Source organism: Montipora capricornis, chromosome 4, assembly GCF_036669925.1.
Source record: "Montipora capricornis isolate CH-2021 chromosome 4, ASM3666992v2, whole genome shotgun sequence".
NCBI lineage: Eukaryota > Metazoa > Cnidaria > Anthozoa > Scleractinia > Acroporidae > Montipora > Montipora capricornis.
In genome coordinates this window covers 52,545,463-52,605,462 of record NC_090886.1, presented here as the reverse complement: position 1 = coordinate 52,605,462, position 60,000 = coordinate 52,545,463, and the positions used below count along the sequence as shown (strand labels likewise).

The 60,000-nt window shown below is 39.2% G+C and overlaps 5 protein-coding genes across 8 annotated transcripts; 2 read left to right on the top strand and 3 right to left on the bottom strand.

Moving 5' to 3' along the window:
* Nucleotides 1-2,703: 2,703 nt before the first annotated feature.
* On the bottom strand, nucleotides 2,704-16,109 carry LOC138047360 (nucleolar and coiled-body phosphoprotein 1-like). 3 transcript variants are annotated; one of them, XM_068894178.1, is made up of 3 exons: nucleotides 15,891-16,109; nucleotides 15,725-15,772; nucleotides 2,704-6,312 (listed from the first exon to the last, which is right to left on the bottom strand). In XM_068894178.1, exons 1-3 carry the CDS (start codon nucleotides 15,920-15,922, stop codon nucleotides 2,898-2,900), a joined length of 3,495 nt encoding a protein of 1,164 aa, XP_068750279.1. In that variant the 5' UTR covers nucleotides 15,923-16,109; the 3' UTR covers nucleotides 2,704-2,897. The 3 variants fall into 3 exon arrangements, with proteins under 3 accessions (XP_068750279.1, XP_068750282.1, XP_068750281.1); XM_068894181.1 differs by lacking the exons at nucleotides 15,725-15,772; nucleotides 15,891-16,109 and adding an exon at nucleotides 12,830-12,953; XM_068894180.1 differs by lacking the exons at nucleotides 15,725-15,772; nucleotides 15,891-16,109 and adding an exon at nucleotides 8,634-8,998.
* Nucleotides 16,110-17,923: 1,814 nt separating this feature from the next.
* LOC138047359 (uncharacterized) lies at nucleotides 17,924-32,788 on the bottom strand. The gene is made up of 3 exons (XM_068894177.1): nucleotides 32,785-32,788; nucleotides 20,531-20,604; nucleotides 17,924-18,873 (listed from the first exon to the last, which is right to left on the bottom strand). Exons 2-3 carry the CDS (start codon nucleotides 20,594-20,596, stop codon nucleotides 18,679-18,681), a joined length of 261 nt encoding a protein of 86 aa, XP_068750278.1. The 5' UTR covers nucleotides 20,597-20,604; nucleotides 32,785-32,788; the 3' UTR covers nucleotides 17,924-18,678.
* Nucleotides 20,669-40,446, top strand: LOC138047355 (RING-type E3 ubiquitin-protein ligase PPIL2-like). The gene is made up of 25 exons (XM_068894173.1): nucleotides 20,669-20,787; nucleotides 20,863-20,912; nucleotides 21,576-21,624; nucleotides 23,680-23,742; nucleotides 24,331-24,382; nucleotides 25,913-25,964; nucleotides 26,939-27,030; nucleotides 27,646-27,735; nucleotides 27,843-27,918; nucleotides 29,087-29,187; nucleotides 29,653-29,700; nucleotides 30,754-30,829; nucleotides 31,235-31,282; nucleotides 32,696-32,754; nucleotides 33,278-33,338; nucleotides 35,029-35,057; nucleotides 35,153-35,186; nucleotides 35,720-35,782; nucleotides 36,187-36,241; nucleotides 36,829-36,885; nucleotides 37,091-37,160; nucleotides 37,284-37,346; nucleotides 37,463-37,507; nucleotides 38,211-38,314; nucleotides 39,784-40,446. Exons 1-25 carry the CDS (start codon nucleotides 20,756-20,758, stop codon nucleotides 39,869-39,871), a joined length of 1,557 nt encoding a protein of 518 aa, XP_068750274.1. The 5' UTR covers nucleotides 20,669-20,755; the 3' UTR covers nucleotides 39,872-40,446.
* A 7-nt stretch (nucleotides 40,447-40,453) lies between these two features.
* LOC138047356 (uncharacterized) lies at nucleotides 40,454-41,831 on the top strand. The gene has a single exon (XM_068894174.1). The coding sequence runs from the start codon at nucleotides 40,594-40,596 to the stop codon at nucleotides 41,695-41,697; it is 1,104 nt and encodes a 367-aa protein (XP_068750275.1). The 5' UTR covers nucleotides 40,454-40,593; the 3' UTR covers nucleotides 41,698-41,831.
* A 1,992-nt stretch (nucleotides 41,832-43,823) lies between these two features.
* LOC138047358 (lysophospholipase D GDPD1-like) lies at nucleotides 43,824-56,316 on the bottom strand. Of its 2 annotated transcripts, none has more exons than XM_068894175.1 (11): nucleotides 56,115-56,316; nucleotides 54,239-54,281; nucleotides 54,075-54,135; nucleotides 50,260-50,334; nucleotides 49,839-49,884; nucleotides 49,483-49,607; nucleotides 48,962-49,051; nucleotides 46,565-46,698; nucleotides 46,012-46,062; nucleotides 45,007-45,058; nucleotides 43,824-44,412 (listed from the first exon to the last, which is right to left on the bottom strand). In XM_068894175.1, the coding sequence occupies exons 1-11, from the start codon at nucleotides 56,248-56,250 to the stop codon at nucleotides 44,230-44,232; spliced, it is 996 nt and encodes a 331-aa protein (XP_068750276.1). In that variant the 5' UTR covers nucleotides 56,251-56,316; the 3' UTR covers nucleotides 43,824-44,229. The 2 variants fall into 2 exon arrangements, with proteins under 2 accessions (XP_068750276.1, XP_068750277.1); XM_068894176.1 differs by having other exon boundaries at nucleotides 56,098-56,162.
* Between the last annotated feature and the right edge of the window lie 3,684 nt (nucleotides 56,317-60,000).

Here is a 60,000-nt window from a genome sequence, read left to right as displayed (position 1 = left end):
TTGCGTTTCCATGCCAGAATCTGTCATAAATTACCTCCAATAATCTCCAAGCCTGTTGTTTCGATCGAACGTCACGCCGAACAGTAAGCTTATGTTTGAAGCAGACGTTTTTGATCACCTCTTGTTTTAAGGCATCTACGTTAAAAACCTCCAATACAGTATACCTCCTTGCTTTGAAATCCTTCAGGTGCAACGAGTGCCTGATGTCTCATTTATTCGAGAAAGGTGAGCAAAACGTTTTTCTCACGCGCAGAGCACGGTGTAAAGTACATCTTTTTCGAGGGGGTGGTAGTAAGGATATTTCTGCCTCGCTTTCAATTTTTCAGCCCTTCACGCCCTCGCCCGGCCCCTCAGTTCTCGTACCCAGATCTACTGAACGTTGGCACTTCGCTGTGCACAGCCGCCCCTACCCCAATTCCTTCCCCTATTTTTGGGGGGGAAGGAGGACGGCTTTACACAGGCTGCGTTTGTACGACCAGGAACTAGGTGAAAAATGATTGCATGAAAATTTCTGCTTAACGTGTGTTATGTTACTTTTTAAGGATTAAACCACTGCAAAAACCGTGTACGATCAAAACTTGCTCTACGTTGGATCAAAATAGATCGTGACCACACCAAAAAAAAATTTAAAATAGAAAATATCCTGCAAAGGTTGGTCAAGACAACGTGAACATAGGCGTTATTGCCTATGTTCACGTTGTCTTGACCAACCTTTGCAGGATATTTTCTGTGTTATGTTATTCAATAACAACAATAAAAGCAAGGTGACACACGCTAACACCAACCCGGTGTGGCCAACACATCACGCAGCCATGGACAGCTGTTTCGGCCTTTTGGGCCTCATCAGCATGGCGTAGCTAACATACATACCTAGCTGCCACTTAAACTTGGGTGCTAAACACACCCGCCTGGTATGTTAGCTACGCCATGCTGGATTTGGCCGGTTTGCTTAGTGGCTTAGCAATTTTTTTTTTTTCATTCTTACTTGCAACATTTTAGAGTAGTTTAGGTACCTTAAATGTTCGAAATAGTGCCCAGCTTCAAATTAGCGCCCCGCTTCGAATAAGCTCGCCTCCTAAGAGTTAAAATTTTAAATAAGGGCTCCCCGGTTTCCAATAAGCGCTCCAGCCCCCATAAGGCACCTCTTAAAACCTCTAAATTTACCGGCGTCTTCCAATGGCAATTTTTTTAAAATTTAAATTAATTTAGCCCGTGGTCATGTTGCGCGGTTATTTTAAGGAAGACACCTGGCTCCAGTTGTTGGAAGGGTGGATAGTGCTATCCACTGAATAACTCAATTGGTTTTGCTAGTGTTTAGAGCGAGTTTCAATCGACCGTCGTAAAACCAAAAACAAAGTAATTACTTTGGCCAATCAAAAAGGATGGAGACAATCCAGTAAACCAATCAAAACTCGAAGTAATTACACGTAGCCGACACAAAGCGCGGGAAAATGTGCACGCGCGAGCCACAATTGGTTTTGGTTTCACTTCCGATTGGTTGAAAAAATGGCGCGAGAACTTTGAACCAATCACTGAGTGAAGTAAATGCAAAACCAAAGCAATTCGCTAATTACTTTCGACACTCAATTGAAAACCGCTCTATTCGATGGATGGTGATTTATCCGGTGGATAGCTCTATCCACCTTTTTTACAACTGGGGCCTGATTGATAAGTTGTAATTACGTCATTAAAGTTCGAGACCAAAATAACTTTCACAGCAGGGCGCGAAGCTTATGGGGCAAGGGATTTGTTCTCTTCTCATCCTTTCTTGCATTGCACAGTTTTATGTGAACATTGTTTCTGAATCAATCTTTAGAGCCATTGTCTTAAGTTTATGGTGGCAATCTGACGTAGTGGTTAGGGCTCTTGCCTTGAAATCCGGAGATCCCTGGTTCAAGCCACGTTCTAACCACCAGTTGAATTTGTTCCTGCTTGTCCCTGGTTCAATTTCTCAACTGGACTTGTAATAAGCCAACTAACTTGCCCCGGCCAGTTGGGATTCTTAACAGTTGTTGTTGTTGAATGTTCTGCTCTGTTGCAATTGTGTTTCATTGCCCCTGAAAAGCTCCCTATGGGGAGTGGTCAATTAAGTAAATATGATGTATTTATTAAATTTTCTACCTCGGTTATTGCATTTCTCGTGCTCTGATTGGTTCACTCAACCTCGGTTATCAACTCATATACCTTAGTTTGAACTTAAATGATAAATGATTACGCTAAGCGTTGCTAAGCTAATTTTTTTTTCCGCCGGAAAGCGAAATGTCTCTCTGAATAAAGCCAAAAAAAACGTTTTTGTAGAAAGTTTGGATCAATTCCGACGCTCAGAAGTACGCGAAAAGGTAAGAAATGTTTTTTTGATGAGCCCGCGTCTGTAAGACCACAAAGTCTTACACAACATCGCATCAGTTCTCATCAAGTTTTTTCGATTTCGCTCGGATTTGCACGCTTTTTTCGCCCGTGTTTAGTACTTTCTAAACTTTTAGAGTTTAGGGAATTTAATAACACAATTATTCCATTCGCGCTTGTTGGATACGAGACTGGTTATAGCTAACTTAGCGTCACGCGCCTCGTTGGCTATTTACCATCTCATATCCAACGCGCGCTCATGGAATAATCGTTAAGTGCCCTTCAGTGGAGCTCTCCCTGTTAACTAGGTAACATATGCATCTGACGGGAAGATGAAATCAGAAAGGTCACAGAACGCCAGTTTACTTTAAATCTACGTTTTAATAACAATTTTTTTATTGCAACCTTGCAGTATCATTATGTCCTAGTTTAAATATGAAAACAATTGACGAAACTTTGTGAAAATGGCCTAAAATGTACACGAGAAAAGTTTCTCACATTGATATTTGTAAAAGAGGGCTTCGTTTGTATCTAACCGTTGTTGTTGGTGTTTACATTATAGAACATTTGCCACCTCTGCCACACATACATTTTACAGTCTTTTCATCAAGGTCGTCGACACTTTTCGAAAGCTCTCGCCTCTGTTTTGCTATTGCAGGCTCTGCGTTTAGATCAACGTCTACAAATTGCGCCTCCTCCAGGCTTGCGCCTTCTTCACCAGACGGTTCCTCATTCTGTTTCAGTTTAACCGGTTCCTTGACCACTTTATTTTCAAACACGAGAGCGGAAAGTTCAGGTTTGAATGACGATTTCTCAACGTCATCATGTACACTTTCTCTCGACTCCATGCTCTCATTTGATTTTCTCGAAGAGTAGAAATCTTTACCCAGCGACGATTCAATAACGAACTTCGGTTTGTCACTCTTTGACTTGGACTTTGCTGACTTAGCAGCCTCTTTGGGTTTTTTCTCAGCCTCAAACGGAACTGTTCCGAATTTGTCTTTGTCGATGTCCTTTTTCGGTTCCTCTTTCTCGGGTTTCTTTCCAAGTACTTTCTCCAGTTGGCTTTGTTCTTCTTTCCCTTGTCCTGCGGCAGGAAAAAACTCTTTTCCAGGTTCATCCGAGTCGGGACTCACTATTTTTCTCTGTCGGCTGCGCGACCGCCTGGCTTGCTGAGCGTATTCACCCAAAGAATCGATCCCAGGCGCTTCGTTTTTATTCGTGTCTTTGTCGACATTCTCCTCCGTCTCGCTTTCCAGAGCTCTCTCTGACGGCATGTTAATTTTTAATCCCGAAGAGACAGCCTTGCCACCTAGAACTTTGCCCTTTTCCTTGTCTTCTTTGACAAGGCTATCTTTGTCAATTGATTTGATGCCGACAGAGACGTCTTCTTTAAAAGAACTGGTCGTTTTTTCGCCTTCGAAATGCAACTTTGGAAGCAATTGCTCCGTCATTTGTGGTTCCTCAAGGGTACGACTTTCGCTTTTCACCGGTTGTAGGACAATATCGTCAATATTTATCTTCTCCTTGATATTTTTATTGTCGTCTTTATCAGTAAACAGTTTCACGGTTTCTTTCTCTGATTCGTTTTCTTCGTTGATATCAGGAGCGTAACTCTTCAGAACCTCACTTATCAAATCTTCAGCTTCTTTGGAATGTAACATTGCGAATTCATTATCTTTTCGTTTTTCTTCCAGTTCCTCAATTTCCTTCTCCTGTCTCGAAAACTCGTCGTCTCCTTCAAGATCTCCGCTGTCAGTAACCTCTACTTCAATGTGCTCATTTCGCAGCAGCTGCTCCATTTTTTTAGCCTCAGAGAAAATGTACTTGTCCAATGGTGATTCTGTGGCATCTCTGTTTATTGGAGTAGTAGGAGGTGTGGCCGGTCCCTCATCAGAGCTACTATGTTCCTTCTCAACAGAAAGCTGCCTTCCTCTAAGTGTTGGTATCCCTCGTTTTGGTTTAGGCTCACTTTCTTCTTTTGCACTGCTAACCGTGGGTATTGCCGTTGACGCGAACTTCGGAATTTTCTTCTTGCTTTCCACCGGAGAGGACACCACTGGTGTGCCCTTTTGTATGCCCACATGTCCGGGAGCCCTGTTTCCTTTCTCGAGTTCTCCTGGCTTCGGTATACCGCTTGTCTTGGCAGCGACTGGTAATGAACTTGGTGAAGCCTTAGCTGGAACCTTAGACCCTCCAGGGGTAGGTACCTTAGACTCAACTGCTTTGTTCTGTGACGTGGAAGGAATGCGTGACTGGGTCCCGGAAAGCCCATCCGTTGTCGTAGCCTTAGACCCTGAAGGAGTGGGTAACTTAGATTCATTTGTCTTTGTTGATCTTACAGGGTAGGTAGGAATGCGTGACTGATTTGAAACAGGTTCATCATGTTTTGGAGTGGACTTTGTGAACGATGGTATTCTACTTATTCCCATGGGAATGCCTGAACCCTGGGGAGTTGAAGCTGCCCCATGGTTTTTACTCTTCGGAGGTTCATTCACTGGGGGCTGTTCTTCCACCGTGCCGTTGTGTATCAGTGGCTTCTCTTGCTGGCTGTCTTTCCTTGCCACTGAGGGGATTTTGGACCTCGGAACAGAAGACTTGCCAAAGGATGGTATTTTACTGAGTTGCTTGGTTGGTTCATGTCCGTTTGTGGTTGCAGTTGGATCTTTATTCTCTTTGGCTGAATCAGGCCTGTTTTGCGACAGCCCAGAGGAGATTGATATCTTGCCTGTGGGCTTGTCCTTCTGAGAAGCGCTATCCTTACGACTCGATGTTGGAATTGAAGATTTCTTTACTGGATCGTGTCCCCTGTCACCTTTATTTGTCGACGGAATCTTGCTTCTAGGTGGCGTGCGATCTTCGTTCGCATGATGTTTTGCAACGGAAGAGACATTAGAAACCGGGGAGTCAGTTTTTTCGGAATGAGTCGGTGTACGAGAGCGGGATGGAATCTTGGACATTTCACTATGACTTCCTGCCCGGGAACGAATTTCTTCAATTGAACTTTTTGAAGGCGATTTATACAGCGAATGTGAAGTCAAACTTTTGTTACTGGAGAATCTACTATTGTTTTCTACTGTCTTCTCGTTAATTACAATTGGTGAATTACTTCTCGATTGTCCGCGAGGTCGAGCTAGGTCACTTTTTTCACGCCGTAAGCCTGTTTGAGTACTACGTTTGGTGATATCACTAGCTTCACGCTGAAGTCCAATTGGTGATCGTGAGCGCGGGCTCGAGTTATTATTGTCCTGTTTGAGACTAGTGGAAGAGTTTGACCTCGGTGGCCTTGGAACTGCAGAAACGTTCGTGGGCGTTTGTATGCGATTAGGCCTGACGAGATCGCTTTTTTCACGTCGGAGGTTACCGTTTTTCACAATGTCCTGCGCCGCCCTAGAATTACCGACTACTTGTTTAGATTCAACGGCTTTTTTCGGCGCGGTAAAGCTAGAGCTTCTTCTTGGTCGCACTTCCTGTTTTGCTGAGCCTTGATTGGGTAGTCTGTTAACAGGCTTTACAACGCGAGCTTTGTTATGAGCCTGCGTACTGTTATTGACTTGTATAAACAGCGGATATCGGTTAGACTGGTCGTCTTGTTCTTCGTAATGATGCTCGGGTAACGGACCCACCCTATCATCCGAATTACCTGCGCTGTTACTTGGCTCCGACCTTGGAGAGACCGGAGGCTTTGATTCGGTAGTTCCGTTACAAATTGAACCGTTCAGATGCCCTTTCTCGCTCTCACTTTGTTTTCTAAGTTGACTGAAGTCTCCTGACTTGCGTCTTAAGTTGGGTCTTTTCCGGAGTGCTACATCACTGTGGCTCCTTTTGATTTTTCGTGGTTCTGGGGCTTTTTTGACAGGTGCTGGCCTGAACTGGGGCTTTGTCTCTGCTGGTGTGAGGCCAAAACTTGGTCCGGCACCAAAGATAGCTGAGGTATTGCGTCCTATGCACGAAGGATCAGGAAGACTGGAAAGAAAGTAAAAACAGTCAGAAGGAGGTTAATACACTGCATGCGATATTTGACTCGGTTAAGGGCACCAAAAAGGCAAATAATGAAAGATTCACTTTTGTTTGCTCACGTTGTCGTCAAAACCTCAAATTTGTTTTTCACGATGTAAAGGGACTTTAAATCTACTTAGTACAGCGAGGGCGACGAAAACATCACTTCAAATGTAACTTTGCCGACATTAAGTCTTTCACGGTGATTTCATCTCGTTTATGAGAGGTTCGCTTTTGTACGCGTTCGTTGTCGTTAAAACCGCAACTTTGGATATTTCACGTTGTTATGCAGAGAAAAGGAATAAATGCATGCCGCACATATAGCACGATTCGTTTTCCTCTTTCAACCAATAATATTCTTATTTTCTGACGTTATGGTCGTTTCCATTGACTACATCGGCGCTCTTAAACTGGCTCTTGGCATATTTACCCCAATAAACCAACTGCTTCAATTGATATAACGTCCACGAAAGCAGTAACTTAAACTTTCAAGAGGCGCGTTAATTTTAGGTATTCAATTTTCCATTTCTCGTTTTAAAAATCGAGTGACTCGGACTTCATTTTTTATGACCATGCAAACAACCCACAATTATGATAGTCAAATTGCACGACGTTACGGCCGAACAAAATTGAAAAGCAACGCTCAAAACAAGTGCTTGGAATTAATATTTATAATTCATGTTATATTGCATGCTTTCGAACCACATCATGCAAGAAAACCAATGAAGCCTTTTAGAATCACTTGACTAAAACATTTCGGCGTTCGCGTTCAAGTTACAAAACACGACATACAGATTACTCTAATAACTAACAATTTCTCATCCTTGTGAAAAGTTGCTCCCTTAGTCAGCAATAGCTTGCAAAAGTTGCAAACAATTTTTGCTAATTGGAAGTTTCGATTGACATAGGATAATTGGTTTTGGGCTCGTGGACAATCGTGTAATTAAGTTCACAGCTGTACCCCGCTAACCTGATCTATAACACAAGAACAATAAAAGGAGTTTCCCATTGAACACTTGTACCTTAAAGAAGTTCTTCAAGTACAATCGTTAATTTTACACGGGTGATTTAGTTTCAATTTGAAACAAAAAAATTGTCGTAGAGTATTGAAAATGGCTCGTGCGATGGCAATAGAATCCCTTCAGCGTGAAACCACAAATTGATCAGAGCTTTTATAATTCCTTTTGACAAAATATCTTAAAGCGCCTTCTCATCCCTTTGGAAAAGTGCTAAGTCCTCTTATGGACACTAACCACGGTGAATACCACGAAATCTTGAAAGCGAATTGTTTTTCGAACCTTCTTTAACGACCGACACAACTGCATGAATATGGAATCTGCAAATGAATTGAATAGATTTTCAACATGTAAAATAGCTAGTTTTGCTACGAGTGTATTTTGATTATCGCAAAGAAAACAAACTTTTGACGAGTAATACTTAAAGTGGGCGTAACCTGTCACTAGAATATCTATCTTTTTGTCTTATTTTGATGATGTTGTAGCTAAAATCGAACAAGATTAAAGAACATGGTTGGCAAATAACTAGTCCAAACTAGAATATTCGTTGGCAGGAGGATTAAAATGTAAATATTCCTTTAACCACAAATTAAAGCAATTTTTCGGTATCTGGGAATTCGCGCTCGATAACGTAGTCCGAAATTCATGGTGTTAAAATTCAAGCCCAAAACTTCATTGACGCTTTAAAACTTGTTCAAGTGTCTCTTTTTAAGCCTTGTCATGACGGAAAGATCAACGAAAGTGCGGTCATTTATGTCTCACGAATTTGGTAGCATCAACCTGGTTCTTTCCCAGCGTGAAGAAACTCTTTTTCCATCCACTTGGACAGCATTGTTGTCGGAAATCCTTCAAGGTTAAGGGGTTACTTGAAATCGTGAATTCTCTTGAACAACCTTATCGTTCGGACGTAGCTTTATAGAAAGCACTCGGCGATTAGACAGATGTGGAGTAATACTTTTAAACTCAACGAGGAAGACAATATACCGAAGAAGCCTCACCGAAGAAGTCCGACTTGAATTTTTACGCTTGAAAATTCAATACGTTTAGTGTATTGCCGGAATCAGACGGACGTTTGACTTTCTTGGCAAGAGGGAATTGTCGTTCGTAAGAAACCCAAGTAATCATCAGATATGCCAAAGAAACCATTAGGTGAATACGATATCAGGCACAGTTTGACAGTTAATAGTAAACGTCAAAGTACGCTGTATGTCAAGCACAACGCAGTCGATTTTGATTGAACAACACTAAAAGTACCAAGAAAACATCACTTACGGTTGAGACAGTTTCTCCCAGAACGACGCCATGTTAAATTGCACAGTCGGGGTATTCCTCTAAGAATGTTCTTTCGAGTTCTTTAGATGATATAACGACTGCGGACAGCTTTTTCGTTTATTTCCCTCAAAATCCTCATCGAGCGCCGGGAAGACAATATAGTTGTTTCGAATATTCGTTGAACTCTTAGTAAAGCAGTAAGCTTTAGCGTCATTCTCGCCACAAATACAATAAAACCTCGGTTCCCACTGCCTTGTCATAACACAAATACAACGTTTAAATTTTCTCAAACGTACGCAAAAAAACGAGTAGAATTTAAGTTAACCTTGTGGTTTGTCAGTTAGATTTGGCTAATAATAAGAATGACTGCATCTCTGTTTGAAAAGAAACCTCATTTACATTTTGAGCAGACTCACTCAGCTGTATGCACGCCTGGACTCTCGTCAGAACCTATCAAATCCTTTGACAAACAATGGCAATATTCTGACCATTTGGGTGCGTCTAACCCAAGCGTTACATTATTTATAAGTACAAAACCTGCATGAAAGAAACTCGACCACTGGGTAGTTCCTAAGTTAAACTAATCGTGAGCCAACCGTGGTTTTGGATGATCTAAACTTTTCCGATTATGTTATCCGCTTAAATACATTGATAAAATTAACGGGCTCTATTACACTTACAATATTCAATGATATATTTGAAGTATCTTATTTTCATTTGTGATAAAAATCTACGACAGGTATCTGGAATTGATGGACGCATAATAACAGAACATTTATGTTAGATTAACGTTTTTAACCAAGGCAACGAAACTATCAATCGAATGTTACAAGACAGCGGTGACCTCTTCCATAGATGACTCTCACATGAGTACTGTATTTTTCAGATCTTTTAAACGTTGGTTACATAGTGATTAATTTGTGACGAAAGCGTCGCAATTTAGATGTAAAAAGGAACGTTGCGACGCTGGTAGCAACTCTCAGGAATTCTGTAACTCAGGGCGGAATATTAGGAATAATTAAATCCAATGAAAAACCTTTATATGATGGTGGTACAAAAGCGAACATTTTTAATTAAAGCTTTCTGTTTTCCTGTAAAGGTCTTCTCCTACGGACATTGGAACAAAACATGGAAATTGTTTATAGTCGAGCGCGGTAAACCCCGCATTTCGTTTCTTCAAATGATGAAACGAAATTAGTTTCACATTTTTACGACTATTCCTAGCGACTTGTCATGTTTCGATTTCTTCTCAAGAAAGATATAAGACCTGAAATCGTTAAATTCCAAACAAAAGACAAATGTGCAAAGCACGTCACAGTGTCTCATTGAAAGACCCTCGCGCCCAGCTACCCTATTCAAGGCAATTTAAAGCGCACGTAGTGCTATTAGAAATGTTGTGCGCATTTCCGCCATTCGAACACGGTAGTAACAATCGTAAATTCCGACTAAGTGCACAAATCTAAAACTAGACAAAACTTGCATACGAGAAAATTACATTTGTACATAATCGTGGGCTTTCAATCGCCTCAAGCTTCGTAAAATTACCGTCAACTCAAAGATGAGGTATTCTTAGTTTGATGCGAGTTGAAAAGTTCATGTTCGATCAAACACGCGATGGGTTTTAAGGCATTCACTTACCAAAGCAGGTAACGTCAGCGCACTGGAAGAATATTCGTATTTCAGAGCGAAGTATCTCACAGCGTCTATGTTGTGGGTCAGGCCGACAAAAACAAAGGGTCCAAAAGAAAGTTGAGCGCGGTGATGCATGCTCACAAAGACACGCTTATGTAAATGAGTGTGTTTTGCAACAAGTTATCGCCCAGTTATCACGGATCTATACCGAAGGACGTCATAGAGCTTCTCAACAAAGACCAATCAGCGTTCGAAGCTTACATGACCAGTCGAATTGCCCGAGCAGGAAGTTATCATCCCAAAGAAGTGTGCTAATATTATACTTTCTTTTCGTAATACAATGTTATGAATTGTACCGAGAGGATAATGATGAACAAAGCTTTATGGTCCTTTATGACTGAACCAGACGTCAACAGGTCGGACTTTCGCCTGTTGAAAGTGCGAACGTGAATATTTCATCCTTCCTAAATTTCTTTCGTTTTCGAAAATAAGTCACTGTTCTGACATTTCGTTTTCTCTCCTGTCTTCAAATATTTGGTAATCCAAACAAACTCTTCGACACATGTGTCAATCGTCAATATTTAGTTTGTACGAGAAACAATACACCACGCGGTTGATTGCACTCATGATCAGAACACCTTGCCACAGTGGTGGTTAGTGAGTGGATCATGCGCAATTGAGTTACCTAGGCGATAGTTATTACCACAATCATCCTTGAGTTGTTTTGCCTGTTCGATGTTTTTTACTGATTGCAAAACCAAAACCAGTTATATTATTAGTGGACAATCACCACTTCTCATGGCAGTTTCCAAACACGATCGCTGCCGGCACATCACTTTCAGACTTGTTAATTCTAACTAGCTCTAACTCTAACGTAATATTTCAAACTGAGTCCAGTTCGGGGGTTCTGAAATGATATCTCAGATTCATCACTTACTCTATCGATCTGTGCATGGATTAAAAGAAATGATTGCAGTGGCTAACAGCGACTTCCCCCGGTATAAATATACCAGTTTTCTTTAGTAGTTTAATTAAGCTGAGTAAAAGTTTTAGCTAAGTCATTACGAATGGACTTTTATATAAATGGACGGATATAGTTTTGCTTGACCAGAAATCACTAGAAAGTTCAAGCAGTTTCTTCAAATACGTCGACTGTCTGCATTCTCAAAACGCCGTCATCGAAGTAGTCTGGGTTTTCTCAACCTCGCTAGCAACCTTAGCCTTCAAGTGGTTGGTGAAAAAAGAAAGACTTGAATTCCAACTTACACAAAGGCGCAGGAACGTGGCGCTGGCAAGACGGTGAAGCGAAGCGGAAGACTATCGGAAACAAATAGAACTAGACTGCAGAATACGAGCTTTCCAAATCTTTCACGATGGTAATTCGACCTTTATCAACTCGTTTGATAAAACCAAATTTCCATGTTTCACTCTCCCACCGACGCAGCACTAGAAATTTGTAGACTGCAGAATACTCGACCACTTATTTCTAACTTGTCGCATCGGGTATCATTTCAACTTTTTGCCAAATGAGAATGTCTGTCATGTCTGCATCGAAACCCAAAAAAACCGTAGGAGAATCTTCTTTTAAACCACTAATATAAAGTCCCAATGGAGAGCCTCTTTAATAAGACTAAAGCTCTTAGTTTATCATGTCTTGAAGGCCGAAATCCCACAATGGACACAACTTATGAGCCTAAAGTTTTTTTCAGCTTGAGAAGCAGAAAGAGGTGAATCCAGACAGGAAACAGATATGCCAAATAGGGCTGACTAAAATAACACTGAGTCAAAATGAGCTGCTGTATTCTGATGTCTGCTATGTTAATCTCACCAACATGATTAGTTCTCCAAACATTATAAAGGTCGACCGAACTATAACGTTGAAAAAAATTTCCTTTGAAGGCAATAAAAGGACGTGTGGAGAGGAAAGAGAACATCGTTTAGCGCTAATGATGCAATCACTAATTTTGGCATTGCAAGCAAATTCTCAGAGTATTGTGCATTCTCAGTGATCTGGAAATCTGTGAAATGGTTGCAGACCAAAACAAAACAAAGAAGAAAGAATTTCTTATTATGACAATTTAAACCCGCCGATATTTGTTTACCAGCGGAAACGCTAGCGACATAGTCTTTTACAGATGTTGATAAAGAAAAGATCCAATTTTTTCCTAAGGCGATTGGCAAAACTTGACATCCTTGCTACACGAATGTCTTCTAGTCTGGAAGACTCTTAAATTGTCTTTGGTGAAAATGAGTCAACAAACACATATTTTAAAGAAACTAAAAGACTTCATAAAAGAAGCCAACTTGGCATACTTAAGTAAGGCTTTTAAATACGAGTCCTAGAACATATACTGACTAACAGTAACATATGCCAAGTAGCAATTCCTCGAATTCTTTACATCTGGCTAATAGTGGGACAAGTTGTGCTAAGCGATACACGGTTTCCCGACTTGACAACCTCTGTTAATAGTGTTTTCAAACACATCAAGTGCAATTGGATTCTTTTGTGTATCTTAGCGCTTAATATTAAATCAGACACACATGGAGATACAGTGTTAACTAACCTGGACTCCCTTTCTCCAAAATAGGAGAGCATTAGACAGAAATAAACTGGGTAAACTGCTTTCGAGGGATAAATTATCCAACGTTAAATCGTGATTGAACAAAAGTACTTCATGTGTGAAAGATTCAGACGCAGAGCCCAATTAAAGCCGGGTAAAACCACAACAAAGGAGTTAAAAAAAGGTGACATCTTTCAATGAAAACTGATAGAGGTCAAAAGGCATTGTTTGTCTGTCATCAGATACGCGTAATTATCACATGACAATCACAGATATTGTCATATTGGGATATTGTGATTGTGATATTGGTCAGATTTCCAAGATAGAGGACTCCGTCATTCCCGAGAAATTAAAAGACTTTTAGACGGCCGGAAAGTTTGACCCTGCATTTCGGGTTAATTACCTTGGTGACCCCCTCCCCCCCCTCCCCCCCCCCCCAAAAAAAAGCAGAAAATCCGAATTTTGCATGTTTTTGATATTTTAAAAGATTGCTTGAAATCAGTCTGAAAGTACCGTGACAAATTGTAAAGCCTTTTAACTTAATAATTTGTAACAGTTCAACCACGCACCGCAAAAGAGCCCTTATTGCTCTTGATACAGCCTTTCCGTCTCTGTTGGTGGCCAGTTGACACGCGCTGAGTGGAAGTAATTAATGTGCATCAAATCTCAGAAACGATGGTCTCCCCTTGATCGACAATAAATTGGCAAAAATCCGGAACATGTTCAACTGCTATAAGACTCGTAGACGACACAACGTAGTTTCATCTCCCATTCAGCAAGAAAATAAAAATTAGAATCCAAGAAACCGTATTAGCAACACTTGTTTTGTAAATGTCTGCTTGGGCAGCGAGTGCCCGAGTTAAACCGATCGGATTTCCTAGAATTTCTTTGTTTTTGACTCTGCCGTTTGTTATGAGATCGCAGCAAACTTACAAACTTTAATTAAACAGTGATAAAATCTTCCTATGTAAAATACTCGATATATGTTCACATGATAACAATCCATCTTGGGTTTTGCACACAGTGAAAATAATTTATCGTGGAAAAGTTTTGAAATTTTGTTAAGTAAGAGCCAAACATTCTACATTTCCCCTAAGAAATTGTGTTCACTCAACACGGCTTTGGAGAAACGTAATAATGAGAAATATACCATCTTTGATTCCATTTTTCCCCCATAATTTTGATGGAACGTGACTTTGAATTTCATTTAAACAGTTAATTATTTATATCCTTCTCTTTGTTTCTTGGCAACTAAAAGGCTTAAACAATGACATAATCATAACATGATCTGAGTCAGAGCATTACTAATGCTCTGACTATTACGTATTGTAAAAGAAGTGACTGGAAATTTCAGTACCTCCCTGCCCGAACAGAAAACAAGTTTCTTGAGTTTTCCGTTGATAAAATCCTCTTCGTTTAAGAGTAAAACAAGAAATTCCCAGTTTTCCGGAACATACCGTCGTAATTGCCTACTCAGTTTTTTCCGCAAAACAACGACCACCCGATATTTCAGTGCTTAGGGTACAAACTGCTGTTTTTTCGTCTTTTATTGGAGCCTAAACACTTGGTTCTACACTTTAGTCAGATGAATACCGTGATAAAATAGACAAAACATTTCCCTTGTACATTATTCTCAGTAAATAAACTTTTAAAAAGATGTTGCCTCTACCATATATCGTACGTGAATCACAATGATGAACTAACTATCTGGTAGCAGACTATTCGCCTAGCTTGGTCATGATGACTTTTAGGTGCAGCGCTGAATTTTTTAGTGATGTTTAAAACTAACCTGGTAAAATGGCTTCACTGGTCCAGTATTGACAGTCGTAAAAATCAAAGCACTTTTGGTTTCGGGTAACTGAAATGAACTTGGAACGAAACACAAGTTGAAGCACTGGTATTCAACGTAGGAATAGCGCAGGAAATTCATTGCCGACACTTTTCCTCTTTGTTTTCTGATCGGTGTTAAAAGTGGTCCGGGAACAAGCTGAATGAAAGTGACCAATCGCTTCTCGTAGTAATACAGTGGCAACAAATATTAAAGGCACTTGCTAAACGGCTTTGCAACTTAAAAACACTCATATCGTGGAAAGGAAGACGCTTACTTTTTTTTAGGTTTAGCAAAGTGTTCGAACCGCGGAAATGATAATTCATTGTACGAATAAAAAGCACGAATTAGTGAGCATGCTAGAATGATATAACGCACTACTTATGCACGTTTCTTTTTTATTGAAAATAAACAGTTTAATTAAACAAACAAACACGAGCAAACTTCAAGCGATACCTACCCTGGTAGCTATTTTTCTTCAACGAAAACTGTTACTCTTAAAGCTTTTTTGGGGATAATTATTAATGCCGGGTAGCCGGTATAAAGCAACTTTGTGTTCGACCGCGGTACAAAAGAACTCACGGCAAAGTTGCCGAGATCAAGATAAATTTGATCAGTTACCAACAGGAATTTACCCTGAAATAGCTCTACCGTCGGGTCAGGGAAACAAATAACAAACCACTAAACGCTGTAAACGGTGAGCTGAAAAATAAAAATTATTAAAAAAATAGCCATAAAATATAAGTGACTCTGCGCCATCATTGCTCGTAGCCCGTCAAATGAACCGTTGCTATTAATATTAAAAGCTTCTCTGGCGACAGCACATTTGTTGCATGTGAGATTAACGTTGTTTCGAGCAAAAATTATATATGTTCAAACAAAAATAGAGAGTTTCGCATGATGAATTTTCTCGCCTCAATTTGGATGTTTCAAACACCTGTCGCATTATATTGTTGCCACAAGACAACAGCTACGAAACCTACGCCCAACATCAAACATGGAACAAGTTGGCAAAACGTTTTACCCATGCTAAATTGCAAAGAAAACAGTTCAAAACGCGTGGTACTTACAAAATACCATCCTTGAAGTTGGTGGGATCTCTTGGCAAATCCAAAATTCTACGAATATGAAAGATTGAGGGTTTTGAATAACAAGAACGTCTCAGAACAATGACACAGTCGTATCTGCCAATGAAGATTTTGCAAACTTCAAACAGACCAATAAGGCAATGTTTACCTCTGGCGTTCCCTTAGCCGTAAGCTTTCCATATTGTTCTAAAAGCCAAGAGTTTCCCAAATGCCGTTCTCAAACCTTCTTTTTACAAGTTATCGTTATTTACGAGACCTGGAAACAGCTATTTTTCTCCGGCCGTGCGAACGGCGCTTCGTGAAATCAAAAGTTAAATTATAAACTTAGATTACTCGAGCAGAGCCAACTAGCGAGACAGGTGAAAAGAGAATGCTAGTGTCTTCTCGATTTACTGCAAACTCTTTGATCTGATTGGACCACTGGCTTAAAAGGTAAATTAAGTACTGTATTTAAATTGCAATTTTAATGACGAAATTGGCGCCGATTCCAATATGTTTACCGGAAGGTATAAAGTTCTTCATATGTCTGAAGAAAATGTGCATTCTGGCCACTCTCGTTTATAAACTGTACAGACGTAAAGAATATTTTAAATTTCCTTTCAGTTGATGTTATCCAGCCTCTCCGACAAAATCTTTGTTTCCCAAACAAATGCTCTTATATTTAAAGTGAAATTATGCCGATTCCAAACACAATATTTCTTTTAGCGTTCATATCTGATTGCATTGTTTGACTTCGTAAATAGAACTCAGCTGGAGATCAATTCAAGACCATGTTCAGCTTTGTTTTAGAAGCAATGTTTTGGCAATAAAATGCATTTGGCGTCATCCGTTGGCTATACAGGTTAAAGGTCTTCATGATAAAATTAAGTCGTTTTCACTTGTGGTTATCGTAATATTTTTTATAAGGATCGCCGGTAAAGCTGAAACTATCCTCATATTCAAAAGCGTCTTGACGTTCCGAGCATTGGCCCAAACCATAACAGGCGTTTTTCCTGGATATTTTGAAGTTAGTTCGGAAATTGTACAAGGCATTTGAAAACAGTGTTTCGGTCTTTTCCCATCTCGAAATTCTTACATGCATGGGATGTACTTGTGCTGTGGTATATCTAATGAACGGTTTATCTAGTTGGAATACCGTAAAATTCCGAAAATAAGCCCCGGGGCTCATATTTTTCAAAGGCCCTTTTCGAGGGGCTTATTTTTGGAGGAGCTTTTATTCGGAGGGGCTTATCTACGGAGGGAAATTTGGGTTTCCAAATCGATTGGGCTAGCCTTATAGTTAGAAGTAAATTTACCCTTTTTGCTTTGTTTTTCTTCGTATTTGAGGGCAATTTTCCAAGTACAAGCTCCAGGGGGGCTTATATTTGGAGGGCGATTTAACGGAGAGTTTTTTGCGTTACCGCTTTGGGAGGCTTATATTTGGAGGGGCTTATACACGGAGGGGCTTATTTTCGGAATTTAAGCGAAGGTGGTAGGGGGGAGGGGGGTGACTACAGATGAAAAAGGTGTTTTCATTCAAATACAAAATATTATTGTTAGTTCGGAAGCGTTAGTTTTGGTAAATTATCTCAGCATTTTTTTCCACGATGGTAGGTTTGTAGCGAATGGGTAGTTCGCCGATATTGTACAACTTTAACTGGACGGAACAATCCCCGAATACTTATTGCAGCGCTAATGGCGTTTTTCTTGAGTATGTCCTTGCTTAAAATCCTTTCTTTTAGGTTGCCACAAATTTGGTTCTCTTCACAAAGCCCCCAAAATTATACGGTTCTCCTCGATGAGAGAAACGAAGACGGAAAACTTTCATAATTCGTAAGCCACCGCTGACTCAGTTGGTTGAGCACTGGGCTGTTATGCGGGAGGTCGCGGGTTTGAGCCCCGGCCGGATCAAAACTCAGGAGTCTTAAAATAACTGAGGAAAAAGTGCTGCCTTTGTAATGACATCTGCAAATGGTGGTGAGAGCACTCGCCTCCCACCAATTATGTTGCTCGTGTTCGAATCCCCGCTTTGGCGTCATATGTGGGTTGAGTTCGTTGGTCCTCTACTCTGCACCGAGAGGTTTTTCTCCGGGTTCTCCGGTTTTCCCCTCAGCTCAAAAACCAACATATGAGTTGATTTCTGTACAGCGCCCGCAATTAGCGCCCCAGTGCTAAATAAACTTGACACTTGAATAACGTTCATTATTATTAGCAGCGTCCTGTCATTTAATTATCAATTCAAAATTAGGATGGTTTAAAAAAGAGGTCGAAACAAACAAGCAAGCAAATAAACAAACAAAAATGGTTATAAATATGTCACAGTCACTGCAACGTACATTGTAAACTTTTACAAGTTGCTTTTAGTCATAGCTTCCCCTAACGTCCCTTTCTTGATGGACCGTGTGATCTACAATCTAAATGCACCATAACCGCTTTTCCCTATACTGGTTTCAAGTTAAATTTTCTTCATTGCATGCGATGAAATTTTCTTAATTCAAGACATCTCCTATACATATATCTATCCCAGAGAGAGACAAAGAGGGATATATATGCTATACCTTTGACTCGAAAAGTCACATCAAAAATTCAGAAATGGTTCTGAATGTAAAGTACTTGTCAGAAGAAGGTGTATTGGTTTGGTTTGGAGTGACAGGTTTCGTGAGTTTCTCGAAAAGATAACCACCCTGCTAGCAGAGCCTTTTTTGGAAGAAAAAGACAGAAGGCTCTGCTCGCAGGGTGAAAGATAACGGACATCAATGAGGAAAATTAAGGAAAACCTAATCGCATACATTATTGGTTTAAATAAAATAGTGAAAGTCTGGCATGATTTACAGAGCAAGCACCAATCATTGTTCCATTCAACCAATTCTCATAACCATGTTGGCAGTGAGTTTCGTTGTAAGATCCAGCAACATTGAGCCATGTGGAAACCAATTCCATTTATCTTCCATTCTACATTATGTTGCATTCTGTTTTTCCCACTGTGCAGGCTTCATTGTCTTAATAGTTAAAGCGTGGATTGTTTTCATTTCCTCTACTAAGCAATCATTCACCATTCTGTGCTGTGCCAGAAGTGGCTTCCCTTCGAATTTGTCAGAGACAATGACTACAGAGAACTTAGCACCACAGCCATCTGAGAAATCAACAACTTCCTAGTATAGAGGAGAAAAAATGTTGTTGCTACTGTTACAATAATATTCTTATGATTGCCAGAGAGGACATTTAGGCGAGTCAGTAGAGTCTGTCGATTTAGGGACCTTAACAAGAGACAAAAAGTAGTTGATTCATTTCCCTTATTCACTTTGAGGTGCAGTGGCCTGTTTCTCAAAAGTCTTGAAAGTTTTCGGGCCTATTTCGGGTGCCACATTTCCCTTTATATCTTCGCAACACCGATACATGTTCCAAGCCACCAAACTTTGCAATCCTCTTAGTTTTTCTTACATTAAAAACATGTTAAAGGATCAGCTTTTCAAAATAAGCATATTGCAGTTTGACGACTGAGCCAGGCTTTTCGGGCCCAAAAAGTTCTCGGGACTTTCGAGAAACAGGGCCCAGGAATGGCACAGTGGTGAGAGCACTTACCTCCCACCAATGTGGCCCGGGTTCGATTCCCAGACTTGGCATATGATAATGTGGGTTGAATTTGTCAGTTCTCTACAGAGCACCGAGAGGTTTTTCTCTGGGTACTCCAGTTCCTTTCCTTTCCTTTTATACATAAAGGGACAATGCCCATGGCGACTCAACAATAGGACACAGAGTCCTTGACTTCGTTTACTCTCCCAACCATGACATACCACAGAGGACAGACCACAACAACCAGAACTCCATGCCCTGCTCTTTGCGAATTGTCAGTGTGAAGGATTGGGAGATGGGGCCTACAGTTTATTGTCATTATCCAAGACGACAAGAGAGTCCATCCATTTGCAGACATCGTTACAAAGGCAGCACTTTCTCCGCACTTCTTTCAAGACCCTGAGGGTTGGTCTGGCCGGAGTTTTAATCTGATGATCCACCAATTGAGCAAACCGTTGACGGTTTTGAAATAATAGGAATGCATGTAGCTGGGCTTTCAAGTCTTCTTGGATAAGGGATATAAACCATAGGCCCTGTCAGACAACCCTTAACAATGTGAGATTTTAAAGAACCCACACACAGTTTGTGAAGAGTAGGGCATAGAATTCCCTGTGTTATGGTCTATCTCTGCCATTATTAGGTCTGGCTGGATTAGCTGAAGTCTTCTGAGTGAATGTCAGACCACAAAAATAAAACTGCTGTCAGGAATTTGGTTATTTGAAGGGTGCTGATCCTTCAAAAACACTTTGAAGAAGACAAAGGATATCTCTACCCAGCCCCCCTCCCGCCAAGTCCACCCGACCAAGGCAGTGAAGGTTACATCAATTGTTTAGAGCGATATTTTTTGTTTACAAACATTGGCGTCATATTTCTTTTGATATTCAAAATTGCCAACCACGGAACAAAAAAAGCCAGTGTTTCAAAAGCCAATTAGGTTCTGATTGGCTCATTAATAACAATGGGTGACGTCACGAGAAACATCGCTATAAGATTTGTGTAGCATATAACATCTGTTCCCTCCCAATCCGTACAAAAATCAACGGCTTTGAATATTACAAAGGAAAAAGGAAAATACTTGATAACCGAGGCACACAAAGAGAAAATGAATGCTATCTTTCCTTTGAAAAATCAGTTTTACTATTGTAGACTATTCATTTGTGTTACACCTATACCCGCGGTTATGAAAATCAAATGATAAGTAAACGATCTATTACTTTTCAAGACAGTCGATCTTACCAAATGAATTGGATCCAACTCCTTTTTCAGCTTTTCGTGGACATATTCAGCTGTGTACTGACTCATCTTCCTGTACGCAATGTGTAGGTAAGGAATGATTTTCATGTAGGCGTAAATGACAACATAACTAGTGTTTTTAGTTTCCGCTGGTTTTAGTTACTGGGGTCGTGTATTTTTCAGCTGTGACAAGATTGTGACGGATTGTGACATGTGAAGTTGGAGAAAATGGGAAAGAAACAACACCAGAAAGACAAATTGTACGTTACATTCACCATTTAGCTACTCATTTTCGGTTTGATGGAAATATAAAGTGTTTTTTGGTGTGCTTTAAGGTATTTGACTAACAAAGAATGGAAGGAAGAATGGGGTGGCAAGAAAACCGGTCAGTAATAATTTGCAGTGTATGGTCTTCAATATATTTTATATCCCGGTGCCCTGTCTTAAGTTCTCACTAACGATGGGTTAGCTGTCTTATCTCAGATAGCCTTAGAGCGGTCAATAAAAGTTCTTGCGTTGAATCAAGACAGCTCCTCATCGACATGGGGACATTCCATTTATAATCCGACCCCCCTTTCCCCCCCCCCCTTCCCCTATGGATGAAGTCCATCAGAATTCCATTGGTAGGAATCTTTTTCCAAGGCACTGACAAAAAAGTGAAGGGGTAGGAAAGGTTTTGTTCAAAGGGTTCCGACAAAAATCCGACCAGTAGGAATCTAATCATCCAGAGGAAGGGGGGTGAATTATAAATGGAATGTCCCATGCAATGCTACACAAGCTTTGTAACTAATTATAAAACAGTTATCTGAGCTACCTTTAGTATCCTCTACCCACGACATTCGTAGCCATATTATGTTAACCGTAACAAAAACACCCCTTTGTCTGGGTCGTGTTTTTTTACTACCAGTGAAGCATTAGAACCTGTGTACATGTATATTGTAGCTCTCAATTTTTTTATGCTTTTTGCATCACATGGTATGTGGAATAGGCATAGCAAGTTGAAGCTAATTATTGTGTGTAATAGATCTTCTACTTTTTAATTACTCAGATATCCCTGAGAAAGCAAGCTTTAGGAGATTACCATTCCACTGTTGCAGGTACAATGCCGCAATTAATTCCCCCTTGATTAAATGATCTTACATGTACCTTTCAACATACATATCTCACATGCTACATGTAACTGCAGAGGCACTGTGACATAATGATGGGTGCTCTGGACACCTATTTATACGCCTGTCGATTTGGGATCTGGTTCTGTCACTGTGTTGTTTCCTTGGACGAGAACCTTTGCTCCACACTACATCTCTTTACCTAGGTCTATAAAATTGGCTCTGGTACATGTAACATTCTGATGAGGGTAACCTTGCAATGGGCTCTGAAGTTAACTGTGTGGCTGTTTGAGCCCCAGTGCCTTATGTGTGACTTACTGTAATAGTTATTTTTCTCTGATACTAACTGCAGATGATTGGCTAATATAGTGGGGACATGTATTTTAGACATTCTCAAAGACCTAGAGGTGGTTGGTGGGAAGAGGAAAAAAGTTTTTCAAGAATGGGTAAATAATAACACCCATTACCTGCTGATACCGGTAGTTTTCGTAGGTATAGAATAAAGGTGATACCTAGTAACTGCATCGTGTCTTATAAGACAGGCAACAAATGGAAGGAATCGTTGATACTTGTAATATTTCAATATAATGCTATATCATCTTCAGACTGAGGTGAAATACAGTGAACAAAGAATTTCTCATGACCCAAACCGTGTGTGGTAACACAAACATAATAGGCCGCGATGATAATTGGAATCTATTATTATATGAAGAAGTTTACCATATCAAGCATTCAGCACCATCTTTGAACAATGGTTTAAAAGCCAGTAGAGAACTAGGCCTATTCTCTTGACAGTTTCGTTCTTTGTTTTGTATTTTCACGTGCTTATGCTGATGTACCATCTCACAGTATTTAAATTTCTGCAACCTGTATTTCACCTCAGTCTGAAGATGATCTATAGAATAAATTATATCGAAGTAATATTATTACAAGTACATGTATACATGTACATCAACGATTCCTTGCATTTGTTGCCTGTCTTATAGACACGATGCAATTACTCAGTATCACCTTTATTCAGTAAATAATAACTATTATAATCCCCTGGTTGATGAGTATCATTAGTTAGATCACAGGCAATCCAATCTTCTTAATTATTTATTTGAATAATGCCTGATACAGTAAAAGCATAAGAAAATGAGAATAATGATGTCAATACTACTACTACTACTACTACTACTACTACTACTACTACTACTTCTACTACTACTACTAATAATAATAATAATAATAATAATAATAATATAGAACTTTATTTTCACATGATAATCTTTAAAGCTGAATAGCTTGTGGGGTTGTGGGTCAAATTAATACATATCAAATCATTTTCGGTTTTTGAGGAGAGGAGAAAACCTGAGTACTTGGAGAAAAACCTCTTGGATCGGAGTAGAGAACCAACAAACTCAACCCACATAATTATGACGCCTGATCTGGTAATCGAACCCGGTGCCACATTGGTTGCGAGGCGAGTGCTCTCACCACTGCGCCATCCCTGCCCCCTCATTGCCTGGCAGTGAAATAGTGTTACCTGTCTGTTGTTTTGTTGTGCAATGCCATTCCCTCCTACATCACTTTTATGTGTTGTTCCACTGCTCTGTCTTGTTTCAACGTAATAATATTAATTATACATAATCGACTTTTACAAGTTTTAATGGAAGAGGATGATTATGTTGGTACACCTTCACTAATCATCACATTTCAAAATAATTGCCAAAAGTAGATTTATCTAACTGCAATTTCTATTCTATTTTATTTATTTACTTATTTTCTTTATTTATTTATTTATTATTAGTCTGTAATACCAACTATTCAATGTGCATACATATTTATGTTTAATTATCTCTTTACTTATGTAATACTCACACTTAGATTTACTTTGTAAACATTCCTACTCGCCATCTGCCTAGATTAGCTTTAGCTATTTGCGGGCTAGCGTTGTTTTGTATTGATTCGATATTGACCTAATAATAAACCTGAAACTTGAACTTGAAACTCGGCTGTTATAGAGTTTGCTTTTTTTCACTTCCCTGGTTTATTTCACAGCCTGTCCATGCAACCATTTGAACACCCACTCTGCACCAAAGAAGGCATCATATTTGATTTGTTGTAAGTGCATTAAAATTTCTCTCTTTTATTTTATTATATTGTCCACTGTTGCTAATGTGGGATGCGAGGTGGCCTCATAGTTAGTGTGCTTGACTCCGGATCGAGTGGTCCGGGTTCGGGTCCTGGCCGGGTACATTGTGTTGTGTTCTTGGGCAAGGCACTTTACTCCTACGGTGCCTCTCTCCACCCAGGTGTATAAATGGGTACCGGCGAATTTAATGCTGGGGGTAACCCTGCGATGGACTGGCATCCCATCCAGGGGGGAGTAGAAATACTCCTAGTCGCTTCATGCTACAGAAACCGGAGATAAGCGCCAGCCTGATGGGCCTTCTAGGCTCGTAAGAAGACTTTACTTTTACTGTTGCTAATATATATTTGTACACTTTTGTACAGTGACAACTAAAAATGTACCCTGATCTTGTTTCCTCAATGTGCTTCATAATTTTGAGCAATTATGTATGATAGATAAATAATAATTAATTTTTATGCCACATTAAAATTTTTCTAGTTTTAGAGCATAATTATCGTAATTGAAACTTTTTGCAAATTTATTTCATCTCATACAATTTTATGTTTTCCCATCATCAGGAATATTGTACCTTATCTTAAAAAGTATGGGAAAAATCCAGCAACAGGAGAGGTATTTATTATTGTGTTGGGCAACATATACTGAATTTTGTATTGGGTCTGAGGAATAATTTGTGATACATGCAACTGCATTAAAGTCACTTATTAGCCACAACTACCAGGGTGGCTTAGTGGTCCTCTATCTATAGGGTGGCTTGGTGGTTATCTATCCGGCCTCTCAGCACTGCGAGCGGGGGTTCAATTCAGGCCTCAGCCAGCATGTGGGCTGAGTTTCAGTCTATCTCAACCTGACTCGAGGGTTTTTCTCCAGGTACTCCGGTTTTCCTCCCTCATCAAAATCGACTCACAGCTAATTAACATCTAGCTGTGGTGCTGTGCTCCGACATCAAACATGGACTGTATAGCGGCAGCCAGAGGCGCCTTTGTATGCTTTCAGTCCGATGTCGTGAGCCGCGCCCTTCGCAATTCAGTCCTCGACTGCAAGTAAGAGTGATTCACACTAGCAATATTTATTTATATTTAATTAACTAATAGCCACAACTAACAAGAATTACAAAGCCAAAGTTCTGCCCACTCCAGAAGATTGAAGCTATTGACAGTACTGTAGAGTGGTTTTCAATTGAGTGTCGAAAGTAATTAGTGAATTACTTTGGTTTATGATTACTTCACTCAGTGATTGGTTCAAAGCTCTCGCGCCACTTTCTCAACCAATCAAAAGTGAAACAAAAACCAATCGTCGCTTGCGCGTGCACATTTTCCCGGGCTTTGTGTCGGCTACGTGTAATTACTTCGAGTTTTGATTGGTTAACTGGATTGCCTCCGACCTTTTTGATTGGCAAAAGTAATTACTTTGGTTTTGGTTTTACGACACTCAATTGAAAACTGCTCTATTGCTATAGTAAAACCAGTCCTAGCTTACAGCGCTGTAAGTCACAAACCTTGTGATGTTACTAGAACCCAGTGGGATGAGCACTATAAATTCTGATTACTCCTCTGATTTGAATTATTAATTCAGTGTATTAAGTCTGTTGTGTTGCTCTCTCTGTCTACAATGTACTTACCTCTTGAATCATAAAAAAAACTGATATTGTTGTTAGTTACAAGAGAGGTTGCTTTTTATGTGAGGACTATTTATCAAAATAATTAATGATTACAGCATTGTTTTTGTCTTTGCTTAACAGAGAAACAGCCCTTGACGTTGTACTATTTCGGAGCTTTAAACTTTTTTGTGAATTGATAACTATTGATCACTATTGATCAGATCGAGCAAATATACATTCTGCTTTTCATTCAATTAGATTAATTGTGTCGCCAGCTTTTTTCAGTCAACGGTTCAATAATTTGCAGCGGGCTGCACTTTTGACATCATTTTGACGTCATCGGTTCAATAATCTGCAGCGGGCTGCACTTTTGACGTCATTGATTCAATATGACGAAGTTTCTTTCCAAATTTGGTGAACAGCAGCGGGTTATGGTGAATTATGCGTGTGGTTTTAACCAATCAGAAACGGGGAAATATTTTGAATGAATAATAATTGTCATTATTGTTATTATTATCATTATTGTTTATTTCCATTTTTAGCCTCTTCAGGCCAAAGAGCTCACAAAACTAAATTTTCATAAAAATGCTGAAGGTAAGTTTCTTTTAGGGGGACAAATCAGTAACAAAGATCTTCTAGGCCCGAGTTTATGGGCATATGATTATGCAACAAATGTAATAATTTCAACAGTCATAGTTGAGAGACAATGAACTAGTGTTGGCAGCGCAAGTATTTCTTGTCCTAAGGGACTTTCAGATTGAAGGAACTTTGTCCATCTTTTACATTTGGCAGATCTTTTTGGTAGATCTTTTTTTTTGGGCGTAACTTTGGATTTTTGTTTGGTTTATTCCAGTCATTAATTTTATTTATTTATTTGTGAATTTGCTTGTTAGTTTCTAGTTCTGGTCAGTCAAATCAAAATAAATGCAGTTTATTCTTGTAAACATCCATGTCACTTGACACGACTCAGACTTGAGATAACTAGTATGAGAGTATTTGGTGAAAAATGTGGAGATATGTTAAACCAGAAGCAGGTGACCTTTAAGCATGTAACTTGCAACTCTTTTTCTTGGAACAAAGGGGATTTTCGAACACCAATTTAATGCCCAAATATGTACAAAAACAAGGTCGATCTTGCACACCCAGGAAAATGCGCAAGCTACGTTACATCCAAATAAGGAATTAATCTTTAAACTGAAAAATCCTCAGCTCTTAACCAAAGTTAAAGGCTTCAAGATCATTATGTTGATTTATGGCCCCCGCTCTTCGCGCTTGGACCATAAGTGAAAGGGAAAAAACTTGGTCCGTAACTTACAGTCATCATCATCATCATTAACAGAGCTAAGTTCGCTCCTGATGGAGGAACCCCTCTCTGGAATGATCCCATTGATATCTGTCCTTAGCCAATCTCGACCATGCAGATCCAAGCTCTCTGATGAGATCATCCCTCCAGCGTGTTTTTGGACGGCCCTGTTTTCTGGTCCAATCTCTTACAGTACGGACCTCAAACTTGGTTAGTAAGAGGTATATAGAGTGATCTTTGTGTCTGTTTTTTTTTTTTCATACAGACCAGTATCACTGTCCAGTAACCTTTAAAGTCTTCAATAACAACTCTCACATTGTTGCTGTTAAACCCACTGGAAATGTCTTCTCTTATGAAGTTAGTGTAAAGTGCTGTTTGATGACTGTATAATTGTTCAAGACACATTTTTATTGAGTCAATGAATGATTATTGTATCCTGATTACAGGAATGTCTTCAATGAAATACTTAAATTATTTTTGATTTACTGTTGATTGCTCATGTAGGTCCCTAATATTGATTCAGAAATGAATCTAAACAACAAAGACAGCAAACTTTCAGGTCTTAAATGTTATTATTGATTTTTCAGTAACAAATAACTCAGTGGTTAAAGACATGAATTTGTCATGGGGATTCAGGGACTCTTGGAATTTTTTCCCGTCACCATGCCGGGGGTGCTGGGATGGCACAGTGGTGACATAACTTGCCTCCCACCATTGTGGCGCGGGTTCAATTCCCAGGGGTACTCTGGTTTCCCCTCTCCTCAAAAACCAACATTTGACTTGATTTGTGTTCATTGTTAATTTCAGTTTACAGTGTGCCCAATTAAAGCTCCAGCGCTAGAACGACTAGACACTTAAGTTCCTTTCCTTTCCTTTCCTCTGTTAGTTCATTTGCGTAGGTTACCATTGCTTTCCCTTCAGAACAGTACTTGCGCAAGATCATTAATTTGTTGTTGCTGCTTCTCATGATAGGCAGTAGAGCAATTAAACCTGAAAGCAAAAAATTTCAAGGACCTCTTGACAGATGAACCATTTACAAGGAAAGACTTAATCACAATACAGGTGAGTGCTTGTCAGTTTTTATTTTTTTACGGTGTTGTACATGTAAGAGCTGTTTGTGCCATTTATTTGGTGTTTCTACTGTACACATTTATGTCTTCCTTGTGCAGGATCCAACGTGTCTGGATAAGTTTAACCTAGCCAATTTTCATCACCTAAAGAACGATCTAAAAGTTGTCAATGAAGGTCAGTGTGAGACTAATGACTAGTTTTAACTACTTTGTAAGCAATTAATAATATTATTATGATCATTATGATATGATAATAAAAGCAAAGCAACACAACATAATTTAAATTGAAAGTTAGATGGATCATCAAAGTTGAACAAGCAACATTATTATATCTCTCAGATAGTACATGTGATGTGATTGGCTAAATTAGCGGGCCGTATTCTACAGTACGGCCCTCCAAACTTGAAATTTCAATAAAACATTCTCTGGCAAGTTTATCATACCATTTCTGTTTCATAAACTTGTAAAACTGTTTAAATCTTCCAAGCAATTATTTTTAAAGAGCCAAGAAGATTTCTTTTTTCAAATTTTGACACAGCAATCTTTGTGGCAGTTTAACCTTCTGCTTGACTTCAACTAATTTCCTTTCCTGCGTGCCTGATGACCTCAGAGATGTAATGAATATGTTACTAGCCTCGTTTTCTCAGTCCATAATTTACAGACCCTTGTTTTTTTCCATTTGATTTATGGCCTGTGCACTTCACACTTGGGCCATAAATCTAATGGGCAAAATGTGGGCCATAATAGTAAGAGCTATGTAAAATACCTTAGTATTTTTTCTCTAGCTTCTCAGAGGTACAGAATCCTAAATCCTTGAATCTGATTGGCTAATCATGCATGCTCAGGACCAATGGTCCAGATTTTCCCATCTGGACCCCAAGTATGGGCCACTCCAAATATTCCAACCTAAGCAACTTTTCAGGCATTTTGTAACAGCGTAAAAGTGTCATAAACAACGTAAAATGTAAATGTGAAAGTGTGACTTGCTTTGATTTAAAGCTCATTACTCAACTTATTTCAAGCTGTGCGCTCCTCTTCGGTTAACGTCAATTTCAGTCACGTAACATACATTTTAGGCCCTTTCACAGCAATCCTGTAGAAAAAAAAAACATGTTATTTGCTGGCCTAGGTCAGTCTGTGTTGGGAAAAACTGTGCCCTCAGTCTTGAGTATGGCCCTTGACTGCATGCTCAAGACCTCTGGCAGAGTTTTTCCCAATACAGACTGACCTAGGCCAGCAAATAACATAATTTATGTTTACTTCAAGATGTTGCATGCCCAGTGGCATTTATTCCAGCTACAAGTGGTTTCTCTGATTAAAACGTGTGTGCCTTGTTTGTTTAGAGGATGAGAAAGCTAAAAAGGACCCGAAGTACTATTTGAACAGAGCCAACAAAGACACACTTGGTATTCTAAGTGAACTGGAGAAAACGTATAAAGAACCTGTAAGTCTTACTGATACAAATTTGTAGTTTTCACTGTCACTCTTTGCCTTGCATTTTTTGACCAAAATCACAATATATGTTACCTTATCTTTAATCAAGATAATCGCCACTAGCGCTTGCTACTGCTAATCTGGACTTTATATCAAAAGACAGTACATTGCAAGCCATTTTTTTCTTAGTAAGAATGAGAAATCAGTTGCAAAAAAAAAATGTTTCTTTTGTTGAAGACGATTTGAAAATTCTTTCCCTAGTCAGAACCCAATCTCGAATTATCTTTTTTTACCTTACCCATCATTGCTTAACCCATTGACCTCTGGGAGTGACACTTAACAGATTTTCCGCTGTCCAACGCCAGACCATTTTACTTATCAACTGGGGGCATCCTGGGATGCCTGAAGAGTTGATGGGTTAACCAGTATAAAAAATATCCCCTTCATTAAGTGATACGTTCATGTTGTTTTACAGGAAAGAAAGACAACAGAAAAGGGTGAATCACTCACAGAAAGAAATGCTGTAAGTTGCCTGTGACCATTGTAGGGGACAGTGAGATGCCAAAATTTGGTTTTATGAAATGAGTTGATTAGAGCGGTTTTCAATTGATTGTCAAAAGTAATTAGCGAATTGCTTTGGTTTTGCGTTACTTAACTCAGTGATTGGTTCAAAGTTCTTGCGCCACTTTCTCAACCAATGAGAAGTGAAACCAAAACCAATCATGGCTTGGCCGTGCACATTTTCCCGCCTTTTGTGTCGGCTATGTGTAATAATTATTACATGTACCTTGCCTTTTGATTGGTTTACTGGATTGTCTCCATCCAGTTGATTGGCCAAAGTAATTACTTTGGTTTTGGTTTTACGATACTCGAGTGAAACTCACTCTAAGGTAAATTAAACATGGTGAGAATGATGTGTGAGCTGACATTTGGAGCATTAGCCCTTCATCAGAGTGAATTTTGACTGTTGTAGAGCCAGACGTGTAAAATTGTCAACCCATGGCGACCATGATGGTGGTCGTGATGGTGGTTTAAAATGGTGCTCCAAACTACGTACTCTCCAGGGCCCAGTTGTGCAAAGGGTGGGTAGTACTATCCACTGGATAACTCAATTGTTTTAGCTGTTGTTTATCTGCTAGATAGTGATTTATCCAGTGTATAGCATTATCCACCTTTTGAAGAACCGAGGCCAGAAGGTTTTAGGTTTCAATCCCAGAGTACCAAAACCCAGGGATTTTAAAATACAGTTTAACTGGAAATTATTGTGTCCTCATCATTCTGCCTCAACTTTAATGATCCTGTCATTTTATGGTCACAATGAGCAGTTGGCCTGGAGAACTTACATGTAGTTATTGGAGCTATTTAAAGTGCTGTTCTTTTCTCTGATGCATAGTATCGAAAGTAGGACGAGGGACCCCAAAGAGAGTTTTTTGTTTTTTTTTTTTTTTTCTTATTTTTTCCTTAATGCGTATTTTACGAATACGCATGCGTTCTGTACTAATGTGCTTATCACAGAATTCAATAAGAATTACTGTAATCAAATCAAACCATGATGATTTTTTTTTTATCCTGACAGGCCCATTATTCCACTGGCGCTGTGGCTAGTTCTTTTACATCAACAGCTCAGGTCCCTGTCACTCAGCAAGAGGCAGGTATTTACACCTGTCCAATAATATATTCAACATCCTGTCATGTCAGCTGTTTTCTTTCCGTTCTACTCTGGGTTCTACTATGGGTGGAACAAAGTCATTTTCACAGCTTGGGACATCTGTGTGCGTGGATTTAAATTATTTTGGATCCACAAACAGAACACAGATTTTGAATGGAATTCCGTTCAAGCCAGAAAAGCTGTTAGTGTACGTACGTTTTCACATAAGAGGTCACATTTTCACTCTAATCATTGGGATTCTTGATCATTAATTATGTCTGTGTATAGAGTATAGCTGCAGAGGGACTCTTAAATAGTAACTTATTCCAGTATACAGAGTTCCTTTTTTCCTTTTCATCTATTACCCTTAAAAGGGATGACTGTTTCTGCTCTCTTTTTTTTTTTTCAGCTATCATTGATCAAGATACTGTGAGATACAGAGAAGTTAAAAAGAAAGGTATGATTTTCAACTCACTTCAGACTGGACAGGTAGTCGGAAAGTCTTCTGGAAAGTGTGTATAGTTTTGGAAAGCAGGTGGTTGAATTTGGGGGGAAATGTTGGTGGTTCTCATCACTGGCAGATTTCTGTTTTTGACAAAAGAGATTAATTATTCAAATTACAACACTTAAGTGTAGTTGGTTATCAATGATAATATTTATTGCAAACGTGTACTGTAGGCAAACTGGTCTGAGATGAAAAGGATGATTCTTATTGCTTCTCTGAGCGACCAGAATTTCGCAATACGTACTGCTAAGATGGACTGGTTGCCAAACTGTTCCCATTTTCTGTTTCCATTTTCTGGCATTATTTAGTCATGTCAGAATTTCAGTACAAATTTTACTTTCCAAAACTCAGTGTTAACAGAAGCAGGTGAAGAGGCAAGTACAGTACCAAAAGAGAAACAGAAGAAGGAGACTCAAGGAATAGGAAACCCTGCGCAAATGAGCCAATATAATTTAAAAACCTCATTGGACTAGCTTGTTTGGTCCTTACTGGAAAAATATTGGTCGAGTTCCTGTTTTGCAAGTTTAGGGAGCGAACCGAGCCCTGTGGAACTCACACGAGTTCAATAACATCTATTTATTAGTATCACCCAACTAGTGGACTAATGCAAATCCTGCATTTTGATTGGCTACACTACTAGAGGACTATTAGTAATAGTCCTCGAGTTGCGGAAAGTGTGACGCTTTCATTCATTTTATTCCCAAATAAATATTTCTTCAACTTGCACTGGCTAACTTTATTATTGCCTTTTCTGTCCGACTAGTTGGGTGATACTAAAACAATTAGACCCTTCGACCTCAAGGGCCACAGGTCAATAGCCCATTCGGCTTTGGCCCTTGCGGGCTACAGGTCTAATTGTTAATTATATCTCTCAGATAGTACGCGCGCTGTGATTGGCTGAATTAGCGGGTCGTATTCAGTAGGTCCTGCTGAAAGGCCCAATAAATTTGAAATTGTGATGAAGCATACTCTAGCAAGTTTTTTCCGTCGTTTATGTTACATAAACTTTTGAAACTGTTTCAATCTTACGAGCAACTATTTGAAAAAGCCAAGAAGCTAAGAGTTATTCGTTTTTTGGATTTTGATGCAGCAATCTTTGTTGCAGGTGAAACTTCTGCTTGACTTCAACTAGTTTCCTTTCCCACTCGCCTGATTACATCAGAAATATAATAAATATCTTTCTAACCTTGTTACGAATCTTCGTTTTTCCTGTTGATTTGTGGCCCTTGCACTTCGTGCCTGGGTCATAAATTAACTGAAAAAGCTTGGTCCGTAACTTACAGTGTGGACTTCAAACTCGGTTAGTAGTTAAGAAGCATTTATTCTTGCAGTCGTTGTGATCCTGCACAATTCATTTTTGCTTAGGCTATGTTCGATTGCAAACCAGTCACGGGGATTTAAACTTGGAGCTTCATTGCGAAATGGTGAGTTTACTCAGAAGTTGTTTCTCTTTCCAGTGTCTATGCAATAGTTAGAAATATTCCAATATTTGTTTCTAGCGTCATAGATGATGAAAGTGCATCGCAGTTGAAAGTTAATGGTAAAATGTAGACTAAAGGTAAATTTTGAATGATCCTTAAATCCTGGAAAAAAAGAGACAAGAGGAAGCAGTCATAAGCTGCTTAGGCTCACATAGTCAGAGCTTATTAAGGTTTCAAGTGGCATAAAAATAATGACTGAGAACATTGCTACTCCCTTCTGGACGGGATGTTAGTCTATTGCAGGGTTGCAACCAGCATGACACATTGAGGCACAGTAGTGTTGTGGTTAGGGTGCTGGACTCTCGACCCCAGGGTCACTGGTGTGAGTTCTAGCTCAGTCACTGTATTGTTTCCTTAGTCATAACTTTCTCCTCTCTGTCTCTCTCCACCCTGATGTACAAATGGGTATCAGTGGCCCGAATGATGCTTGGCTGAGTTGAATAAGAATAATATTTTCTCGCTTTAGGTCACTAAAACATGTGAGAATTTTATAAAGCTCTGTGCCGCTGGATACTATGATAACACAAGTAAGTTTTTTGCCACTTTCCTTTGCTGATAATTTCAAAATTTGCTTGTAATTGTATGACTCTGAGAAGGCGACAACATGGCGACGTTTTCAGGATGCCATATTAAAATCCAGCTCAACCATTGGCTGGATTAGTCTTTAATGTTCCTAAATTGAAGTCCACCTTGCTTTGTGCATTGTCAACCGATTTGTCAGACCAGGGGTAAGTTTCAGCCGCCTCTTCCGCTGGCCAAGTCACTCGGGGAAGAGTGGAGGGTGGCTGAAATTCAGGCTAGGTTAGAGAGCCTGTTTTTAAGCCCATCTGAAGATCGTTACGATATTGATGCTAAAAAGTTAACTAACACAATAGTACAGAAGGTGGTGGCTACCTGGAATAACTGCTAACTGAAAACGGGGCAGGCTGCAGGGAAAAACCCAAAGCCTTAGCTATGGGCAACCTTAAACCTTAACTCCGTTTCAAGCCTAATTTATAGGCTTACGGCCTCGGTAAAGGTAAATTTGGGCGTCCCGCTCAAATTTTTGTTTTTACAAATCTTGAATCGGTGGGCTGTGAAGTATATTTTTCCGAAAAAAAATTCGGAAAAATTAATTTAAAAACCGCTAAAATCGCTTTTCTTTGTTTCCCGCCATAATCTGCGCGCAAAAAATGATTGACGTATGATGTCAATCACGCGTGAAAGGATAGGGTGCCAATTGACAGACTGCACGCGCGATCTGCTACCTTAGGGCGTGCCCAAACATTGATGGGCGAAGTTGTTCAGCAGACCGTGAACTGCACGCGAAATCTCAAGCTCGATTTTCTAGGGGTTTATTTGGACGCCAAAATTACAACTTCTCGGACCTCCTGTCCCGACGGGTTTTAAGATATCGTTTACAAATTTTCAATTCTAATGGATGATTGTACTACCCCAAATACCGTATGAGGGATTTTTTCGTTTGTCTTCGGAGACTGATTTTCTGGCATTTTTTCTGCCCAAATTAAGTGTGAGATTAAAGTTTCGACTTTGGTGCGTAATATTTCCTTCAATTCTTTACATATCAAAAATTCCTCACACGGTATTGGAGCGCATTCATCTGTGACTAAGATACAACAAAGTGCGGTTATTTTCGCAATAAAGTGAAGGGGCAGGAGCTTCTGCAGCAGACTCGGTTGTTCTGAGTGTGAGGCCTCAAAACTAAAAGGCTATGTTAAATGCCGAAAAACTAAAACTTTATTCAAATAATTCAATCTATTAGCTTTAATATGATACATAGTTTGACCTTATACAAAAAATAGCGGAGCGACAATTTCGTTTTACCGCGGACAGCTCATTTTCCTTTACCGAGATCCTTAAGGTGAGCATTGGTAAAGGGTTTGGGTTGATTTCGGCAGTTGAATTGGGACATTCTACTTAATAGATGCAACCCCCTAAGTATAGAGGGTGTCACTTAGGATAAGGAAGATCGTAGTGCTAACACATCCCCCCCTCCCTTCGGAAAACCCATATATGACGCCGGTTCCGGGAATCGAGCCCAGGCCACATTGGTGGGAGGCGAGTGCTATCATCACAGCCGCCCAACCCTTCTCCCTAGTTTCCTGTTTTGTTTATTTGAACTGAGTACTATTTTCCCTACACCGTCTGCCCAACAAATTGTGTCTTTTTCTCACAACCAATAGATTCATTGTCTAATGGTCATTTTGTTTCTCTTAGTTTTTCACAGATCCATCAGAAATTTCATGGTAAATGTCTTGGGTTCTATTTATTTAAAATAAGCATGTGATGTTGCTTAGGATTGCATGATGTACAACTGTCGGTATCCTTTTTTTGCCATTAGATTCAAGGTGGGGATCCCACAGGAACAGGGAGAGGTAGGATGCAATGCAGATTGTTGGAGAGCTTTCAGTGACTATTGCATCTGTGTTGAATTCACCGGTGCACCGGTTGCTCAGTTGGTTGAGCACCGGGCTGTCACGCGGGAGGTCGTGAGTTCAACTCCGGCCGGACCAACACTCAGGGTCTTTAAATAACTGAGGAGAAAGTGCTGCCTTTGTAATTACATCTGCAAATGGTTAGACTCTCTAGTCTTCTCGGATAAGGACGATAAGCCGGAGGTACCGTCTCACAACCCTTCAATGTTCACAATCCTGCGGGACGTAAAAGAACCCGCACTCTTGTCGCAAAGAGCAGGGCTGGTATTTCCCGGTGTTGTGGTCTGTCTTCTGTGTTGTATCATGGTTGGGAGGGTAAATGCTCGGAGATATTAGCTACACCAAGCTACTCTAAAATCCCAGGGTAAATAAAGATGTATGATATGTATGATGAATTCCCATAAACATAGCATTGTTCCAATACTGTTAGAAATTCGTGACATGGGGCTTATGTTGGTACTCTCCTTTTATAGGAGGCGAATCAGCTTGGGGCGAGCCATTTAGGGATGAGTTCAAGCCAAATCTTATTCATCAAGGTGACGTTGGAGCCTTTTTCTGTCTATGGACGCGTATTAAACTGCATTACACTGCAAAACTACACTGCAGACATGAGTCTGTTGGTAGCACCATCTAGCCTTCTTTTTCTTCTTTTTTTTTTTGTCACGGTACTAGATAACTCCAAAACAGTTTCTAAAAGACGTCTTCATTATAGGGTTCTTCGTCGTTAGCTGTTAATCCTTATGCCTAAAACACAGGCCCTTTTCGGGTGCTACCACACGTAGGCCATACATATCGTAACTAACAATTTTGTTTGGATACATGCACTAGCAACGAATATGGATTTCGATCATAGATTAAACAAGCGTTTTGGTTGTTCTAGCTGTATTTTACTTCCAGCCGGTTCTATTATAACGTTACGATCAGTTGGTTTCTGTTTTAGGCAGGGGAATTCTAAGTATGGCAAACTCAGGACCAAACACAAATAAATCGCAGTTGTAAGTAAATAGTATTAATGTTTTACTACAGTGTACGTCCCATCCAACCCAACGATGTATCTAAGCTATGTTTAGCATAATCACATGGAACTAAAGCCGAGACTTGCTTCTGTGTTAGATGCAGGAAAGTTGATTTGTGTTTCTGATTTGTGCTAAATTGGCACCTGGTGAAAACCATTTTAAATGTCTTAGAAAGAAAACGCATTTTAAATTTTCTTTTCTTCGTAAACAGTTTTCAGACATACTTATTTAACTTTTGTGTGCACTGGACGTCAATATGTGACTTTGTCAATCAAATCCCATCCGTGCCAAACTCTTTACTTGACAATAGATTGATTTTATTTTACCTGAACCTACATCTCATCGATTTAGTAATTTAATTGGCTTGATAATGATGACATAGAGTCAGGCAAAACGGCGCTCCACAACTTCGCGATATCTCTGAGTTTTAATCTTAAATTTCTCCTTTGCTTTTTAGCATCTGTCGCTTTTGTTTGAGCTTTCCCCGCGGTTGAGTCAATCAGTCACCCTCGTCTTGACTTTAGTCACTAGTTCTGTCATTCATTGTGGTCTTCGTTTCCTTGCAGCTTCATTACGTACCGTTCTTGTCGTCATTTAGATGAAAAGCATTCGGTATTTGGCAGGTAAGATTCCTCCTCGCTTATGATCACTTTCTCTGATCGCAACTGAATGGTGAAAGGCATTTCCTTACCCTGTAAAATCGCCCCCTACCTCTCCCTCTCCCCTCCCCCCTCCCCCCTCAGTCCCCCCGATGCCTGGTCCCTGCTTCTTTATATGTTCGAGTACTACATCATGTACTCTATCCTTGTCTCTGTCTTTTTTCAAAAGGCTTGTTGGTGGACACGAAACGTTAAATTCTATGGAACGAGTCGAAGTAGACGAAAAAGATCGACCGAAGGTACACCTGCAATCTCAAAACACCACGGAATTAGAGATCCTAGTTCCTGTATTTACCATTAATCGTGAACGTCTTCTTCACGTTATACTTCTTATTATTTTTCCTTCTCCGTCTTTTAATCAGGAAGTTATAAAGCTGATCAAAGCCATCGTGTTTGTGAATCCGTTTGAAGAAGTGGATGCGGTCGTGAGTACATTATTGTATAGTTGCTTCAGAACTTTGTCTCAATTGCTTTACGGCAGACATCCGTAAGTAAAAGTTTTGACGTTGATAGAGACTGACTAAAGGTCCGATGATTTCAGCTCAAAGAGGAAAGAGAGAAAAAGGAAGAAGAACAAAAGCAACAGGTTTGTAATTTTCTCAAGTTTTCTCATAGCTCTCTAAAATGATTTTTTTATACCATTGTGAGATGCACAACTCGGACTTTGAATTTTCTTTTTGGTGATTGCTAACCTCCACTCGCCACCAACACCACCCCCCACTTCAAAAATTAAATGGTCTGCGTCTTTATGCGAGGACGTTCATCTTCGTTCATCTTAAGCCAGTCACAGACGCACGCTCAGAGGAAGTGTGGAATAGAAGATGCAGACCTCGATCTCGTCCCCAGAGTCCGCTTTTCTTTTGGTCAGCACCAAGAAACACGGACTGTGGTCACTTTCAAGAAGGGAAGTCTGCAAATCACGGACTTCCAGCTCGTCTACGCACGCTCAGAAATTTGAAACAACAGTGGTTGTCAATGGTTACAAAAACGGACCTTCACTACGAGGTCGCATCAATTGGAAGTGGCCAGAGTCCGTGTTCTTAATGCTGACCAAAAGAAAAGCGGAGCCTGGGGACGAGGGAAAATGTAAGCGCAATAAAAAGAACTTGTCCTTCTATTCATCTTGTGTTTGCTACTACGCTCTTCGTTGTACGAAAAGTACTGGAGAACTGGCATCCTCTTTAGCCGTTTTCTTCCTTTGAGTAAATTTCCTTGAAGTTGCATGCACCTCTGTTTCCAGTTTGACATGACCTTTAGAGAGAACTGACTCTCTTTCGTTTTATACACAGGAGGAAGCTGCTAGGAAGAAGAAAGCTGCCGCTGCACCAGTTGTCGCACCAAAGGTTTATCGGTCAGGAGTGGGAAAATACATTCCACAAAAACCAGCTTCAAGGTATTTAAGTGGAAAACGATGTAACTGTGATGGATAGGATCAACTTCCCTCGTAAATAAATTTATAGAGACTTCAGCGTTAGATTTTACGGTCTTTGGTCTATGTTAGCAAATTTTTCCTTTGCTTTTTAAGTTTGTAGGACACGCAATTTTCAATATAATCCGTCGAGCAAAAGTCCCTGTGTTAAAGTGTGTATTTATGGGTGTTTAGAAATGTTAGCCGTCAGTTTGTATTCCACGAGTCAAATGTTAGCCTGCGTAGCTGGCGGGTTATTTTATCGCAGAATTTTTTAAACACTCGCGAGTACGATGGTTGTGGCGCGAGTGGACCGCGACTCCAGCAGACTGAGTGGCTTGGCGATGATGTCTCTAAAAAGGCTTGTGGTGTATGAAACAGCCATAAGTGAAAAAAGGGACTTTGCCGAGCACTGGAATATGTAGAAGTGGACAGAGGAATGAAAGGGGTAGTTTCTAAAGAAACTGTGGTGCTGCGTCGGTGGAGAAGTAGTATACAAAAATTTGGTTTTATTAACGGAGTTGATAATGTAAATTGGCCACCGTACAGAGATTCTAAAAGCTGACGTTTCGAGCGTTAGCCCTTCGTCGATTCGCTCTGACGCAGGTATGGGGACTAGCAATTTTGAAAATTCTGGGGTATTTCAAATAGTCCTTCCACCAGCGGACGGGAAATTCGGATTGGCCAAGAGGAGATAACCTGTCAATCAAATTTGTAGAATTGTAGAATCAAACAAACCATCGAGAAAGCGTTGAATAGACGAGTTCACGCTCTTGAGTGCATCATGGGTAATCAGGGCAAGATGAAGAGAAATTCAAAGGTTTGTGAGGAAGTTCAAAACGATGAAAAGTATTCATGATATGCCATTTTAGGTTTTTTTTTTGCAGAACAGAAGATATGCGCTCAAGGGTGCAGCAAAATAAATTTGGGGAGAATGGCTATAGTAGAAATTATTTTATTCAAAAGAGTTTCTGCCATAAATTTCCTGTAATTCCAAAGGCACAAAATTACAGAGATTGTATGGAGACTAAAAAAGCAATATTTAGGAATTCCAAAGAACGGATACCAAGTCTAGTTCATCTCAGTTGTGAACATGAACTTATTTGCTTGGTTTATGAAGGCGAAAGTCTATAAAGTAGAGTCATGTACAGTATATTTTGCTTTGAATTTCCAGCCATGTTGCCCTGATTACCCATGATGCAATCAAGAGATTTGTTTGGAATCCTTGTAATATTCTTGGAACTTACCACCGCGCTTATCTCCCAACGCAGTGCCCAAATTCTTCGTGCATGTTTGGGATTTCCACTCCCGGCCAAAACAACGAAGCAACCATCGATTTACTCCCGCGTGTTTAAATAATCCTATATAGTAAAAATACCCCGCCAGGTACCCGGGCCACGAGTCAAAAAACAATCAGCTACCTATCTATATATTATGTTTTTAATATTTGTCAGGAATGCTGATGCCGCTGAACTCGAACCGCTTACAACTAAGAAGAAGATGAAAACTTCCGGTGGGTTTAAAGACTTCAGTTCGTGGTGATGCAGTGCAGAAAAATCATTTATTGTGACAGACAGATCCTCAAGTCTACACTTCTCCGCCGCCCATGGTCCAAAAGTTACAGTTCACAGGATCCCGATGACTGCTGATTTTGTGAAAATTTGAATTTATTTTCTTTCTACATGTTTTGTTTACCGTATTTTTGCCCTCAATCAACTAATACTACGTATTTAAAACGGATAGCAGGCACAAAGTCCTTTCACCAACAGGACATTTTTTGTTGCGTGTTCAAGTGTGACGTAGGATTCAGCGAACATGGTCAAGATCTTGATGGCAACAATATCTTACTGATATGGGGTGTAGAATCGTGAAAAAACCTTCGTCGACTGTATAATCCTGTAAACTAATAATTGTATACCAGAATTTTAATTTCTGCAACGTGTACAATTTGTAGCAAACATGCCCAAACTTGCCTGGGCGGAAGTAAAATTTTTAATCTTGTACAAAATTCCCTCGCGGAGGTAGGGTAGGTTTCAAGAAACCACGGTAAATGCAAGTAGCAGTAGGGTAAGAGATAGAAAGGGAAAAAATAAAGTCCATCAATACATTTTACTTTTTATTGAGAAAAAGTTTCGATTTAGCTTTCCTTTAGGGAAAGAAAACGAAAAATTAACTTTACAAGAATTTGTTACCCCTCCCCGCTTGGTAGAGAGCGCTTTCGCGGAATAAAAGCGGGAATTCGATTGCTAACGGATGACAACAACATGGCGAGTAGGCTTACGACTCATCCGAGCCGAAATATTGTGATTTTTGCCAGTGAATTAGCAAGTGCAGTTGGAAGACATAGGTATTTGTCTCAAGAAGAAACATTTCGTAAAGTTTGGCTGCGATCGCATCAGCAATCGTTTTGTTTTGCCCATGCACTGCAATTCAAAAGTGACCTTGTTTGTATCCTGACCGAATGCGAGGAGTTGACAATCCAGTTTCCTGCGCTAAAAGAGGGAGTCGACTTGGTTGATTTCGCTTCCGTGCTGAGAAAAGTCATTTGTGACTTCTCCTTGAGAGGTCTCTACCGGCAGATTTTGTCATTTTTGAAAGTTAGGCTATTTCAAAGCAGCAAAGAAGAACGAGTTTTGGTCACTGCCCGAGTCGTAGACGAAATCGCTGTGCAGGTAGAAACACTGGTCGAAAACGAAATTAAACCGGTGGCTTCGGTTGTCAAAGAGATTTGTGACAAGGCTAAAGTCGAAAAGAAAGAAGTTGTTGAAGCAGTGGAATCTAAAATTACAAAGGATCGTGGAACAAGACTGGAAAGCAAGGCTGTTAACGACTTTAGGAAAGCGAAAGGCATTGAGATAGAACAACCCATTCTACAAGAGCTTTTCTACAGAGAAATGGAACACGAAGGTGTTAAATGGAGCGTATGCGGTAAAGTAGATGCTGAGACGGAAGACAGCATCATTGAAGTAAAGAATAGAAAGAATCGATTCATGTGCCCCGAATATGATTATATTCAGCTGCAAACCTATTTGTTCATTCGAAACAAACCCAGAGGAATCTTGTTAGAAAGGTTGAGAGGAGAGAATAAAGAATCTTGTTTTGAATTTGATAAAGAACTATGGCAAGAACTCACTGTCGAGCTAGCTGAGTTCGTGGCTGAATTGTTAGATGCCATGGAGATCAGTAAACAAGCTTTGTATGGTTGTGCTTCACCAAGAAAGAGAATACATGATAAGGTGGGAGAGAGGAAGGAAGGCAGTTGCGAGGTAACAGACGAGGAGCCACTCAAGAAAGTTGCATATGGAGAATCTGATACCAGATGCACATCGTCAAATAAAAAGCTAGATGATAACGAGAAAATTGATTAAATGACTTGTAGTTTGCTTTAGTTTGGTCGAGGTAGGGAATTTGAAGGAGGAGAAAGAAGTTGCCAATACTGAACCATTCTCACCCTTGTGGGACAGTATTTGAGAGGGTAATGAATAAATAATAGTTCAAAATTGAAAATAATTGCACCATGACAAAGAATTTTTATTTAATACATGCAATGACCAATACGACTATTTAATAATTATTATTAACAACATTCAGCTGTAATGTGTGCGTGTGTTTGTGTGAGAAATTATGCATGTGAATGGTTTTTCAAAATAATTAATTACAAATTTACAGAAGGAAAAAAGTCTCCCAACTACATTTTGTTCAAATATCTGAGAAATAATCAAAAGCTAGTTACATATGAAATGTTATTGAAATGTTCGCAGGGACAATGTTATTTTATGTTGATGTCAAAATGATAGATTGGTATCTGCCAAAAATTTGTACAGAGTCACTGCATAGGAATCTAAATATTTAACCTCTTCCCTCCTGAGAGCCAGACTTAAAGATTATATTTGTCAATAGAGGGTGCATGTGAATCTATGGTTAACAACCTCTAGGTACACAAAAAAATAATCATTATGTCTCCCTTTAAGGGCCGATTTACACGGTGTGATTTTGTCGCATGCGACAACGGCTTACAATAGGCCCACAACATGATTTACGATTGTTGTGTACGTCTGCAAAAATGTCGTAGCATTTTAAAACATGTTTTAAAACGCTGCGACAATCGTAAAGTCATGTCATAGGCCTGTCGTGAGCTTGCCTCATGCGACAAAATCATATCGTGTAAATCGGCCCTAAGATATAAGAAGACATGGGGAAAAAGGAACAAAAATGGTATTCGTACGGGAGTCTTCTTAGTCCTTAGTATGATTACGACAGGTTTAAGGACGGTGCCTACTATTGTTATTGCACATACGTTCTACGCATCTCGAGATACTCGGATTTCCTATCGGTGATGCTTACTAATACAGGGATATTTTTGCGCGGTTTAAAACTATCCGGAGAAAGTACATCTTAGTAAGTGCTCTTGGTATCCAAAAAGAAAATTGGGGGTAACCATGCAGTTTTGATAGATAATTAAGCTTCCATTTGAGAAAGAATGCCATACAGTACATTGCTTTGTATTTTAAAGCGTTTTTACAAATATTATTCATCAATTATCTTTGAAAAATGCAGGTTTACCCCCAATTTTCTTTTTGGATTTCAATAACACTTGCTAAGATCTACATTTCCTGCATAATCACACACCGGGGAAAAAATATCTTTAATTAATTAGTAGGCACCATCCTTAAGTGTCACTCCTAGAGGTCTATGGGTTAAGCAATAATGGGTTAAGGTAAAAAAGATAATTCGAGATTGGGTTCTGACACAGGAAAGAAAAATGGTATTGCGTGCCCTTGGAGCAATTTTCATATATCAAAATGTAGCCAAAGCTTAAATTCATCAAACCTTTCAGTTGAAGGTGGGCTTTTAATAACACTCTGGAAGTCCTACCTCATCTTTAATTCTTTTACATACAGTTCAGCTATCAAACAACCTCCTTTGTTCAATGTCACGGCCCATGTGACCTGGCTTGTGTTTCTCGCATTTAAGTCTAAGTACCCATTTCAAATAGTGGTGATAAACAGTTTTTAAGTCTAAGCACCCATTGTAAATCGGTTAGCTTTCAATACCTGCGTGGTTATGTCGTTCAAGGTTAGTGTTATTTAGAACATCTAATAATCATTTTAAGAAGACTCACATATGGATAGCACATATAGGTTGGTGCACGGCCCCCATACAAATATCCACTGCCAAAAAAGAAACTCTGCTATTTGGGGGGTTGGGGGGAGAGCATGAATGAAAATTATGTTTAAAAAATTAGGAAATTTTGAACAGGTTGTTCAACACATGGAATTTAGTGGAAAAATCTTGATACCTAGTAGAAAGTACAATAACACACTTCAACTCATTTGAAGCTTTTGTTCTTGAGAAGATGAATGGATTTGTTGAAGCCACAAAAACACTTTGTTTGACTTGATTTGGGTTCATTGTTAATTTCAGTTTACAGTGTCTCCAATTAGTGCTCCATCGCTAGCACGACTAGACACTTAAATAAATTCTTTTCCTTTCCTTTTTCATTCAACAATGTAAGAAAGTTTGTGTCCGTTTGGTTTCTGTCCCTTGCTCCTCTCGAACAAATTTCAGAAAGCATTGTTTTCATTGGTCACGGTTGGCAAGGCCTCTCAACATCCATTATACTTTGACAAGAATAATTTTTAGTCATTTTGAAACCCTTTAAATCAGCCATAATAAAAATTAAAGAAAAGACACCTTTGATCAAAAGCTCGCAACACTATGAGTACCCTTGCACCAAATGATTGTTAAAATGTTGTCTATGCATTAAATTTATGTAAAGTCTCATAATTATGTTAAATTTTATACGTCAAATTATGAGATAATGCTCCTGACAGTAAATCTTCACAAATAATGCCAACTTAAGTTCTCCTTGTTGGTTCTCGTCACACTTGCTTCTTTTTTTACTGTTTTTTGATCAGTTCACTTGCTTCATTGCTACTCGAGGAATTGACAGGTTGAGAGCCATTTCCACTGTTAAGGTAATTCTTTAATCTTGAAGGATAGTCTGTCATCACACCAGCCACTTTGAGCTTGTTAAATGCAAAGTCAAACTCACTGTCATCATTAAGTACCCACAAATAGGTCTGCAAATGAGAAAATGACTAATGTCTCAATTTTCAGTAAATCTTTAAGCATCAAGAGCACACTAACAGTAGATCTCATCCTGTCCAAATAGGGAGCTTAAGCAACGACAACGGCGACGGCAACGAGAACTTCCTCTCAAAATATAAATTTGCGTTATTTTAATCGCTTTGTGACTATTTCAACGTTTTTAATATGACAAGGGTGTGGTAATTCCTCAAGGATGAGACCAGTCGGAACGGCACTTCATTTTAGGCGAGAAAATGAAAATTTATCCTTAAGTGCTGACGTTCTTCGTAAAACCAAAAACTTGGCTATTTCACGTTGTTGTTTTGCTGACGACGGCAACGAAATGGACAAAAGTGAAAAACGCACGTGCAGGGCGTGCAAAGCTATTGTTTTTACCCACTAAATATGCAAATTTGTGACGTTCTCGTTGCCGTCGCCGTTGTCGTTGCTTAAGCTCCCTAATATTTACTTCAATGCATCATCCTTTAAGTCTGTCTACATGCAGTGAACCCTTTTTTTTTTCATTTACCAGTAACTAAACATAATGAAGTAAAATGTATTATTATGGTAGACCTTACATGTATTACCTGTATTCCTCTCTTGTCTAAATGCTTGAAGAGAATAGGGCTGATCATAAGCCTAAAATAAAAGAAAAATGTTATACAAGCTGCAATGCATTGACTTGCATGTAATTACAAGCATGCCCAGTTTTGAGATCCAACACAAAGTGTCCTGTTATGTCAAAGTAAGTTGTGGCCAGAGCACTCACCTCCCACCAATATGGCCCAGGTTCAATTCTCAGACACGACGCCATAAGTGAGTTGAGTTTGTGTCGGTTGTCTACTCTGCCTCAGCGGTTTTTCTCCCTCAGCAAAAACCAGCATACTGCTAATTCCAGGTGGCTGAAAGCTGTGCTCCAAGGTCATGCATGGACCGTATAGCGGTTGCCAGAGGTGCCATAGTATGCTTTTGGTTTGACCTTGTTGAGCTGCATTGTTGCTGTACTTTGCAACAACGACTAGAGCGGCTTTCAATTGAGTGTCGAAAGTAATTAGCGAATTGCTTTGGTTTATGATTACTTCACTCAGTGATCAGCTCAAAGTTCTTGTGCCATTTTTTCAACCATTCAGAAGTGAAACCAAAACCAATTGTGGCTCGCGCGTGCACATTTTCCCATGCTTTGTGTCGGCTATGTGTAATTTCTTCTAGTTTTGACTGGTTTAACGGATTGTCTCCATCCTTTTTGATTGGCCAAAGTCATTACTTTGGGTTTTGGTTTTATGACACTCATTTGAAAACCGCTCTAGCAAGACTTATTACTGCTACCTATCCACAATATGGAAGGTGTCAAAGTTAGCATTATTTTTATGTTGGGGTAAAATATAACTGTTTATCGTCACTTGAGGAGCAGGGTTGAGAAACACTTTGTAAGGTTAATAGTAATAATAATAATAATGTCTGTGATGCTTATTAAAATTGCGTGGCGTGTATCTCATTATTAAATAAATTCATTCCCGAACATGCAGAATCTGCAACTTTGCTCAAACATTTTAACTTAACAAGATAATATATAATAATATTAATTTACATACCAGTCAACCACATAACAAATGAATTTCATTGTACGAGACACTTCAAATCTCCTGTCACAAAAAGAAAAGAAAGAGCAGGCACTGTGTTAATCTAGTAAAGCATTGCCAAGTTGTTGGTCTGTGTTGATTTCCTTCCCTTGCTACCTTAAGTTTTTAATATCTACTCTAAACTAAACTGTTTTCATGTAAGTTCACTAGCTAAGATTAATTTCAATGAATGACATCTTTTGTTAAGTATCAGATTCGGTGTGTAAACTGTCTTTGTCCCTGTCGAGTTTTGTTAATTACACCCCCACATTTTTATGTAATCCCTGTTCTTTGTATTAATTTGTAGTATAGTAGTATTTGGAAATAAAGAGACTTGAACTTCAACCTCATAGTAGGTGGCATTGAGAATTATTTTAAGTAATTTTATCGAGCCTTTTTTTGGCCTCGAAAGCTGTGAACAAAGCTTCCACTTCTCTGCAGTGTCATGTGGTTCATAAAGCAAAATAACTGACTAGCTGGTGAGGAAAAAAGCCAATGTATGTAAGGAAGTAATCTGGTAATTCACCTGATCAATATAAGTGGAGACGTAATTTCCAAGAAGGACTCCCTTAGAGGAACAAATGGCAACAGACCAGAATAAAAGAGAACGACCAACAGGGCTGTACGCTGCATGGAAAACATTATTGGGATCTCTGGATCCTGTGAATAAAAGCAAATTTGATTCATGGAAAAAACTGACTAACAAAATTGCAAAAAATAAATTGTTTCATCAAACAAGTAAGCTTGATTACCAGCCGCTGCTTCGGAAAAGGAGCTTGTGCTCCTCCTGTGAATACTGTTGGAACAAAGACTGGACTCCAGAGACTGGCAGAAATCAAGCTTATCAAACCAGTTTGAGCTTATGTTTCAAGTGTTAGCCCTTCATCAGAGTAAATTATAAAACCAATCTTTTCATGATTCACTCCCTACTGATGCAGCACCAAAATTTCTTCAGCAAAATCATGCAAAAGTCTCAGTGTGTCAAATAATTATGGTTTCGGATTTATACACTGCACATAACACAAAGTAAAATGGCGGTTTACAATTATTCTTTGTTTAGGCTGAGATCGGACGTCAGCTTGTAAAGGTGCCTCTGGCAGTCGGGATCAGTCCTTATTTGATCTCACCCATGCATACACGTGAAAGGAGGCCAGACCACAGCACATCAGGAAAGTTTGTAAGACGGGGCCTACCGTTTATAGTCCTTATTGGAGAAGACTTGAAAGTCTAACCATTTGCAGGGGTAATTACAAAGTACTTTCTTCTCAGTTATTTTAAGACCCTGAGTGTTGGTCTGGCCAAAGTCAAACTTGTGACCTGCAGCGTGGCAGCCCTGTGCTTAACCGAGCCACTGGTGCTAGGTTAATCCCAAACAGCATGCAGAAAAGTAAAATTTGTGCATTGTAAGATCTAAGCATCTTTTCTTTATTATAATTGTTCAGTCAGTGTTGAGTCTGTTTCTCCTTACTGCCTTAAGTAGCATTTTTTGTAGCCTGTTCGTTAGCGTCTCTTGTTTCTATTTGTCAAAGTTTTTTTGCAGTATTTATTGTTTCACTTTTACTGTCATTTACACCCTTAGTTTTCTCATTTTTGCATAATTTATTTTTGAACTTGAAGTCGCACTATGCGCAGTTAGCTTCGAAGCAGTCAGAGTTCAGTTTAAGTCTTTTCGCTTCAAGCAGTTGTCCTATGTCAAGTTTTGTAATTATAGTAGTAACGATGTAAATGTGATCGTTTCCTGGTAGTTAATTCTATAGTCTTTTATAGTTTCTTCTTGCTTTGCGTAACTAAATTATTCTTTATTTTCAACCCGCATTGTTTCTACTTTTTCCTACATCTTGTGAAATAAATACCTAATTATATGATATGCACATTCAGTCTACATGGTGTTGGAAGGTTATGGCGATAATTCAAGCACTTTAGCAGCTACTTAACAATTATTCCATGAGCGCGCGTTGGATATGAGATGATAGATAGCCAATGAGGCGCGTAGCGCCGAGTTGGCTATAATCATCTCATATCCAACAAGTGCGTGTAGAATAATTGTTTTATTAAAAACGCCCCCAAATATAGAAAACTAGACTACAATAAAAATAAAAAGGCCCAAAAAATCACACATATGCTTGCTGTGTTTGTAGATCATGGTATAATGGCTCATAACCCATGATGGCTTAGCCAATCAAGACTTTCAAATTGCATTATCCAATGATCCAGTTTTTAATAAATGCACATAGCTGAAATTTGTGAAATAAAGGTGAGATTTTTACATGATTTTTTTCAATTTGGAATAAATAAGCACTAATTTTGTAAATTCTTTCAAAAACAACAAATTGCACTTGTCCAATTTTTTTGCCTGACTTTGAAAAAATTTACTTGTGCTTATCATTTATTCCAAATTGCACTCGAAACCATGTGATTCGTAACTTCAGTCTACAAACTTACCCCATCATTTGTAACAAAATTGCACTTTCATCAAAAGGGACTAGTTGAATAATTATGCAAGTTACATAAGCATAATATGCAACCCGTGACCTCGCATATTATGCAAGGTCATGAGTTCAAACCCTGTTGAAGTCCTGAATTTTTCAGGCTTCTCTAAGAAATTCCTAAAAATTAATAGCGTTCCTAACTGCAAGGATCATAGCTTCACTTGATTTCATATCCGCAGTTCAATATATGATTCACTTCAAATATAATTTCATTCAGTTGCATATGCATGCTGTAACTGTTAAAATCTCTCAAGTAATTGTTTGAAGTAGGATTAGCGGTAAGCTGGGTGAAGCACCAAGACAAGTTACGACTGTTTAGTTATTGTGTCTCTGATATTCTTTGGCCAGAGCAAAGAAGTTTACTATCACTGATGGTTTTGCAGATTCTTGGTTGCAGAAATTGCACAGTCAGTCAGTCTTGCTGTTGTACATACCTTCTTGTAACACTTATCAGTAACTTCTTTTGAAAAGTTTCCCCACACTGTTGAATCTTTTCTGTCGTACTTGCAGATTAGTTTGTGAGTCTAAAGAGAAGAAAATAATATCTCCGAAAATTAATATATTGATACAATAATATTTAACTAAACTTGGCCAATTAAATGGGGCTTTTATTTCTAGAGCAAAAGCCTCTAAGAGGTTCCCCATTCAATAGTCTGACATTAGACAGAGTGAAATCCATTAGTGGCACTATTAGGAGGCAAGGGATTACAGGTTGTTATCTGAGCTGTTTATGTTTTCTAGAGTATTAAGTTGGAGGGACATGACATAAGCAACATTTCTGGAGGGAAGTTATGTGAAATTTTGAAAGATGAGCATTGACAAAGGGATACTCATCAAACAGAACAAGTATATCATGTTTTAATTTCATAACTGTCATTCTATAAAATAAGATATTATAGCAATAGCTGTCACACAAGATTCTACCAGCCAGTTAAATGGACTTGTTGCATCTCACCTTGTCTATCAAAACATCGCAATTGCTTTTGATGTCTACATTTATCGGAATGTCAGGAAATGCTGCAAAAACACTTTCAAGCAATGGAATGTGGCAGTCGTCATTTTTCACATTGCATGTGACACCTATGAAATACATATGGCTAATGATTAATAATTTAAAAGCATGTTGCAAAAAAATGAAGGGCTCCGACAAAAAATGTCTTAACTGACAAAAATTTTTGGGTTTTTTCATTTCTGCTCAAAAGTAGCTGCATGATTTTTTTCATGTGACCATTATAAAGAAAGTAAGTGCTCCATATTTTTTATATTATGGCAAATTATTTTAGGTCATAAGATGATAGACATTTTCATTACCTGATTGAAACTGTACTTTGAGTGTCCTCATCAATGGAGGAAGATCCTAAAAGAGCAAATCAGTCTTTGTTTTTTATTATTTACGTATCAGCATCCGTACAAATTATGCTCCTTAAGGACATGTGCACATCCACCCAATTTTTGCCATTTACAGAAATTAGGTCATGCAGTCCTTGAAAACTACAGAAAATCGTAGGACATGGTATTTTAGAAAGAGAAATCCATAACGTTTCCAAGAAATATGCCCCTAAACTCTTCTCAGGAGAGTTCTTTTGCCACTGAAAATCTTGCAAATCTGTCAAGTTTAATCAACTGGAGCCAAGCAGCTTTAATACTGATACTTCTATTGGTGAAATTAAACAAGTAATGTGACTAGATTTAGTTATAACAAATGAAAATTTTGTTAATCAAATAATAATACCTTATACTTTAGGTCATGAATGTTTAATTCGGTGTCTGTCACACGTGATAAGTCGTCATCATGACTCACTACAACCTGACAAAACAGAAAGTTACTGTTATTTTCTTCCAGTAGTACATCAGTTAGTGCTCAAAGTGTGGCCATTTATAAGGCTTCCAAAATGGATCTCTGTCAATAAGATTGTCTTTAATGGCCTAAGCAAGTGTCATCTGTTTTGTTTGGAAAAATAAGCAACCTTGAGTCACTATCATAATATGCAATGTTTTTTTCTGTTCAGCTGTAGTTCTGTAAGGCTGTCAGGGCTTGGGAAATTTGACATGCGCCAAGGTCCAGTCATCTACTACACTGCATCTTTTAAACTTGGTGAAATTTTCTATAGGATCAAGGGAGTGGGGGGGACTGATGAGAATTGGAGGGTCCCCCAAAAAATTTAGAGGTGAAGGGGGGGGTGGTGGGGGGTGGTTGAGAAATATAAACACTCCCTAGGGGGTACCTTACAGTGCCCCTAACCCCAAAATATTTTTTTCGCTAAAATGAATCTTTGCACCTGTTCCAAATGCATTGCAGCCTTTTTTTTTTATCAAATCCTGCCTTTTTATAGGCTTCAAAACTTGCAAAAAACCAAGCATCTTCTGTTCACGACCGACTCAGAAGGGGAGTGGGTCTATTCCTGATTTGACGTCACAAACTGATATACATTGCATCAACTCTTTGTAAACATGCATGCAAAGTAGATTGTGACATCAAATCAGGAATAGACCCACTCCCCTTCTGACTCGGTCGTGAACAGAAGATGCTTGGTTTTTCGCAAGTTTTGAAGCTTATAAAAAGGCAGGATTTGTTAGAAAAAGGACAAAATGGCCGCAATGCGTTTCGAACAGGTGCAAAGATTTATTTTGTAAAAAAAATATTTTGGGTTAGGGGCACTTAAATAATGAAAACAAAAATTGTCATCAGGTAATGTAAACACAATTAATTAATTTTAACAAAATATAATATTCAACTGTGCAAAATGGGGTTGACTGGCCCACATGACTCCCTTGTACGTAGTCCGGTTTCCTTTTCCTTTGTCACAATTTTGCTCTCTCGAGTACATATTTGAATGAATGCCTCTTTTAGATGCTTCTAGTAAGATTTCATTTAGCAATAGTTTTTGTTCTATGAGACTGTAGATTTGGACCTTCATACTGCTGTGTGATAATTACTTCCAAGAAAATAGTTCGTAATGATGATATATTTTTAGTTTCTTGGTGTTGATTTTCTCTGGCTTTTTAAAGGTTTTGTTTGATTTGCCTTTTTTCTGTGTTACTTTAGAAGGTCATTATGCTCTTTGGAATCGTTACAATTCTGTTTTTGCCTTAATTTGTTTCCCTTGTTCTTCTGACTTCTGCATAGTGTATTGGTTTGTGGCCATGAGGTGGGTTGGAGGTGTCTCAAATTTTAGGGATACTAAAAGAGGGTCCCTGAAAATGTTTAATGCAGCAAGTAGGGGTTCTTCCAATTTTTTAGTTAGTGGATAATTTCTCATCAATCCCCTCTCCTCCCAACAAGTCTTTGTGAAACTGAATGCTCCCCAATACTTCACCATATAGTGTCAAGCAGATGACAAAATTAATGTTAACCCTCATGAATGAAACAAAGAGATTTTTTTTAATATTTGGCAACACTAAAATAATGTGAGTTTACCTTTGGAGGTGTTTAACCTATGACCTTCTGATCACTAGTTACGATGCTAATTACCACTGAGCTATACGAGACTTTTGGGAGATAGCCAGGCTGCTAAACTACACTGCTACTAAGGCCTGAAATTGTCAAACAAAATACATATAGTGCATGAAAGGGGTAGTTTCTAAAGAAACTGTGGTGCTGCGTCGGTGGGGAAGTAGTATACAAAAACTTGGTTTTATCAACGGAGTTGATAATGTAAATTGGGCCACCGTACAGAGATTCCTAAAGCTGACGTTTCGAGCGTTAGCCCTTCGTCAGAGCGAATCGAGGGATATGGGTTACGTGTAGTTTTTATAGTAGAGTAGGAGCTACGCTATTGGTGGTAACATGGCAACGTGAAAAATAGGAATATATTAGTTTAAATGAAAAGCATTCGTTAATACCACATGAGGATTAAGGGTGCCGATTTGAAAGATGAATTTTTTTGGTTCCAGATTCTTGCGGCTTTCCGTGTCGTACCTAGATGTAGGGAAAGGCCGCAGATAGCCATGTGTTTTTTGGAGTGGTTAGGCAGATTAAAATGGCGAGCGACTGGCTTGGATGCATCCTTGTCATTCTTCTCCTAACGTGCTATGTACTAGTGTGCACTACAAACCTACTGATTCACACAGTTATTTGTGTATTCATCGTCACATCCATCACATGTCAAGAACTCCATCCCTTATTCTCAATTCTTATACTTCGACGTCTATGTAGTGATGTCTCCGATTTTTCCAGCAAATCAGAGGAGATGTGCCAGTTCTTCGAAAAACGTGGCTATCCTGTCTCTGTGATCAAAGCGGGCCATCATCGCGCCCAACAATTTGATCGACAGTCATCACTACAAACGTCACAAAAAGATAAGAATGACAGAATTCCATTCACCCTCACTTTCCATCCTCATAATCACGCAGTCAAAAGCATCATTCTTAGTAATTTTAAATTACTCCAAAATGATCCCGAGACTGGTAGAATCTTTTCGCAACCTCCACTTATTTCATTCAAACGCGACAAAAACGTAGGCAACTTTTTAGTTACAAGCGCGCTCAAAACTAACGAGCAACCCGGCACTTTCAAATGCGCGCGCTCACGATGCAAAACTTGTCTTTTCATTGTTAACACTAGCAAGATATCGGGACCTAAACGATCTGTTACGATCACCGATCGTTTCACATGTACCTCCGCAAATGTCATTTATTGCATAACCTGCACGTTATGCAATAAATATACATTGGTGAGACAGGTAGACGACTAGGTGACCGATTCCGCGAACACCTTCGCGATGTTGAGAAGAATGACAAGGATGCATCCAAGCCAGTCGCTCGCCATTTTAATCTGCCTAACCACTCCAAAAAACACATGGCTATCTGCGGCCTTTCCCTACATCTAGGTACGACGGAAAGCCGCAAGAATCTGGAACAAAAATTCATCTTTCAAATCGGCACCCTTAATCCTCACGGTATTAACGAACGCTTTTCATTTAACTAATATATTCCTATTTTTCACGTTGCCATGTTACCACCAATAGCGTAGCTCCTACTCTACTATAAAAACTACACGTAACCCATAATCCCTCGATTCGCTCTGACGAAGGGCTAACGCTCGAAACGTCAGCTTTTAGAATCTCTGTACGGTGGCCAATTTACATTATCAACTCCGTTGATAAACCAAATTTTTGTATACATGTAGTGCAGACATATATTATTGTCACCTGCACCTAGTTTAATGGCCTGGCATCCCATGAGTGAGGATCTGCCAGGGAATATTATGGCAAGCGACTTGGCCTAAAAAGTGGCAACAGCACGTAAAGTGAAACCACAACAAACTACATCCTGTCTTTAAATTTCCTTTAATTTCCGACAGCAACATGAAACATTGACAAAGCATCGACCAGAGACCTTTTAAATTCAGGCAAGTGACATGGGACCCCCCCTTCCCCCCCTTCCTGGCAGGGCCTCATGAGTGTCTTGTAGCTGAGTGGTAGAGTGTCCAAACTAGCAATCAAAGGGTCATATGTTAAAATCCTGCAGCAAACCACTCTGATCAATTTTTTCCAAGTATCACTGCGTCACCATTGAAAAACAATCTCATCATTTCCAGATCTGTACCTGTTGATCAGCTGTTAGACGCACGTCCAGTTCAAACATCTCTGTTCCCATTTTCAAGGCACTGAGTTAAAACAATTCCAACATTAAAATAGTTTGAAATAAAGCTGCAGGTGAAAGCTTCTCTTGATTAAATCAACCAAAATAAATAGTTTTTTTTTTCTTACTGATGAAAAGCTGTCATTGTATTTTCTAAATTTTCAGCAGCACCTACAAGGAAACAATAAAAGAATCATTGGTAGTTCTCACAAGAACAATACTAAATGGCCTGACAAGGATTGTTTCAGCTTCCAACTTACAAACAAAATACAAGTTGAGCAGTTACTATTGAAAATGAACACCCTGCCACCACGCTCTATTGAGGACTCCCCCAAAGCAATATTGGTCGGCCCAACTATTGCTTGCATCCATTCTTCAATGAAAATATCCCAGCCATTGGAAGATGGGACAAATAACTCCAATTTAAAAAAAGTATGATGAACTTGTAAAACAAAATTACAGACCAGTAACGGCAGTATTACCCAGTCTGAACAATACTTTAATTTATTATCTTCAAATGTCTTCATCTTGAACAGTATCCGTAGTATCTCAAAGAATTGCTTTCTCTGAGATCTGTTGATTATTCGATGAGAGGAACTCATATCCTTAGTCTTCCTAAACCTGCTACTTCTACTTATGGCTTAAATTCTTTTAGCTATACTGCTGCTTAGGTTTGGAACACATTGCCGGACAAATTGAGAACCCTTTCATCTTTGCATGACTTTATTTTAGCAATTTGACAACACAGATTCATTAATTAATTGTATTACAAGTTAAATATCATTTCTAGTTAATTCATACCATAAGGTAAAGTCTCCGCTTACGAGCCAGAAGGCTCATCAGGCCGGCGCTTATCTCCGGTTTCAGTAGCATGAAGCGACTAGGAGTATTTATACTCCCCCCTGGATGGGATGCTAGTCCATCGCAGGGTTATACACCTGGGTGGAGAGAGGCACCGTGAGAGTAAAGTGTCTTGCCCAAGAACACAACACAATGTCCCCTGCCGGGCCCCGAACCCGGACCACTCGATCCGGAGTCGAGCGCACTAACCATGAGGCCACCGCGCCTCCGCAATTCATACCATGGGTCATTCTATTTTAGGATTTTATTTGTTTTTTGGAGATAATAGCCCATTTTTGGCTACTCTGAAATTTGAGATGAAATTAAGTTTTATGTATGTACTGTATGTAAGTATAAATTTAGTTTTAGAGCGGGTTTCAATTCAGTGTCAACAGTAATTAGTGAATTGCTTTAATTGATTTTGCATTACTTCACTCAGTGATTGGTTCAAAGTTCCTCGTGCCATTTTTCAACCAATCAGAAGTGAAACCAAAACCAATCGTGGCACGCACGTGCATATTTTCCCGCACTTTGTGTCAGCTACATGTAATTGCTTCTAGTTTTGATTGGTTTACTTGATTGGCCATGGCTCTGTCCTTTTTCATTGGCCAATGTAATTACTTTGATTTTAATTTTATGACACTCAATTGAAACTCGCTCTAGAAGAACTAATTATATCAAATGAGCTCATTGCACATTGCTTGCAAAATTAACAGCGTCGTTACGCTGAAGGTTTCCCTACAGATGGGTAAAATCGTCTGGCATTAGACAGTAATTTTTTGGGAGGGAAACGTGCAAGAGTGACACTGGAAGAGTTTACTCTGTCTAATGCCATACGATTTTACCCGTCAATGGAAAGCCTTCAGGGTGAAAGGGAAACCACATTATCGCCTCTTTAATAAATGCTTCATGTCAAGACTTGTAGCTGAGAAAGTTTAATACGGCAGTGATGATTTTTTTTTGTTCCACCATATTAGAGATTTTCTTTGGATTCATCAAGTCTCTTGACATTTAAATATAATCCTGGGAATTTTCATGATATGTTATCAAGCATTTAACTTGAGGCTTAAAGCTTCGTCTGATACGAGAATTTAAATGGCCCATAGTCAAGCAAGTTTTCCCACCTTCACACACAACAAATACATACAAATGACAGGTGCTGACCTCCCCTATGGCTGATGTGTCGGCAACGAAACTTCACTTGTTTTTTCTTGTGCAAGAGTAATGGGAAGTTTAACAGAACTACAGAGGTAATTATGTAGGCTCCAACTATTGGTAACGCTATTGCTAAACCTAACATCTTGATAGGGATTTTTTTCGACGGCGAACGGTGCTGCAATGGTAGGCGCTATAGCTTGGTAACCGCGGAATAAAAGCAATGCTAAAATCATGACATGGCTTGACACAGCTGTTTTGGTGTTGTCACGCAACTGAGTAAGACCGCTTTAACGCGGGACGAACCTCCGCAAAAACGAAAAACGTGTGTGGGCGACTTTCACCCAAAAAGATATAAGGCTGGGAAAAAAGAGCGCCGAGATACTTATTCACAATTATAAAGACGAAATATAAACCAAGCAGCTCTCCATAACAGAACGAACCGTGAACGTAATGTACCAGTCAATTCCAAAACCGCCCATCCCCCCCCCCCCTCCCCCCCCCGGGCAAACCCCAGGGCATTTGACTTTTTGAAAAGGTTTGGTCCAATTCCCCGCTATGTTGGTAGTTTAGTCGGTCAAATGCCACACCCGTTAGATCTTCAAAGAGAGTCCAATTAAAATTTGTGTTGATAATAGAGTGATCTGCTATATAAAAACACAACTGAAATATCCAAAGTCTCTCCAAGCTATCTCACGGAGGTTCTTAATTTCAATAAAAATGTTCTTTTTAGAATGCCCACATTTAATGGGCTTTTTAAAAGGTTCTCAAATGCTCCAACAAAACTGTGAACATATTAAATAAACTCTATATATTTAAAAATACGGCGATTGATCATTTCTCGTATTTCCTGATACCGTAAACATTTTAAAACGTCAGCAAAGTTCGCCCTTTTATACAGACATAATGTCATTTTTTTTCTCTTGCTTTTTTCTTTGCCGAGTCACTCCCTCTCCTCCGTGAACGCAGCGCATGTGCTGAATCAAAGCATTGCAAAATCCTTTTGTTTCCGACCGCTGACAGACGTTTTGACACGAAATATCCCACCAGTGAAACTTTGACAAACTTAAAAGATGACATTACTTTAGAAGGCAAAGAGTTCCAATCATAATATATCTTTGAAAAAACGAATATTTAAAATAATTTGTACGGGCAACTTTCGGGCAACTTTAGGCTTTATTTTATACTCGTGCTTACTTCTAGTTCGAGTTATTCCAATAATATCAAAATAATGATGGCAATTGATATCGCAGTAACCAAATATAATCTTATACATAATATAAGAAAAATTCAGCTTATTTCAACCCCCATTTTTCTTAAGTTTTCAATCAAATTTCAATTTATAACAAATTCTTTGTACCACATAAGTTATGCATTTCTAATATAATTTAAGGTTGGTTACTTTCTTATGAATTACGTGAACAAATTTTCAAAGCATACTTTCACGTTGGTTTCTAAGAGCGAATATTTTTTTTTACACAATTTTACACATATCAGAATTTTTCTACATCTACTAGAAATGTTTTTGTATTTGAGCGATTACAAGAACGAGTGATTCCTAATCAAATCTATTAAAAAAGTAACTTTCCTCCTTCATCATCTTATATCAGTTACATGTCTATAAGAACGAAAATTTCAATACTACAAATGATTTTTCATTTTAAATTTTACGTTTTGGTTTTTTTTTTCTTCTTGCCTAAGGAAGTTTCCTCCCTTCTAATACTCTTGTACTTCTAATTGTTTTTGAAATTAAATTTTTATTTTTGCACAGAGTTTGGTTTATTTCAGTAACCCGAACTTGAGGTAAGGCGATTGCTTTGCAATTTTCTTCCTCTTTGCAACCATATAACTCTAATTTTTGTTCATGATTTCCCCTCAATTCACCATCCACACACACAATATCACAATATTCCCCCTGGCTACCTACTGATTAATGAATGTTTTAGTTAATGGAGAGAAACCCCTTCTTGTGAGGAGGATTCTTGCGGAAACACCAATTAGGACAGCCCTAAGAGTGTCTGCATGGTGGGGTGGACTCGCATATGAAAGGGGCGGGGATGCTCGTCGACTTGCTCCGGATTTTGTTGTCATTCAGGGTGTTCTGGACAAAACGACATCATTTGTTGCAGTACGGGCCGTGAAGGTCTCGTTAAGGTTGCACGCGAAGAATATAAAACTACATATTCAGGGCGCTTTCGATGGGTAAATACGGATTTAGATCTTAAAATCTGGATCTTCGGATTTCCAATCGAACACAAAATCTGAAAACGGATTTTGCCGCCGATTCACTTAAGCGCCGATCAACTCGAAACTTCAACATCCCCCCCCCCCCCCGGGGGGAACTTTTAAACTTTTGAAGATTGGATCGTTCAAATTTCCGCCCCCTCGGGCCAAAATGGTTTTCAAATGCCCTTCCTTATCGTCTGATTTGTCTGTCATACCCTACTAAAGAACAATCGTCGTCGGCTCCTCCTGTCTTTAATAAAGACCTTTTGAAGACCTTTTTTTGTAAGCCAATCGCTCACAAATGCTACTTCTTTTCCTTTGAACTCTTCCATCTCGTCCAGACACGTGTTTTATAGCTGTTAGCAACTTCGGCGCCCGAAACATTTTTCGAGTACTATATTTTTTCTTATGATGATTGTAAATAGGAGGTTTTTTATCTTCTGAATAAAGGTGTTTTTCACGAAAAAAAAAAGGTGTCCATGGCTGCTAATTGACCGGGTGAAATGGTTGTCCGCATGCGTGATGTGTTGGCCACACCGGGTTGGTGTTAGCGTGTGTCATCTTGCTTTTATTGTAGTTTTTGAAAGCCTGATCTTATGTTTGTTGTTACTTAGACCCCTCTGCTGTGTGCGAATCTCGTCACGCAAACTTTTCTTACCGGCGATCGGCGGGTCGAATTCCTTGCTGAAAATCCTGTTCCCGTTGTTACAATGTTTGCGAAGTACGCACAACTGAATTGGTCGGAACGTTGTTGAAGCACCATAAAGAGAAAGAAAGATGGAGTCTTGTATGCTCTGTTTGTGATCAAAAATCTCAAACGAGGTCTATTTTGCCACCCATGCGGTGCAGAATGGAGCACTAGTTCTTCAAAGAACAGAACAAAACAACGAATAAAATGAAAACCATTCTCCAGAGCTCAAGGAGACCCAACGAGCAAATTAAGCCAAAAGCCTTTCAGAGACATTTCTTGGCTCTATTTAATGTATAAAGAGTTATCTAAAGAGGTATTTTTATCACCTAGAAAAATTTGATCTGTTCGGATATCTTTGCTGTAAATTGAAGTGTCCGAAAAACCTCGCGTAGCAGAATAGAGAACCTAGGTCTTCAGCTCTCAGGGGCACCCAACAATAATCTTCGGTGAAATATGTGTTCGCGGGAGTCGAACTGTTCTAAGAATTTCGGTTCTAAGTTGCCAAACAGCTACAGATTTCTAACTAAAACATCACCTATAAGATTCGCAACCTGGGGAAAGTAATCCCTTACGTTTTCGGAAAGAATATTTTTGCAATTTTTGGCACTTAAAAAGGTCACCTAGCAGTTTCGGATGAGCAAATGGTTCGGTTGGAAGTTCTTAGAAGCTAACGTTCAGCTGGCAATTTCTAAAATGAAGAAATCATTCCCTAGGATTTTCCCGGGCCAGGAGGAGAAAGTTTCATAGGGTGCTCGGCGTAACCTATGAGACTACAAATTGTTACACTTCTAAAAGATATATAAAAACCTATTTGTTAGTATTGGAAAATTATTACGTGGGATGAATATCATGCATACCACGGTAATAGTTCAGTTGAGTTTTTTATTTTTCATTTACAATATAGTACTAGTACTAGGGGTAATCGAAGCTTAGGCGAGTGCGTTCGATGTTTGTAGGACGGTACAGGTTTGGTACAGG

What these genes read in the sequence shown, in the direction of transcription:
- LOC138047355 (XM_068894173.1), top strand. Translation starts at nt 20,756, where the DNA reads ATGGGAAAGAAACAACACCAGAAAGACAAATT. An exon ending in CAACACCAGAAAGACAAATT is followed by an intron (nt 20,788 to 20,862) that starts GTACGTTACATT and finishes GTGTGCTTTAAG; the next exon opens with GTATTTGACTAACAAAGAAT. An exon ending in TTGAAGAAGTGGATGCGGTC is followed by an intron (nt 37,347 to 37,462) that starts GTGAGTACATTA and finishes CGATGATTTCAG; the next exon opens with CTCAAAGAGGAAAGAGAGAA.
- LOC138047358 (XM_068894175.1), bottom strand. Translation starts at nt 56,250, where the DNA reads ATGTTAGGTTTAGCAATAGCGTTACCAATAGTTGGAGCCTACATAATT. An exon ending in ACAATGACAGCTTTTCATCA is followed by an intron (nt 54,136 to 54,238) that starts GTAAGAAAAAAA and finishes GTTTTAACTCAG; the next exon opens with TGCCTTGAAAATGGGAACAG. An exon ending in CTGATAAGTGTTACAAGAAG is followed by an intron (nt 46,699 to 48,961) that starts GTATGTACAACA and finishes TTTTATTCACAG; the next exon opens with GATCCAGAGATCCCAATAAT.
- LOC138047360 (XM_068894178.1), bottom strand. Translation starts at nt 15,922, where the DNA reads ATGGAAAGCTTACGGCTAAGGGAACGCCAGAG. An exon ending in CGGCTAAGGGAACGCCAGAG is followed by an intron (nt 15,773 to 15,890) that starts GTAAACATTGCC and finishes TCATATTCGTAG; the next exon opens with AATTTTGGATTTGCCAAGAG. An exon ending in AACTTCAAGGATGGTATTTT is followed by an intron (nt 6,313 to 15,724) that starts GTAAGTACCACG and finishes CTTTCTTTCCAG; the next exon opens with TCTTCCTGATCCTTCGTGCA.
- LOC138047356 (XM_068894174.1), top strand. Translation starts at nt 40,594, where the DNA reads ATGGCGAGTAGGCTTACGACTCATCCGAGCCGAAATATTGTGATTTTT.
- LOC138047359 (XM_068894177.1), bottom strand. Translation starts at nt 20,596, where the DNA reads ATGAGTCAGTACACAGCTGAATATGTCCACGAAAAGCTGAAAAAGGAG. An exon ending in AGTTGGATCCAATTCATTTG is followed by an intron (nt 18,874 to 20,530) that starts GTAAGATCGACT and finishes CCTCTATACTAG; the next exon opens with GAAGTTGTTGATTTCTCAGA.